Source organism: Bubalus kerabau, chromosome 17 (assembly GCF_029407905.1).
Source record: "Bubalus kerabau isolate K-KA32 ecotype Philippines breed swamp buffalo chromosome 17, PCC_UOA_SB_1v2, whole genome shotgun sequence".
In the NCBI taxonomy this organism is placed as follows: Eukaryota; Metazoa; Chordata; class Mammalia; order Artiodactyla; family Bovidae; genus Bubalus; species Bubalus kerabau.
The window spans coordinates 53,909,355-53,970,302 of NC_073640.1; the positions used below are offsets into that span (position 1 = coordinate 53,909,355).

At 44.1% G+C, this 60,948-nt stretch overlaps 1 long non-coding RNA gene and 1 pseudogene across 1 annotated transcript; one reads left to right on the forward strand and one right to left on the reverse strand.

Moving 5' to 3' along the window:
• Positions 1-20,567: 20,567 nt before the first annotated feature.
• LOC129631662 (uncharacterized) lies at positions 20,568-27,905 on the reverse strand. The gene is made up of 3 exons (XR_008704146.1): positions 27,084-27,905; positions 21,528-21,604; positions 20,568-20,703 (listed from the first exon to the last, which is right to left on the reverse strand). It is a non-coding gene; the product is annotated as an uncharacterized LOC129631662 (long non-coding RNA).
• Positions 27,906-37,228: 9,323 nt separating this feature from the next.
• LOC129630663 (thyroid transcription factor 1-associated protein 26-like) lies at positions 37,229-60,357 on the forward strand (annotated as a pseudogene).
• The last annotated feature ends 591 nt before the right edge of the window (positions 60,358-60,948 follow it).

The window sequence follows — 60,948 nt, forward strand, 5'->3', positions numbered from 1 at the left end:
CATGAACCATGAACTTCCAGATGTTCAAGCTGGTTTTAGAAAAGGCAGAGGAACCAGAGATCAAATTGCCAACATCTTCTGGATCAAGGAAAAAGCAAGAGAGTTCCAGAAAACCATCTATTTCTGCTTTATTGACTATGCCAAAGCCTTTGACTGTGTGGATCACAATAAACTGTGGGAAATTATGAAAGAGATGGGAATACCAGACCACTTGATCTGCCTCTTGAGAAATTTGTATGCAGGTAAGGAAGCAACAGTTAGAACTGGACATGGAACAACAGACTGGATCCAAATAGGAAAAGGAGTACGTCAAGGCTGTATATTGTCACCCTGCTTATTTAACTTATATGCAGAGTACATCATGAGAAACGCTGGACTGGAAGAAACAAGCTGGAATCAAGATTGCCAGGAGAAATATCAATAACCTCAGATATGCAGATGACATCACCCTTATGGCAGAAAGTGAAGAGGAACTGAAAAGCCTCTTGATGAAAGTGAGAGTGGAAAAGTGGGCTTAAAGCTCAACATTCAGAAAACGAAGATCATGGCATCCAGTTGCATCATTTCATGGGAAATAGATGAGGAAACAGTGGAAACAGTGTCAGACTTTATTTTTTTGGGCTCCAAAATCATTGCAGATGGTGACTGCCACCATGAAATTAAAAGACGCTTGCTCCTTGGAAGAAAAGTTATGACCAACCTAGATAGCATATTCAAATCTGAGACATTACTTTGCCAACAAAGATCCATCTAGTCAAGGCTATGGTTTTTCCAGTGGTCATGTATGGATGTGAGAGTTGGACTGTGAAGAAGACTGAGCGCCAAAAATTGATGCTTTTGAACTGTGGTGTTGGAGAAGACTCTTGAGAATCCCTTGGACTGCATGGAGATCTAACGAGTCCATTCTGAAGGAGATCAGCCCTGGGATTTCTTTGGAAGGAATGATGCTACAGTTGAAACTCCAGTACTTTGGCCACCTCATTGGAAGAGTTGACTCATTGGAAAAGACTCTGATGTTGGGAGGGATTGGGGGCCGGAGGAGAAGGGGACGACAGAGGATGAGATGGCTGGATGGCATCACTGATTCGATGGACGTGAGTCTGAGTGAACTCTGCGAGATGGTGATGGACAGGGAGCCCTGGCTTGCTGTGATTCATGGGGTCGCAGAGTCAGACACGACTGAGGGACTGAACTGAACTGAACTGAGCCTTATTTTCCCTCCAGAGCAATATCTTGGACATTTGCTGAATCTTTAGTTTTCTTTGAAATGGGAAGCCTCATCCCTCGTGAATGCTCCCCATGAAGGGCTGCAGATGGTTATTACATCACTATGTGCTCCGCTTCACATTCTCATTTCTGAATCCCTCCGATGAGACTCCTTCTTGCATCCCAAAACACCCTGTCCACGCCCCTCTCCCCCAACCCATGGTGCCCTCCATCTACAACTTAAAAAAAAAAAAATCGAAACCTGATACCTGAGTAAAATAAAGATATAAGTAAATGCAGTGCAGTGGACGGTCTGTTTCTTTGGTGTGATTTGCCTGATGTCCAGCCCAGGGCCTCTCCCATGGACCCTAGAGTGGGAGCGGGTCTCCAGCAGGAGAAAGTGCAGGGGTGGGGGTAGGAGTCGACAGGAGCCCTCTGTGGGGGGTGGAGGCTAGGGTGCTGGGGTGCAGATGTGGTCCAGAGAAACGGGAAGGGGAGTGGAGGTCCACCTGCTCAAATTGTGGACTTGAGACCAGACAGGTTTTGAGAAAATCCTGCCTCAGTAGCCGAATATGCAGAGAGGCTGCGGTGGCGCTGGATGGTTTGAGAAGGCAATTTCTGACGTCAAATCACATCCCAATCAGGATGTATACCAATGGAGCCCAGAGGAGAAATTGGAGCCTAGAAGATAAAGTGCGCACATGAAAAGGGTGCATAGAAACCTTCCAATGGCTTCCTGATGTGAACGTTTTGTCCGTGGGACAAAAAGACCCAGATCTGGCCTTTCTTAATATATTGTTATGGCTTTCTGAATATTAGAATATTATATTAATATTATATTATATTAGTATAATATAATGATATTATAGTAATTAAGTGTTAATATAAACTATAATTTATATAATCTATATTTTTAAATTTTACATGAATTTTTAAATTTATATATAATATAAAATTTATTTTTATTACAATTGAATTAATATATTATTAATGATAATAAGTAAGATATATTCTATTACTATAATATATTATTTAAATATATATTATATTTAATGTTTTAATTATATTATATATTATAGTAAAAATTATTTTATATATCAATCATATATAAAATTGTATAAATTGTAAGGTAGAATAATAGATTATTCTAAAGAATGTATTATATATAATATATAATGTTTGATATAATGACATATATATAAATATATATTTTAGTAATGTGTAAAAATTATATATATGTTATATATAATATTTAGCAATATATAATATATGTTACATAATGTATAATAAGAATATATACAATATATAATATGTATTATAAATGTACATTGTACATTATATGTAAAGCATATATTTTATCTAAAATTGATTTAACTCTTCAATGAATTCTCATCATGGAACTTAATTTAACAAACTCTAATGGTTTAAATTCCTGAGAATCCAGAAAAACAAAAGATAATTCTTTTAAGGAGCTTACCCTAAAGGCTTTTCTACCATTTATCTCAGTTATTTATGACAATACATCAGTGTGGGTCAACTTCTGTGCTGACAAACTTTGCAACAGCTGTGACCTACTGACTGGCAGTAGAACTAGGTACAAGGAAAGTGGTGCTGAGGCTGAATGTTGGTGTCTCGTGCCTCTAGTCATCAGACATAATTAAACAAGCTAAACTGACATCAGTACCAGACACAGACTTAATATTGAACATTTCTCAGATTTTGTGAGTCTTAGAAATTTGTAAGCACTTATTTTTCTTTAAGTCAATGGAATAGAGCTCATTTAGAAGTTAACCTCAGGAATATTTTTTAAAGATAAAGACACTCACTGAGACATACACACGAGCGGAGATCTGTTTCATCATTTTACATTTCATGAATCAGGTACTGCATTTAAATTTGTCGGTTTATGAAAAACAATGAGAATAACAAATGTACACACTTGAGGTCAAAGGCTTCTTTTTCTTCCCTCCTTCCACCCCTCTCCCCCTGCTCAGTTTCAATCCTAAGTAAGCCAAGGCTGAAACGCAGGCAACGTGGCCTGTGTTTTTATTAATACTTCAGGGACATGGTGAGGCTTAACATCAACTTTTCTCCTAAGAATATCTTTATTCTCTAAGGGTGAGTCTTCTGGAAAACACAAACCTTCAGCCTTTTACTTGGCCAATCTAGTTTGACTTCTAAAGGAATTACTGTTCACCCTGGAGCAATTGATTCAGATTATAAAGCAGAAATTCAAATTAGGATGTCATCTCAGATTTTATGGCAATTCAAAAGGGGGGGATAAAATTGCTCAATTACTCCTTTTACCTTACATTTCTATTAACTTCTATTTCTATTAACTCCTCTAATGATGTATGGATGGGCGGATTTGGCAGTACAGATCAAAAACAGTCCTCTTGGACATCATTAGTATCTGAATTTGCCTGACTGACTATAAATATCAAAATTAATGGTAAAAGATTTTCTGGTCTTCTCGACACTGGATCTGATATTACTATTATTTCCAAACATTTATGGCCCCAAATCCTGGCCTGTACAAAAAATTTCTTGCCAGATTGCAAGGATTTCTCAAACCAAAGTACAAGATGTTTATCAGAGTACTCAAATTTATCCATGTGAAGAACCAGAAGGCCAACCCCTTAATCTAATAGGAAGGGACTTATTTATGCAATGGAAAACTCAGATATACATTCCACATTTTTCCTAGGGGCCACTGCTTATTGAACAAACAATACAATTATTAAAATAACTTGGAAGAATGATGAGCCTTTTTGGACAGAGCAGTGGCCCTTCATGAAAGAGAAATTACAGGCGGCTAAGGAACTTATAGATACGCAACTAGAATTAAAGCATATTGAGGAATCTTGTTCTCCTTGGAACTCTCCAATTTTTGCTATAAAAAAGAAATCTAACAAATAGCATCTCCTAACAGACCTTAGAAAAGTTAATGCATCTATGAAACCTATGGGTGAATTACAACCAGGAATCCCATCATCTACCACTATTCCTCAAAAATGACATATTATTATTATTATTGATTTACAAGATTGCTTTTTAAATATACCTTTACACCCTTTAGACCGAGAGAGATTCGCTTTCTCTCTCCCTTATCCTAATCATATTGGACCTCATAAACGGTACCAATGGAAGGTACTGCCACAAGGAATGATGAATTCTCCCACCAGGTGTCAGTACTACGTAACCAAAGCCCTTGAGTCTGTGAGAAAGCAATTTCTTACTTTCTTGTTATTCACTACATGGATGATATATTGTTTTCGGCTCTATCTAGCTTAGAAACTCAACACATGTTTGATATAGCTCAACTATGCTTAAAAAACTCTGGATTAATCATTGCCCCTGAAAAAATTCAAACCTCTACACCTTACCATTACTTGGGGTTTGTTGTTAATAGACAATGTATTACTCCCCAACTCACTCAGATCCTTACTGATAAATTATCAACCTTAAATGATTTTCAAAAGCTCTTAGGTGATATAAATTGGATTAGACCTTCTTCAGGCATTGCTAATTATCAACTGAATAACCTATTTAATACTTTAAAAGGAGATCCTGATTTAAATAGCCGTCGTTCACTTTCTCAAGAGGCACGAGAGGAACTCTATTTGGTGCAAAATAAATTACAAAAACAATTTCCTACTCGCATGAAACTAGATTTACCGCTAGAATTGTTTATACTCCCCTCTCCTCTTTCTCCCACAGGACTTCTTGCCCAACAAGAACACCCAGTAGACTGGATCTACACCCGTTTTAGGGGAATAAAGTCACTTACACCCTACCTTGATTTAATTGCTCTAATCATTATCAATGGAAGAAATAGGACTAAAACTCGAATTGGCTCTGATCCTCATAAAATTATAATACCTATCAACAAATCTCAATTTGAGAACTCATTACAAACTTCTACCAATTTCCAAATAGCTTTTCTGGAATATTTTGGAGAAATTTCATTTCATTATCCTTCTGGTAAGCTGTGGAACTTCTTCAAAACTACTGAATTTATTATTTCTCGCATTATCAGCTCACAGCCTATATACCACAGGCCGAGGTTTTTTTCTATAGAAGGGACTAAAAATGGAATGATGCTAAAGCAGTACTTTGGCCACCTCATGCGAAGAGTTGACTCATTGGAAAAGACTCTGATGCTGGGAGGGATTGGGGGCCGGAGGAGAAGGGGACGACAGAGGATGAGATGGCTGGATGGCATCACTGACTCGATGGACGTGAGTCTGAGTGAACTCCGGGTGTTGGTGATGGACAGGGAGGCCTGGCGTGCTGAGACTCATGGGGTCGCAAAGAGTCAGACACGACTGAGCGACTGAACTGAAAAACGCCAAAGCTTCATTCTGGTCTCTTAAAGAATATAAAGCCTTTTATACTGAATTTCATTCTGCTCAACAAAATGAATTATATGCTCTTATTCAAGTTATTTGCCTACATCCTTGCCCCATTAATATAGTCTCTGACTCTATATATTGTTTTTGTATTAAAAAATATAGAAACCTTCACCATAAACTCCAATCAACCTATTATTCAGCAACTCTTTTTCGAACTAAAATCTGTTGTTAGAAACCGCAATTCTCCCATTTATATTACACATATTCGAGCACATTCTTGTCTTCCTGGCCCATGACTTATGGTAATGAGCAAGCTGATGAAACGGTTTCCTTTGCTACTCCAGAGGAGCAGCATGCTCTGTTGTAGAACAATGCTGGCTCCCTACACCAGCTACAGAAAGTCCCATACCGCCAGGCTAAAGAAATTGTTAGTGATTGCTCTACTTGTAGACCTCTACATCTGACCCATCGCACAAGGTATTAATCCTCGTGGTTTGCAACCTAATGAACTATGGCAAATGGATGTAACTCATTGCCCGGAACTTTCTCCATCTTCTTTCTTGCATGTCTGTATCAACATTACACAACACGTTATAACTCACTTATTAGCTAGCTTTGCTGGAATGGGAACTGCTGCTGCTGCTGCTGCTGCTGCTGCTGCTGCTGCGTCCCTTCAGTCGTGTCCGACTCTGTGTGACTCCATAGATGGCAGCCCACCAGGCACCGCCGTCCCTGGGATTCTCCAGGCAAGAATACTGGAGTGGGTTGCCATTTCCTTCTCCAATGCATGAAAGTGAAAAGTGAATATAACTCACTTATTAGCTTGTTTTGCTGGAATGGGAACTCCTAGTTCTCTAAAAACAGACAATGGTCCTGCCTATATTTCTAGACACTTTAAACAATTTTTACAATCTTTTTCTATTAAACATATTACAGGTATTCCTTATAATCTACAGGCACAAGGCATAGTCGAACGAGCACATCACACACTAAAATTGCAAATAAAAAAGTTAAAAAAGGGGGAATACACAGCAACACTACTATCTTCCTTATTTAAAGCAGACTTTACTAGATTCCAACAAAAGACATTTTCTAAACCTATAACTACTGTTAATACAGCTTCATTTGTTTTAAATTTTTTAAACTTAACACAGGGAAATATGCAGAAAAGCATTTCAAGGAATTGAAGGACACTTCTCATACTCTGCCCATTTGGTACCAAGATGGGTTAACGAAAAAATGGAAATCGGGGAACTATTCTTACAGGGAAAAGGGTACGCTTGTATTTCCCCAGTTGGATCCAAAGAACTCCCATGGTTTCCTCTTCCGAAGATTCGACCCAAGGGGGCCCCCGGCCTTCAAAATGGAGACAAGTCAACAAGGACCCCAGGAGGAAGACATTCGACTACAGGCCATGGCGGCTCTAAAGATCTCCAGGAAGCACCATCCTCGGCGGCATCACCTTTATGATCTCCCCACTTGGGGACAAATAAAAACACTTACTATTCGAGCTGAAAATTTGGTCTCTCAACAGGGAATGCTTCGGAGTCCTGAATACATTCTCCTGGCAATGCTCAGTCTTTTGGCCTGTATCTCCCCTTGCTCGAGCTCTGACTAATCAAGTTTACATACCCAGATCAGATCAGATCAGTTGCTGAGTCGTGTACGACTCTTTGCGACCCCATCAATCGCAGCACGCCAGGCCTCCCTGTCCATCACCAACTCCCGGAGTTCACTCAGACTCACAGCCATCGAGTCAGTGATGCCACCCAGCCATCTCATCCTCTGTCGTCGCCTTCTCCTCCTGCCCCCAATCCCTCCCAGCATCAGAGTCTTTTCCAATGAGTCAACTCTTCGCATGAGGTGGCCAAACTACTGGAGTTTCAGCTTTAACATCAATCCTTCCAAAGAAATCCCAGGGCTGATCTCCTTCACAATGGACTGGTTGGATCTCCTTGTAGTCCAAGGGACTCTCAAGAGTCTTCTCCAACACCACAGTTCAAAAGCATCAATTCTTCGGCGCTCAGCCTTCTTCACAGTCCAAGTCTCACATCCATACATGACCATAGGAAAAACCATAGCCTTGACTAGACAAACCTTTGTTGGCAAAGTAATGTCTCTGCTTTTGAATATGCTATCTAGGTTGGTCACAACTTTCCTTCCAAGGAGTAAGCGTCTTTTAATTTCATGGCTGCAGTCACTATCTGTAGTGATTTTGGAGCCCCCCAAAATAAAGTCTGACACTGTTTCCAGTGTTTCCCCATCTATTTCCCATGAAGTGGTTGGACCGGATGCCATGATCTTCGTTTTCTGAATGTTGAGCTTTAAGCCAACTTTTTCACTCTCCACTTTCACTTTCATCAAGAGGCTTTTGAGAACCTCTTCATTTCTGCCATAAGGGTGGTGTCATCTGTATATCTGAGGTTATTGGTATTTCTCCCGGCAATCTTGATTCCAGCTTGCGTTTCTTCCAGTCCAGCCTTTCTCATGATGTACTCTGCATAGAAGTTAAATAAGCAGGGTGGCAATATACAGCCTTGACGTACTCCTTTTCCTATTTGGAACCAGTCTGTTTTTCCATGTCCAGTTCTAACTGTTGCTTCCTGACCTGCATACACATTTCTCAAGAGGCAGATCAGGTGGTCTGCTATTCCCATCTCTTTCAGAATTTTCCACAGTTTATTGTGATCTACGCAGTCAAAGGCTTGGGCATAGTCAATAAAGCAGAAATAGATGCTTTTCTGGAACTCTCTTGCTTTTTCCATGATCCAGCGAATGTTGGCAATTTGATCTCCGGTTCCTCTGCCTTTTCTAAAACCAGCTTGAACATCAGGCAGTTCACGCTTCACATATTGCTGAAGCCTGGCTTGGAGAATTTTGAACATTACTTTACTAGCATGTGAGATGAGTGCAATTGTGCAGTAGTTTGAGCACTCTTTGGCATTGCCTTTCTATGGGATTGGAATGAAAACTGACATCTTCCAGTCCTGTGGCCACTGCTGAGTTTTCCAAATTTGCTGGCATATTGAGTGCAGCACTTTAGCAGCAGCATCTTTCAGGATTCGGAATAGCTCAACTGTAATTTCATCACCTCCACTAGCTTTCTAAGGTCCACTTGACTTCACATTCCAGGATGTCTTGCTCTAGGTCAGTAATCACACCATCGTGATTATCTGGGTCGTGAAGATCTTTTTGGTACACTTCTTCTGTGTATTCTTGCCATCTCTTCTTAATATCTTCTGCTTCTGTTAGGTCCATACCATTTCTGTCCTTTATCGAGCTCATCTTTGCATGAAATGTTGCTTTGGTATCTCTGATTTTCTTGAAGAGATCCCTAGTCTTTCCCATTCTGTTGTTTTCCTCTATTTCTTTCCATTGATCGCTGAAGAAGGCTTTCTTATCTCTTCTTGCTATTCTTTGGAACTCTGTATTCAGATGTTTATATCTTTCCTTTTCTCCTTTGCTTTTCACTTCTCTTCTTTTCACAGCTCTTTGTAAGGTCTCCCCAGACAGCCATTTTGCTTTTTCGTATTTCTTTTCTATGGGAATGGTCTTGATCCCTGTCTCCTGTATAATGTCACGAACCTCAGTCCATAGTTCATCAGGCACTCTGTCTATCAGATCTAGGCCCTTAAATCTATTTCTCACTTCCACTGTATAATCATAAGGGATTTGATTTAGGTCATACCTGAATGGTCTAGTGCTTTTCCCTACTTTCTTCAATTTCAGTCTGAATTTGGCAATAAGGAGTTCATGGTCTGAGCCACAGTCAGCTCCTGGCCTTGTTTTTGCTGACTGTATACAGCTGCTCCACCCATGGCTGCAAAGAATATAATCAATCTGATTTCGGTGTTGACCATCTGGTGATGTCCATGTATAGAGCCTTCTCTTGTGTTGTTGGAAGAGGGTGTTTGTTATGACCAGTGCATTTTCTTGGCAAAACTCTATCAGTCTTTGCCTTGCTTCATTCTGTATTCCAAGGCCAAATTTGCCTGTTACTCCAGGTGTTTCTTGACTTCCTACTTTAGCATTCCAGTCCCCTATAATGAAAAGGACATCTTTTTTGGGTGTTAGTTCTAAAAGGTCTTGTAGGTCTTCATAGAACCGTTCAACTTCAGCTTCTTCAGCGTTACTGGTTGGGGCATAGACTTGGATTACTGTGATATTGAATGGTTTGCCTTGGAAACGAACAGAGATCATTCTGTCGTTTTTGAGATTGCATCCAAGTACTGCATTTCGGACTCTTTTGTTGACCATGATGGCCACTCCATTTCTTCTGAGGGATTCCTGCCCACAGTAGTAGATATAATGGTCATCTGAGTTAAATTCACCCATTCCAGTCCATTTTAGTTGGCTGATTCCTAGAATGTCGACATTCACTCTTGCCATCTCTTGTTTGACCACTTCCAATTTGCCTTGATTCATGGACCTGACATTCCAGGTTCCTATGCAATATTGCTCTTTACAGCATCGGACCTTGCTTCTATCAACCAGTCACATCCACAGCTGGGTATTCTTTTTGCTTTGGCTCCATCCTTTCATTCTTTCTGGAGTTATTTCTCCACTCATCCCCAATAGCATATTGGGTACCTACTGACCTGAGGAGTTTCTCTTTCAGTATCCTATCATTTTCCCTTTTCATACTGTTCATGGGGTTCTCAAGGCAAGAATACTGAAGTGGTTTGTCATTCCCTTCTCCAGTGAACGACAGTCTGTCAGATCTCTCCACCATGACCCGCCCGTCTTGGGTTGCCCCACGGGCATGGCTTAGTTTCATTGAGTTAGACAAGGCTGTGGTCCTAGTGTGATTAGATTGACTAGTTTTCTGTGAGTATGGGTTCAGTGTGTTTGCCCTCTGATGCCCTCTTGCAACACCTACAGTCTTACTTGGGTTTCTCTTACCTTGGGCGTGGGGTATCTCTTCTCGGCTGCTCCAGCAAAGTGCAGCCATTGCTCCTTACCTTGGACGAGGGGTATCTCCTCACCGCCACCCTTCCTGACCTTCAACGTGGGATAGCTCCTCTAGGCCCTCCCCCTTCTATTGCAGGTCATAGAATGGACAGAGAAAAGACCGATCTTATCAACCAATGACTCCACCCATATGCCCGCTCCCTAGAACCTGAAAGGGCTCTCACACCCTGGGGAGGAGGGAAAACTAATTAACATCCCTTTAGGCTCTGAAGTCATTCCCTTGTGCACGGGCCCAGCAGAATTGTTGACAAACAGCCGACAAATTTGGGCTTTCGACCTGCGTGCCATAAAGGATTATCCGACATTGCTTGGATTATTTACTGCCCTTTCTTTGTCTGTGAACCACGTTTATACTACTGAGACTTTAGGGAAAGTGCTAGGGAAAGAACAAAGAACATTATGCAAAGGGTTTACTTTTAAGAACTTTACACATAGTCCTGTTCGTTGGGACTAATGTCAAGCCAAATCAGTAAAATTAATGTTTGTGGCTAATCACATAATTCTTGATTGGGGACCCCATGGTATGTGGTTCTCTAACTGCTCAGAAGAGGTTAATAGCACGGTGTGTGATTATGTTACACAAGTGACATGGAAGGTCACTGACACTACAATGGAACATTACCATGGCAAAGGACTTCTTGGGTGGCTTGACGGTGGATTAACCCCACTTCGTCCTAGGATAGTCCTCGATAAACAGAGTGGGCCTGAACAATGACACATTTGGAAACTTGCTGTGAGCACAGAAGAACTTGGAACTTGGACCGGACATTTCACAGGAACCAGTCCTGGTCATAGTAACTATTTCTTTCACTATAATCAGTCATATTTATACAGGCCTGTGTCCCACTTCATTTTGTTATCACCATAGGAAATTTACAATTTAATAAGACTTTATGTTCTGTAACTTGTATTAATTGCAAACTATATACTTGTCTTAACTCCTCTATCTCTTTAAGAAATGATTCCCTTTTGATTCTTCCATCTCGACATAGTTTGTGGTTACCAGTAAATCTCCAACGAGCCTGGGAAGAAGGTCCCATGGCTGGACTTGTTTCCAGATGACTTCAATTTTGTGTTACTCCTGTTCCTGTTAATCATAGTGCCTACAACTGGGAACAAATCAAATTTCATTTTACAAACATAATAAAATCGGGAGAATTGTCAGGAAGCATTTAACAGGAGGCTTCCTGTGTGCTGTTTTGGGTCTGTCATGAATTCTCTGTCCCTTATTAATTCCTGAATATTCAGGAATTAAATGGAGTAGCAAACTACTCCCGGGGGCTTAGGAATGCATGCATTTCCGTCGTTAGTTTTTCCACACGGTGATAAGTAACTATTACGACCCTCTTCCCTTTTATGAACCATACAGTAAAAGTGATTATGTACAACCCTCTCTCTTTCATATGGATGACCTCATGTTCCTTGAGAACTTGTAAGTTTTGATTTTATCTCTGCTGAAAATAGCTATCTTGTAAGACAGTATAAATACCCACACAATGTTGAATAAAACACCTTTGCTCCACCAAAGCTTTCGTCCCCATGTCTTTCTTTCTCTCTCTCTCAGGCTAATTCTCTGGAGCACAGAGACCCGTCGTGCTCACTCTCCTGCCCGGGCTTCTAAGACCCTCTTGAGAAGGCGCCCTGTCCCTTCACCCCGCTCGAGAGGGTGCCAGGTGCCTTCATGAGTGACGCAAGCACTGTGTCAAAGGATTTTATTGGTTTTCTGTATAAACCAAGGAATATCAGCCTCTTTCTCTCTTTTACTTTCTTATCATCGACTCCAGACCACCAGGTTCCGGTCTATTAAAGGACCTTAACATATTACTCATTTGATAATACTGCCCATGTAATTTAACCCACCCAATGAATCTAATTAGCTTAATATCTCTCTTTGTCCTGTTTCAGGGGCCCTTTGAAGCATCCCAGAGTTAGCTAGGGGTCAAGAAGACTTCATTAGAATTTGATTTAGGAAGTTTTGTTGAAAATATCAAAAGGGGTTCAAACACTAAATCAGATAGAGTCATAGATCAGTGTGAAACAATGGTTATTCACTTTGCCAACTGTGGTGGATGGTCACTTAGCTTGCTGATATGTTACAATGAGCATATACTGAGGCTCAGGGCCTAGTGGAAGTCGACTCTGCCATTTTGGCCTTAGTTGGTTCTATCAGGCGAGCGTATGCTCCTCGGTTCTGTCTCGTCACAACAAAGATGTGGAGTGATGGACATTAAAGCCCCCTCGGCGTGTCACAGCTCTCGGGTCTTGGAGAGATCGTGTTATAGCTCTCAGGTCTCAAACGGACCGTGTTATAGCTCTTACACAAATCAGTGTTACAGCTCAATGTTACAGCTCTATTTTATTTAGAAGATAGCAGGAAAATCCATCTGTGAGGCGTGAGGGCACGTTGATCCAAAGACACGAAGAGATGAGCGCCCCAGCATGCGGGAGAGAGCGAGTGAGCTAGCTTCGGCTCCTCTTTTTGTATGTTTTTTTCCTGGGCCTGTCCTATGTCAATTGGGCCAGTCAGGAGTGGTGTTTGTTTTACCTCAGGTCCTCACTCTGGTCCTCAGACCTTCTTTTGTTGCATTTTCACGGGCTTTTCTGTTCCTCATCTTTTAGACACCGCCATTCTGGACTCCTTTTCCCTATTCTAACTACCTAACATTACCCCCTCAAGAGATGGAAGGCCCAATTCTTTGGGAATAGGGGCATCGACGTCTTTCTGGCTACTTCCTGCTGAACTGGGACGGCGAGGGGTATTGGGCCTCCCCCTCTTGCTAGTCTCAAGCCTCAGAGTCCTTATAGCGGTGTCCATCTCAGGGTGAGTGATATTTTCCATGGTCGGCTGTAGTTTTATATCTTTGTTGAACTGGCACTGCATGTTGTAGCTGGTTGACTTAGGAAGAGAAAAAACAGGTTAGACAATTGACAGTACATGGAACAATCATAAGCATCATCAATATGGCAGAACATGGACTAGTAGGGGCATCAGTCAATTTTAAATTCACATGGCCAGGATGGCTCAAGTCCCTCCTTATTGAGGGATCAGAAGATCTATCTCCTGTCTGTTTTGGAGTACAGTCTCTACCAAGCTGTGTTGGCTCTTTAGAGCTATCCTGAGAAATCTCATCCCCAGAAACCAGATTTTGGGGGTGTTCATTAGAATGGCACTCACTGGTAGTCCTCCATAGGTATCTGAGGTCTCCCAGGGGCTCACAGGTGTATTGAGTGTACTCTTCTGTTTTTTTCCACGGCCTGACTCAGGTTCTTGATGTCTCATCACAGAAAGAATCCAGTGAGAGACAAAGTGATAGGTAAGAAGTGGATTTATTCATGGAGAAACACTCCCCACAGACAAGAGTGTGAGCCATTACAGAGGGCGAGCACAACAGCCTGGAAATCTGGTGTGGTTAGTTTCTATGGGCTGGGTAATTTCATAGACTACTAAGTGGGAGGATTATTCCAACAGTTTTGAGGAAGGGGAAGGGATGTCCAGGAGTTGGACCACGGCCCACTTTTTGGTCTTTGATGTTTGACCTCAGAACTGTCATGGCACCTTTGAGTGTGCCATTTAGCTTGCTGATGTGTTACAATGAGTTATACCAAGGATCAAGGTCTAGTGAAGATGACTTGTCGGCCATCTTGGACCCATTTGATGTTAATTCATTTATGTTGTGCCCTTGGGATATGTCAAAGGTTGTGCCCTGCCCTTTCCCCTCCTGTTTCAAAGGAGCCTCAGGAGAATATTCACCTGGGGACTTACCCAGATGCTGGCCAAGGTGTCTCCATGTCCCCGATTCTTTCTCCTTCCTCCAAACAATTCTTTGGAGCAGAAACATTCAGGCTGACATAGGCTGGAGAAACTTCTTTAAGGTGAAGGTGGCCTCCCCAGCTTCTAGGGTGGTCCTCCTTCACCCTCCACTTCTGACTCAGAGCCCCCACTGCCTGGATGCAGTACCTGGTGGGACTGGAGCTCAGCCTTCATGACAAGGGTCCCAGGCCACCTGGCCTCTGAAGGAATCTTCCAACCCTCTGCCTTCTCAAAAGAGCCTGGCGTGGAGGAATGACCTCGGAGAGTCTGATCAAGCCAGGGGACCCCCGTGGGGCTACCCCTAAGTCAACCTCACACCGACCGCCCAATTTGTTGCCAAAATCCGGCCTCTGTACAGTGGTGCAGGATGAAACCTTTAAGGCAGAGTTGGGTGAAGTAGAAAGAAATTAGCTGTACTGTTTGGCCAGGCAAAGAGGGCCACAGCAGGCAATGCCTTAAGACTGTGTGTCCCAGCCTGGTGGTGGTAGTGAGGAGTCTCCCACTGTTTACTGAGCCGTGGTCGGTGGTGAGGTAATGAAGAGGCAGCGTCATCAACCTTTTGCTTCCAAATGGTCTGGGGTTGACTTGCTTGTGGGCAACATACAGTTAACTTCCTCCACCTGGTAGGGGTTTGAGTATCTGCTAAACAGTTCACATATAAGGCACAGAACAATATCTGTAGACCTTGAGGAAAAACTAAATAAAGGTCCTTGACTTTGTCTAATGCCTGAAGTATTATTATTTTGGCTTGTTTGACTGTTTTCCTTTGCTTTCTGCATTTTCTCACTTCTCTGATTAAATTTATTCTTTAAAAAAATTTTTTATTTTTTATTTTCTGACCGCGTCGCAAGCAAGTAGGATTCTCGTTCCCCAACCAAGATCAAACCTGCGTTCCCTGCAGTGGAAGTTCAGAGTCTTCACCCACTGGACCCCCAAGGAAGTCCCCAAGTTTATTCTTTGATGAAAGATTTTCTACAGACAAAAGGCAGGCGGAAGACTCGGCTGGGGCTTTATTCTGGGAAAGCCTCCTAGGGTCCTGCCCGGTCACCATCTGGCCCTTCCCCTGCTCTGCGCCTGGTTGGAGTCTCGGTCAGCACAAAACCAGGCAGAAGACGACATGACAGTTTGGTAATCCTTTATCTCCAGGGTCAAGTCTATTCATTGCCAGGAAGGCACAGTTGGTGTCTTGCTTATAACAGCAAAAGTTTGATTTCTTAATGTTTGCCATTGTTGGAGGAAATCACAGTTTAGCGGCCACCACAGGAAGCCAAGCTGGTAATCTGTGTCTCTTGAAATCTGTTATCATGTTAGGGATGTCCTATGGTCATGTATGGATGTGAGCGCTGGACTGTGAAGAAGGCTGAGCACTGAAGAATTGATGCTTTTGAACTGTGGTATTGGAGAAGACTCTTGAGAGTCCCTTGGACTGCAAGGAGATCCAACCAGTCCATTCTGAAGGAGATCAGCCCTGGGATTTCTTTGGAAGGAATGATGCTAAAGCTGAAACTCCAGTACTTTGGCCACCTCATGCTAAGAGTTGACTCATTGGAAAAGACTCTAATGCTGGGAGGGATTGGGGGCAGGAGGAGAAGGGGACGACAGAGGATGAGATGGCTGGATGGCATCACTGACTCGATGGACGGACGTGAGTCTGAGTGAACTCCGGGAGTTGGTGATGGACAGGGAGGCCTGGCGTGCTGCGATTCATGGGGTCACAAAAGTCGGACACGACTGAGCGACTGATCTGATCTGATCTCTCTTAGACAGAGGAGTCAGTATTTATAATTAATAAGGATATCCAAATCTCTACTGTTAACTTCCTTCAATGATGCGGCTTCTTTAACAATAATATATGACGTCGTCTTCAAAGATTTCACAAAGATAGCATAGATTCCGAACAAATACATAAAAAGAAATTAACCGCAATGGCTTCTGCTATTTGGCGACCAAACATCTTTTTAAAGATATATATGATATTGTTTTATGAACGATTCACGTTTAACGAGTTGCTATCTTGTGTATTACAAGTATCAGCATCCCTTGGACTGGGCAACCCAAGAGTTCAAGGGTTTCAGGGCTTGTTTCGTTCTATATATCATTAATTTATCTATTAGAAACCCAAAGAAAATATATATTATGCATACAAACATAATATATATATCTACTATATATTGTATTATTCATTATATATTATATAATATGATATATATCATGTATATTATATACGTGTGCGTGTGCACACTCAGTCGCGTCCAACTGTGACCCCAGAGACTATATAGTAGGTTAGGTTCCTCTGTCCATGGAATTTTCCAGGCAAGAATAATGGAGTGGGTTGTCATTTCCTACTCCAGGGGATCTTCGTGACCCAGAGATTGAACTTGCATCTCTTGCATCTCCTGTGTTGGCAGGCGGATTCTTTAGTACTGTGTCACTTGGGAAGCCCCATATATATGTATTATGTATATATATTTTCAGTATACATATTATAATATATACCAGACACTGGTATGTATCTGGTACACGTATATTGCTTTGACTTTCATTTTCTTTTCCATTAAGAGTTTTGTTCTTTTCCTTCCTTAAAAATCTTTTTTTCTAGGGGTATAGGTGATTTACAGTGTTGTGTTAGTTTCAGTTATATTGCAAAGTGAGTCATACATATATCCACTCTTTTCTAGATTCTTTTTCCATATAGGTCATTACAGAGTACTGAGTAGAGTTCCCTGTGCTATACAGAAGGTCGTTATTCCTCATCTATTTTATATATAGTCGTGTATACATGTCAACCTCAGTCTTCCAGTTTATCCCTCCCCTCCTTACCCCAGGTAACCATCAGATTGCTTTCTACATCTGTAATTTTATTTGTTTTGTAGGTAAGTTCATTTGTATCCCTTTTTCATTTCTCAGTTGGTGTGCTTTAGATGCTTTTGGTTAGATAAAAGAGTAAACATAATTAAGTGGGAGAAGACAGTGGCAAATACTATATGATATCACTTCCATGAGGAATTTAACAAAATACCACAAACTAGTATATGTAACAAAAAAGGGAATGTCCATCTCTGGGCTTCAAATGTGCTTCCGCTGAGCTTGTGTGAGGCTGAGATGTGTGAGCAAGTGAAGACCGCTATGAGACCACAGCGGAGGCTGAAGAGGAGCCAGAGCCAAGGGAGGGGAGGGGAGCGCGGCAGAAGAATCTAGAACACGAGGGCACAGGATGAGTAAGAATGAGGAAGACTGTGGTAGGCAGAGCCCAGAAGGAGCTAGAAAAGCCGGGAAGCGGCACGAGTTTAGGGGGCAGGGAAAGAAGAGCGGGTTACTGCCCTGGGGGAAGGGAAGGGAAAGCGGATGTGAGGGCGGGGCTGCTTGTGCAGTTTCAGTTCTTGAGGCAAAAAGAGGCCTCAGTCACATCTCCCGCTGTTGGAACTGCCAGCCTCCAGGCCCGCCTTCGGAAGCACAGAGCTTGTTGGGGTCCACACCGTCCACACTTCCCTTCCCAGAACGGTCCTTACACTTGGAGGGCTCCTCGGTGGCGTGGAGCTTCTCCTTCCCTCTGTTCTCACCCAATTCTCTCCCTTGCCCGGGCCCCCGCGCACCCCTGACTCCTCTCAAGGCCCCATGGCTCCTCGCCCTCCCCTCAGGTCGGGATCAGCCCGCCCCAAACTCCCAAGTTGGCACCCACAGGGCAGATGCCCATTAAAGGTTCAGTTGGCAGATCCCCTCTGTTGACCAGATCCCCAGATAGAGTGGGCAACTTCTTGGCCAGCCAGGTGCCCTTCCCCAGCCGACTGGGGAACCCTGCTGGGTAAGAGCATCCAGTCCAGGACATCACGGGAAATTTTCTTACCTTCTGTGTGAGAAATTTAGCCGGCACCCACTCTCGGACTTCCAAGACCTTGTCCACGATCAGCAAAAGAAGTGAAGACATGGCGAAAGCTCGAGTTGTGGGTGTTCCTCTCAGAACACACCCTGAATTTACGTCCTCCAGGAGACGTCGTGGGAGGTGCCCGCTTCACAGAGGAAGCCCAGGGGGCGGGGTTTTCAGAGAAGAGCTCCATGCCAATCAATCAAGGCCTTGGTGCGGGAGATCTGTGGGTTGAGTGTGTGTGTGTGTGTGAATATGTATCCATATATGTCTATTTGTGTGTATGTATGTAGCTATGTGCCTACATACGTGTGTGTACACGGGTGTGTGTGTGTCTGTGTATTTGTGTATTTATATCTATTTGTATGTGTGTGTATGTTTGTATGTGTTTTGCATCTGTTTGTGAAGGGAGTTAGCGACACGCAGGCACAAATCTCCTGACACAAAGGAGTCCCAGGGAAGAGGAGTGGGTGGAGAAAGGGTCCAGGAAACCAGGTGGAGAAGGAGATTGGAAGGCAGACTTTGAGCAGGAGTTGGGGGATGTCAGGACCTTGGAGGAGACAGAAGTCTTGAGCTGAGGGTGCAGGCGATTCAAAAACTGAAGGACATGAGCAGTGGAGATGGGGGCCAGAATAGGGTTCCTGGACTCCAGCCCTGGGGAAGTGAGGGAATGGCTTGGGGTAGGGCCTAAAATGTAGGACAAGAGGGCAGGGTTTCCAGGTTCCAGCTGGAACCAGGCTGAGAAGGGCAGGGTTGCTCTCAGAGGGGGTCTGGTTGGGGCCTCCAGCGTCTGGGGGAAGCCCTGCAGGAAAATGAATGTCCACGTGGGGGCGCCAAACGTTCTTCCATGGAGTTTGCGAGATGGTGAAATGTGTGAGTCGGTGAAACTGAGGCCACATGGAGGCTGAAAAGGATCCAGGACCCAGGGAGCGGAGGGTATAGTGGGCAGAAGAATCTAGAATACAAGAAGTGGGAAGGGGAGGAAATGGAGGATGGGGCAGGCCTAGGAGTGTGCAGAGCCCAGAATGATCTAGAAGAGCGGGGGAAGGGGGACGAGTTTAGGGGGCAGGGAAAGAGGAGAAAGTTGCTGTCCTGGGGGATGGGAGGGGGAAAGTCGGGGTGAAGAATGACTCTGCAGAGATGAGATTACTTGTGTAGTTTCTGTTTTTCAGGCAAAAAGAGGCCTCAGGCGCATCCTGCCCTTTGGAACCGCCAGCCTCCCTTGGGAAGCTCAGAGCTTGTTGGTGTCCACACCATCCACATGCTTCCCTTGTGGGGATGGTCCTTCCACTGGGAGGGTTCCTCTGTGGTGCAGAGCTCCTCCTTCCCTCTGTTCTGACCCTATTCTATCCCTTGAAGACTGGCTCCCGGGCCCTGTGCCCCCCACCCTCCTCTCAAGGCCGCCCTGGAGCCTCTGGGCCCTCTGCTCATATGGGGAGCCTGCCTCCCAAGCTCCCAAGTCCACACTGTTCAAGCAGTCTGAGCACAGGTCGGAAAAGAATTTCCAGACACAGGGCATTTCAGAATGGAGTGAGTTTATTAAAAACAAAGAGCAGAGAGAGAGTGGGCACCGCGAGCGCAGCTGGCTGACAACTGCTGACAGACCAGGGAGAGTTGACAGCGTTCATGAGTTAATAGCCACCTTTTTTAGCCTTAAAACAAAGAAAATTCGTGCTGACAGGTAGGCATTAGGTGAGTGGTTGGGATGCTATTGGGTGTTTACTGGAGTGGGCATCTGCCGAATTGGGAGTCAGGCAGCTTTTTAGTTACTATTAGGGGGTTTTTCGGAGAAGGCAATGGCACCCCAATCCAGTACTCTTGTCTGGAAAATCCCATGGACAGAGGAGCCTGGTGGGCTGCAGTCCATGGGGTCGCTAAGAGTCGGACACGACTGAGCGACTTCCCTCTCACTTTTCACTTTCATGCATTGAAGAAGGAAATGGCAACCCACTCCAGTGTTCTTGCCTGGAGGATCCCAGGGACGGGGGAGCCTGGTGGGCTGCTGTCCATTGGGTCGCACAGAGTCAGACATGACTGAAGCGACTTAGCAGCAGCAGCAGGGGGTTTTTGGCAACAGTTATAAAGTGGACAGTCAGCTTTCGAGGTGACTTTGGTTCTGGGCTCTGCTTCTGTGGCCTTGGTGCAAGACCTCACACCTGTGCCCTGGGGTTCAGGATTCAGTGTTCCTCCCTCTTATTAATGGGCCAAATCTTTGGCCCCTTTATACCCTGCTCATGTCTAACTACCTGCCTATCCTCTCTTGCGACGTGGGGACCCGAGTCATTGGGGAAAGGGGCAGAAACTGCTCTGGCTTCTTCCTGCTGGACAGGAGGGTCGTGGGGTCGTGGGGTCCTGGTCCCAATGCCCACACTGTCAGTGTGCATTTTTGGAGGGAGATGAGCGTCTGTGGAATGAGAAAGCCGCTTGTTCTCGCATAGTCCGTGTGTCAACCAGCTGGTATCCTTGTTGCATCAGCATCTGGAGATTTTATTTGTATTCTAGAAGAAACAAACTTAACAAGAAGGTTAGAGATACACGGCCTGAAGATTAATACAAGTAGAAAAACTGCCGAGGGGCCTAAAAGAGGGGCTAGTCAGGAGAACCAAGGCCAGACACTGGTCTGTGATGTTGGGGCTTCTCTAGGTAAGAGAAGATGCAAGAATTGGGGTTCATGAAAATCTTTACTTGAAAACGTCTAACTATCTGAAGGCCTGTCCTGCCAGTTTTTCTTAGAGCACAGAATGCCTCATTCATCATTTCCACCCTGAATTCCTTTCTGCAGCTGTAGAAGGTCAGCAGCTGTAGTGGCTCCTGATTCATCTTTGTAGAGGCAGATGGCAAGTGCCAGCTTCCAGCCTCAGACTCCCTTCATGGCCATAGATTTGAGCATGGTTTTGGGGGCATATTGTGATCACTTTGTCCCATGATGTTAGGAATGCTCGTCTAGCGAAGATATATTAGGAATGCTCGTTCCCAGGTCTAGCGAAGATGTTTTGATTGTCCACTCAATGTGCTGTTACTGGACTAGGCTACGAAAGTAGCAAAAGTCCTGGATCATATCTGCCTTACTAGTAGTCTCTTATATTGCATGAAAATATTCTGTCTTTTTGCTTCTTCTCATACCTAGAGTTACATTATTATAATCATTGATCTCATATGGAACTATAGATCATCCTTTATCAGAGACTCAGTCACACAATTGGTAATGCAAAAGACAACAATTCTGTATGATAGGCAATATAGAAAGCAATATAGCTAGCAGTAATAGTAATGCCACAAGGAAGAATTTAAGAACTTTTATTAGGGGTAGCCCAGTATTTACCTTGTCGTCTGACGTAGTTTGTTGAATGACTATCAGCTGGTGTTAATCCTCTGGTTGTAGATCATGGAGCCTCTGCTCTTTATCCAAAGGTTGATTATGAAGTTAGTCTTCTGAAACAAACTTAGAATGTCCTCTTATTAACTTAATTAAATTTTATAATAACAAATAATTATTTCAGAAGTGAATCTTAATAAACACTAACCTTAATTAACAACAGTAGGATTTAATATTCAGTGAGACAAATTTTTTTCTACAATTACCCTAATTTTTATTAAACACATCCAAGGTAAGGAGCAATGGCTGCACTTTGCTGGAGCAGCCGAGAAGAGATACCCCACGCCCAAGGTAAGAGAAACCCAAGTTAGATGGTAGGTGTTGCAAGAAGGCATCAGAGGTCAAACACACTGAACCCATACTCACAGAAAACTAGTCAATCTAATCACACTAGGACCACAGCCTTGTCTAACTCAATGAAACTAAGCCATGCCCGTGGGGCAACCCAAGACGGGCGGGTCATGGTGGAGAGATCTGACAGACTGTGGTCCACTGGAGAAGCGAATGGCAAACCACTTCAGTATTCTTGCCTTGAGAACCCCATGAACAGTATGAAAAGGCAAAATGATAGGATACTGAAAGAGGAACTCCCCAGGTCAGTAGGTGCCCAATATGCTATTGGAGATCAGTGGAGAAATAACTCCAGAAAGAATGAAGATTTGGAGCCAAAGCAAAAACAATACCCAGCTGTGGATGTGACTGGTGATAGAAGTGAGGTCCGATGCTGTAAAGAGCAATATTGCATAGGAACCTGGAATGTCAGGTCCATGAATCAAGGCAAATTGGAAGTGGTCAAACAAGAGCTGGCAAGAGTGAATGTTGACATTCTAGGAATCAGCGAACTGAAATGATCTGGAATAGGTGAATTTAACTCAGATGACCATTATATCTACTACTGCGGGCAGGAATCCCTCAGAAGAAATGAAGGGGCCATAATGGTCAACAAAAGAGTCTGAAATGCAGTACTTGGATGCAATCTCAAGAACGACAGAATGATCTCTGTTCATTTCCAAGGCAAACCATTCAACATTACAGTAATCCAAGTCTATGCCCCAACCAGTTACGCTGAAGAAGCTGAAGTTGAACGGTTCTATGAAGACCTACAAGACCTTTTAGAACTAACACCCAAAAAAGATGTCCTTTTCATTATAGGGAACTGGAATGGGAAAGTAGGAAGTCAAGAAACACCTGGAGTAACAGGCAAATTTGGTCTTGGAATACGGAATGAAGCAGGGCAAAGACTAATAGAGTTTTGCTGAGAAAATGCACTGGTCATAACAAACACATTCTTCCAACAACACAAGAGAAGACTCTACACATGGACATCACCAGATGGTCCACACCGAAATCAGATGGATTATATTCTTTGCAGCCAAAGATGGAGAAGCTCTATACAGTCAGCAAAAACAAGACCAGGAGCTGACTGTGGCTCAGACTATGAACTCCTTATTGCCAAATTCAGACTGAAATTGAAGAAAGTAGGGAAAACCACTAGACCATTCAGGTATGACCTAAATAAAATCCCTTATGATTATACAGTGGAAGAGAGAAATAGATTTAAGGGCATAGATCTGATAGACAGAGTGTTTGATGAACTATGGACTGAGGTTCGTGACATTGTACAGAAGACAGGGATCAAGACCATCCCCATGGAAAAGAAATGCAAAAAAGCAAAATGGCTGTCTGGGGAGGCCTTACAAATAGCTGTGAAAAGAAGAGAAGCGAAAAGCAAAGGAGAAAAGGAAAGATATAAACATCTGAATGCAGAGTTCCAAAGAATAGCAAGAAGAGATAAGAAAGCCTTCTTCAGCGAACAATGGAAAGAAATAGAGGAAAACAACAGAATGGGAAAGACTAGGGATCTCTTCAAGAAAATCAGAGATACCAAAGGAACATTTCATGCAAAGATGGGCTCGATAAAGGACAGAAATGGTATGGACCTAACGGAAGCAGAAGATATTAAGAAGAGATGGCAAGAATACACAGAATGTACAAAAAAGATCTTCACGACCCAGATAATCACGATGGTGTGATCACTGACCTAGAGTCAGACTTCCTGGAATGTGAAGTCAAGTGGGCCTTAGAAAGCATCACTACAAACAAAGCTAGTGGAGGTGATGGAATTCCAGTTGAGCTATTCCAAATCCTGAAAGATGCTGCTGCTAAAGTGCTGCACTCTATATGCCAGCAAATTCGGAAAACTGAGCGGTGGCCACAGGACAGGAAAAGGTCAGTTTTCATTCCAATCCCAAAGAAAGGCAATGCCAAAGAATGCTCAAACTACTGCACAATTGCACTCATCTCACATGCTAGTAAGGTAATGCTCAAAATTCTCCAAACCAGGCTTCAGCAATACATGATCCGTGAACTTCCTGATGTTCAAGCTGGATTTAGAAAAGGCAGAGGAACCAGAGATCAAATTGCCAACATCCGCTGGATCATGGAAAAAGCAAGAGAGTTCCACAAAAACATCTATTTCTGCTTTATTGACTATACCAAAGCCTTTGACTGTGTGGCTCACAATAAACTGTGGAAAATTCTGAAAGAGATGGGAATGCCAGACCGCCTGATCTGCCTCTTGAGAAACTTGTATGCAGGTCAGGAAGCAACAGATAGAACTGGACGTGGAACAACAGACTGGTTCCAAATAGGAAAAGGAGTTTGTCAAGGCTGTATATTGTCACCCTGCTTATTTGACTTTATATGCAGAGTACATCATGAGAAACGCTGGACTGGAAGAAACACAAGCTAGAATCAGGATTGCCGGGAGAAATATCAATAACCTCAGATATGCAGATGACACCACCCTTAAAGCAGAAAGTGAAGAGGACCTCAAAAGCCTCTTGATGAAAGTGAAAGTGGAGAGTGAAAAAGTGGGCTTAAAGCTCAACATTCAGAAAACGAAGATCAAGGCATCCGGTCCCATCACTTCTTGAGAAATAGATGAGGAAACAGTGGAAACAGTGTCAGACTTTATTTTTCTGGGCTCCAAAATCACTACAGATGGTTACTGCAGCCATGAAATTAAAAGACACTTACTCCTTGGAAGGAAAGTTATGACCAACCTAGATAGCATATTTAAAAGCAGAGACATTACTTTGCCAACAAAATTCCGTCTAGTCAAGGCTATGGTTTTTCCTGTGGTCATGTATGGATGTGAGAGCTGGACTGTGAAGAAAGCTGAGTGCCGAAGAATTGATGCTTTTGAACTGTGGTGTTGGAGAAGACTCGTGAGAGTCCCTTGGACTGCAAGGAGATCCAACCAGTCCATTCTGAAGGAGATCAGCCCTGGGATTTCTTTGGAAGGAATGATGCTAAAGCTGAAACTCCAGTAGTTTGGCCACCTCATGCGAAGAGTTGACTCATTGGAAAAGAGTCTGATGCTGGGAGGGATTGGGGGCAAGAGGAGAAGGGGACGACAGAGGATGAGATGGCTGGATGGCATCACTGACTCGATGGCCGTGAGTCTGAGTGAACTCCGGGAGTTGGTGATGCACAGGGAGGCCTGGCGTGCTGCGATTCATGGGGTTGCAAAGAGTCGGACACGACTGAGCCACTGATCTGATCTGATCTGATCTTATTAAACACAGCCAAGACTAATTTGCTTTTAATATGTTTGGTCCGTTGACTGTAGATGTCATAGGTCTGTCATCAGTTTTCTTTTTCTTTCTTTTTTTTTTTTTTTGTCATCAGTTTTTGTTGAGGTGGATTTTTTCTTCTAATGGTCCCCACTATATTTGAGATTTCTTTGAGACAGGCTTTTTATTTACCTGATAAGGTTGTTCCGGATATCTGGCTCTAGGTGAGTGATCACACCATCATGGTTATCTGAATCATGAAGATCTTTTTTGTACAGTTCTTCTTTGTTTTGTTGCCACCTCTTCTTAATAGTGTCTGCATCTGTTATGTCCACACCATTTCTGTCCTTTATTGTGCCCATATTTGCATGACATGTTCCCTTGGTATCTCCAATTTTCTTGAAGAGATCTCTAGTCTTTCCCATTCTGTTGTTTTCCTCTATTACTTTGCATTGATCACTGAGGAAGGCTTTCTTATCTCACCTTGCTATTCTTTGAAATTCTGCATTCAAATGGGTATATCTTCATGACCCAGATAACCATGATGGTGTGATCACTCACCTACAGCCATCTTGGAATGCGAAGTCAGTGGGTCTTAGGAAACATCACTACAAAAAAAGCTAGTGGAGGTGATAGAATTCCAGTTAAGCCATTTCAAATCCTAAAAGATGATGCTGTGAAAGTGCTGCACTCAATATGCCAGCAAATTTCGAAAACCCAGCAGTAACCACAGGACTGGAAAAGGTCAATTTTCATTCCAATTCCCAAGAAAGGCAATGCCAAAGAATGTTCAAACTAGCGCACCATTGCACTCATCTCAATCGCTAGCAAAGTCATCATCAAAATTCTCCAAGCCAGGATTCAACAGTACGTGAACCAAGAACTTCCATATGTTGAAGCTGGATTTAGAAAAGGCAGACAAACCAGAGATCAAATTGCCAGCATCAGTTGAATCATTGAAAAGACAAGAGAGTTCCAGAAAAACATCTACTTCTGCTTTATTGACTATGCCAAGGCCTTTTACTGTGTGGATCACAGGAAACTGTGGAAAATTCTGAAAGGGATGGGAATATCAGACCACCTTACCTACCTCCTTAGTAATCTGTATGCAGGTGAAGACGCAGCAGTTAGAACCGGACATGGAACAACAGACTGGTTCCAAATTGGGAAAGGAGCCTGGCGTGCTTCAGTCCATGGCGTTGCCAAGAGTCAGACACGACTGAGCAACTGAACTGAACTGATTAACGTAATAGTGAATATTTCCCAGTTTACATGAGCCTGAAATTCATATAGTTTACTTTTTCTTGAATTCAGAATCGCTTGATTTGTAAGCGCTTACTTTAGTGTATGTGTTTTAGTCGCTCAGTTGTGTCTGACTCTTCGCAACCCCATGGACTGTCGCCCGCCATGCTCCTCTGTCCATGGAATTCTCCAGGCAAGAATACTGGAGGGGGTAGCCATTCCCTTCTCCAGGGGATCTTCCCGACCCAGGGATTGAACTTGGCTCTTCTGCATTGCAGGCAGATTCATTACTTTCTGAGACACCAGGGAAGCCCAATAGAAAATTAAAGTTAGCCAGAAAAAACCACCACCACCACCACCACCACCACCCAGTGTGGAGCATGAAGAAATGCTGCCGCCTTGTGGCCGCTTTTGGTAACAACAATGGAAACCTCTGTGCTAATGGGTACTTAAAAGTCAGTCACCAAGCCTGAGGGGATGTGGGAAAAAACACCTATCCTTAACAACTGTCCTTGGGGAGGTTCTGGAAAAAGATTTCAGATGAGGGCAGATGGTCAAGAAGACAATCTCGAGAGATCGTTTTTGCTCACAGTGTTGTTTCTTTTTAATCACACCAAAAACTTTCAACATCATGAATCTTATAAAAATGCAAAGCAAACTACAACGAGGTATCAGCTCATACCTGTCAGAACGGCCTTTGTCAAAAGGTCTACAAGCAATAAATTCTGGAGAGGTTGTGGAGAAAAGGGAACACTCCTACACTGATGCCGCCAATGCATGTTGTGAACAGCCAGGATGCAGGAGAGGGTGGAGGTTCCTTAAACAGAGAAAAGTGAAAGAATTTACATCTGTCCCTAACCACTTGCGGAAAAAGAAACTCCAAATCAATGAAAGAGCTAAATGGAGGGACTACGCTAAACCGCTGGAGGAAAATACACGCAGAACATGCTTTGACATAAATCGCAGCAAGTTCTTTTTGGATCAACTCTTACAAGAGGGAAAATGAAAGCAAAACTCAACAAAAGGGACCTCATTAACCTCAAAAGCTTTTCAACAGCACGGAAAACCCTGAAGGAAAGAAGGCAAACCTCAAAATGGGGGAAAAAATGTTTGCCACCAAATTTAAAAACAAGGAATTCATCTCCAAAACATGCAAACAGTTCATACAGCTCAATACATATACATATATATATAACAATCAACCCAATAGAATACGGGCCAAAGATCTAAACCGACATTTGTCCAAAGAAACTATCCAGATGGACATAAGCACATGAAAAGATGCTCAGGATCACTGTTAGTGAAATGCCACTCAACCGCAATGAAGTGTCAACTTACCCCTCTCAGAATGACCATCTTTGAAAAGTGAAAGTGTTAATCACTCAGTCGTGTTTGACTCTTTGCAACCCCATAGACTGTAGCCTGCCAGGCTCCTCTGTCCATGGGAATGCTCTAGGCAAGAATACTAGAGTGGGTTGCCGCTTCCTTCTCCAGGGGATCTTCCCAACCTAGGGACTGAACCCAGGTCTCCCGCCTTGCAAGCAAATGCTTTACCATCTGAGCCACCGGGGAAGCCCTTAATCTTCAAAAGAGCTATAAAAAATTAAGTGCAGCTGAGGGCAAGGGGAATAAGGAATCCTCCTATACTGTTTCAGAGATGTATATGGGTGGGTGCAGCCACGAAGGAGAACGGTGTGGAGATTCCTTAAAACACCAAATACAGACTTACCGCCTGATCTGGCAAGCCCACTCCTTGTCTTAAATCCAGAGAAACTCATAATTTAAAATGATACCCGAACCTCTGTTTTCAAGGCAGCAGTATTGACAACCTCCAAGACAGACCATCCACCAAAATGTTCATCAATAGAGAAATAAAGGGTAACTGGTCCATCTATATACTGGAATACACTCAGCCATCAAAAAAACCAAAGGAAAGAAGGCCATTGGCAGCAGCATAAATGGACCCACAGATGATCATAAGTAAGTGAAAGACAAATATCCTAAGATATCACTTCTAGATGGAATCTAAACATGGATACAATAAACTTCTTGACAAAACAGAAACAGCCTCCCAGACTTAGAAACAGTTCTTATGGTTACTAAAAAATGAAAGTGTGGAGGCAGGGAGAAATTAGGAACATGAGAATAACAGATACACTAGTGTTTATAAAATAATCCACAAGGACCCACTGCAAAGCACAAGGCACCCTACTCAACATTCTGTAATGACCTACATGGGGAACGAAGCTGAAAAAGAACATATAAGTCATGTGTGAATTATTCAAGTTGCTGTACACCTAAAACAAAAACAAAAAACACACCACAGTGTAAGTTATCTATATATTCCAATTCAAAATAAGTGGCAAAAATAGAAAGACAAAAATAATTTAAAAAAGAACTGAAGACTCTATTCTGCTCAGGCCTTGGGACCTGGGCTGATGTCACATCCCTGGAGCCTGAGTAGGCTTGGGTCCCCAGACTGGACTGTCGTGGGGCTGAGTGTATGGGGAGGGTGCGCCAGGCAATAAGCCCCCCACCACGACAGACATGAACTTCCTTTTCCCCTTTGTATGAGCCCACAGTCTCCAAATCCAGGCAGGTCCTCCTGCAGCGGAACCAACCATAGTGCCCCCAAGGATGGTGGAGTCTCTAGACTGGAAGAAGTTTGCAAAGTCCCCTGGGCTCTGCATCTCCTGGTGGTGGGGTTGGGGTTTCCACCTCCAGCTTCCTTCCTTAGCGTCACCCCACCTGTGGATGACACCCCCTTCTGCAGAGTGGTGTTGCAATCGGGATCTGTCTTGGGAATGGAGGGTATGGGGGAGGAAGTAAGGAGACACAAGTCTTAAGCATAGCCACTCTCACTGACAACCCAGAAATAGGACTTGCCCTAAGGCTCTGGTTGCCCAGGTACCAAGAGTTGGGCATGACGAAATGCTGCCACCTTGTGGCCATTTCCCACAACAACCTCTTGGAAGCCGGGGCTGATGGCTATTCACAAGCCTGCCCTTAAGAAATGCCCTGGGGTAAATCACCAGAAAAGAATTCAAAACAGGGCAGACCTTCAAAAAGCTAATTGCAAGAGGTAAGTTATACTCACAGTGTAGAAGATAAACAAGGACCCGGAAAGATACTCAACATCACAAATTATCAGTTCAGTCCAGTTCAGTTCAGTTGCTCAGTCGTGTCCGACTCCTTGCGACCCCATGAATCGCAGCACGCCAGGGCTCCCGGTCCATCACCAACTCCCGGAGTTCACTCAGACTCACGTCCATTGAATCAGTGATGCCATCCAGCCATCTCATCCTCTGTTGTCCCCTTCTCCTCCAGCCCCGAATCCCTCCCAGCATCAGAGTCTTTTCTAATGAGTCAACCCTTCGCATTAGGTGGCCAAACTACTGGAGTTTCAGCTTTAGCATCATTCCTTCCAAGGAAATCCCAGGGCTGATCTCCTTCACAATGGACTGGTTGGATTTCCTTGCAGTCCAAGGGACTCTCAAGAGTCTTCTCCAACACCACAGTTCAAAAACATCAATTCTTCGGCGCTCAGCCTTCTTCACAGTCCAACTCTCACATCCATACGTGACCACAGGAAAAATCATAGCCTTGACTAGATGAACCTTTGTTGGCAAAGTAATGTCTCTGCTTTTAAATATGCTATCTAGGTTGGTCATAACTTTCCTTCCAAGGAGTAAGCGTCTTTTAATTTCATGGCTGCAGTCACCATCTGCAGTGATTTTGGAGCCCCCCAAAATAAAGTCTGACACTGTTTCCCCATCTATTTCCCATTAAGTGATGGGACCGGATGCCATGATCTTCATTTTCTGAATGTTGAGCTTTAAGCCCACTTTTTCACTCTCCACTTTCACTTTCATCAAGAGGCTTTTGAGTTCCTCTTCACTTTCTGCTTTAAGGGTGGTGTCATCTGCATATCTGAGGTTATTGATAGTTCTCCCAGCAATCTTGATTCCAGCTTGTGTTTCTTCCAGCCCAGTGTTTCTCATGATGTACTCTGCATATAAGTTAAATAAGCAGGGTCACAATATACAGCCTTGATGCACTCCTTTTCATATTTGGAACCAGTCTGTTGTTCCATGTCCAGTTCTAACTGTTGCTTCATGACCTGCATACAGATTTCTCAAGAGGAAGGTCAGGTGGTCTGGTATTCCCATCTCTTTCAGAATTTCCCACAGTTTATTGTGAGCCACACAGTCAAAGGCTTTGGCATAGTCAATAAAGCAGAAATCAATGTTTTTCTGGAACTCTCTTGCTTTTTCCATTATCCAGCTGATGTTAGCAATTTGATCTCTGGTTCCTCTGCCTTTTCTAAAACCAGCATGAACATCTGGAAGTTCATGGTTCATGTATTGCTGAAGCCTGGCTTGGAGATTTTTGAGCATTACTTTACTAGCATGTGAGATGAGTGCAATTGTGCGGTAGTTAGAGCATTCTTTGGCATTGCCTTTCTTTGGGATTGGAATGAAAACTGCCCTTTTCCAGTCCTGTGGCCACTGCTAAGTTTTCCAAATTTGCTGGCATATTGAGTGCAGCACTTTCACAGCATCCTCTTTCAGGATTTGAAATAGCTCAGCTGGAATTCCATCACCTCCACTAGCTTTGTTCGTAGTGCTGCTTTCTAAGGCCCACTTGACTTCACATTCCAGGATGTCTGGCTCTAGGTCAGTGATCACACCATCGTGATTATCTGGGTCGTGAAGATCTTTTTTGTACAGTTCTCCTGTGTATTCTTGCCACCTCTTCTTAATATCTTCTGCTTCTGTTAGGTCCATACCATTTCTGTCCTTTATCGAGCCCATCTTTGCATGAAATATTCCCTTGAAATCTCTAATTTTCTTGAAGAGATCTCTAGTCTTTCCCATTCTATTGTTTTCCTCTATTTCTTTCCACTGATTGCCGAGGAAGGCTTTCTTATCTCTTCTTGCTATTCTTTGGAACTCTGCATTCAGATGCTTATATCTTTCCTTTTCTCCTTTGCTTTTCACGTCTCTTCTTTTCACAACTATTTGTAAGGCCTCCCCAGACGGCCATTTTGCTTCTTTGGATTTCTTTTCCATGGGGATGGTCTTGATCCCTGTCTCCTGTACAATGTCACAAACCTCAGTCCATAGTTCATCAGGCACTCTATCTATCAGATCTAGGCCTTTAAATCTATTTCTCACTTCCGCTGTATAATCATAAGGGATTTGATTTAGGTCACACCTAACCTAAATCTTCTCTTATTGTGGTCTAGTGGTTTTCCCTACTTTCTTCAATTTCAGTCTGAATTTGGCAATAAGGAGTTCATAGTCTGAGCCACAGTCAGCTCCTGGTCTTGTTTTTGCTGACTGTATAGAGCTTCTCCATCTTTGGCTGCAAAGAATATAATCCATCTGATTTTGGTGTTTACCATCTGGTGATGTCCATGTATAGAGTCTTCTCTTGTGTAGTTGGAAGAGTGTGTTTGTTATGACCAGTGCATTTTCTTGGCAAAACTCTATTAGTCTTTGCCATGTTTCATTCCATATTCCAAGGCCAAATTTGCCTGTTACTCCAGGTGTTTCTTGACTTCCCACTTTTGCATTCCAGTCCGCTATAATGAAAAGGACATCTTTTTTGGGTGTTAGTTCTAAAAGGTCTTGTAGGTCTTCATAGAACCGTTCAACTTCACCTTCTTCAGCGTTACTGGTTGGGGTGTAGACTTGGATTACTGTGATATTGAATGGTTTGCCTTGGAAACAAACAGAGATCATTCTGTCATTTTTGAGATTGCATCCAAGTACTGCATTTAGGACTCTTTTGTTGACCATGATGGCTACTCCATTTCTTCTGAGGGATTCCTGCCCACAGTAGTAGACATAATGGTCATCTGAGTTAAATCCACCCATTCCAGTCCATTTGAGTTCACTGATTCCTAGAATGTCGACATTCACTCTTGCCATCTCTTGTTTGACGACTTCCAATTTGTCGTGATTCATGGACCTGACATTCCAGGTTCCTATGCAATATTGCTCTTTACAACATTGGACCTGGCTTCTACTACCAGTCACATCCACAACTGGGTATTGTTTTTGCTTTGGCTCCATCCCTTCATTCTTTCTGGAGTTATTTCTCCACTGATCTCCAGTAGCATATTGGGCACCTACCGACCTGGGGAGTTTCTCTTTCAGTATCCTATCATTTGCCTTTTCATACTGTTCATGGGGTTCTCAAGGCAAGAATACTGGTTTGCCATTCCCTTCTCCAGTGGACCACATTCTGTCAGAGCTCTCCACCATGACCCACCCGTCTTGGGTGGCCTCACGGGCATGGCTTAGTTTCATTGAGTTAGACGAGGCTGTGGTCCTAGTGTGATTAGATTGACTAGTTTCTGTGAGTATGGTTTCAGTGTGTCTGCCCTCTGATGCCCTCTTGCAACACCTACCGTCTTACTTGGGTTTCTCTTACCTTGGACGTGGGGTATCTCTTCACAGCTGCTCCAGCAAAGCGCAGCCGCTCCTCCTTACCTTGGAATAGTGGTATCTCCTCACCGGTGCCCGTCCTGACCTTGAACATGGAATAGTTCCTCTAGGCCCTCCTGCGCCTGGGCAACCACCACTCCTTGGACATGGGGTTGCTCCACCCGGCTGCCGCCCCTGGCCTCAGGCATGGGGTTTGTCCACCTGGCCACCGCCCATGGCCTCGGTCGTGGGGTAGCTCCTCCTGGCCACTGCCCCTGACCTCGGACCTGGGGTAGCTCCTCTTGGCCGCTGCCCCTCGGGCATGGGGTCCTCCTGGCTTCTGCCCCTGACCTCGGACATGGGGTAGCTCCTCTCAGCTGTGCTAAGTGCACAGGTCATGCTAAGTGCGCTGGTCGCAGCTGCCCACACTCATATCCTCAGCATCCCCTTTCTCACCTACAGCTTCCTAGTCTCTGTCTCCAATCCCTGCCCACAGTATGCCCTCCTGGGGTCCATGTTGAAGCCTCCCCTAGTCTCAGCCTACTCTTTCCTATCCCACCTATCATATTGTCTAGGCCGTCGACAGCCCTTCTCTGCTTGCTGAGCTCCTGATGAACCACCTGGGAAAAGGCAGGGCAGAAGTGGGAGCTGTCTGTGGTGCTGGAGTGGATCAGCTCAGAAATCTTCCTAGGAAAGGAGGGCCCCAGGAAGGATTTACAAGGCAGATCACACTTGTGCTCTGTAGTGTTTTTGGTTTCTTCAACAGGACCACCATGCCTAAAAGTTCAAAATTTCTCCAGCAGGTGTGTTTACTCCATCTGCAGCCCAGATTCTCACCCGAGTGGTCTAACCACAAATGAACATTCCTCACATCATTTCCTGTTATTGCAATATGTTTTCCCGGTTTTATTTTATTTATTTATTTATTTATTTTTTTGGTGCAGTAGGTCTTTGTTGCTGTGTGAGGGCTTTCTCTCTGCTGTGAGTGGAGGCTACTCTCTAGTTGGAGGACGCACGCTTCTTGTTGTGGTGGCTTCTCTTATTGTGGAGCATGGGCTCTAGGCAGGCAGGCTTCAGTAGTTGTGGAGTGCCGGGGTCCAGCCCCGGCTGATCCAGGGTATTTGAAGGACAGACGGCTAGGCGACCTATTCAAATGTTAATTAGAGATAATAAAGAGGAATAGAATGAGGATAGCTCAGTAGGAAAATTCAGTGGAGAAAAGAAGCTGAGTGGCTTGGTTTACGCGGAAAATCAATATAACCCGTGACACCAGGTTAACTCTGACCACGGAGGCCGCAGGCGCCCTCTCGAATAGCGGAAGGTGCCCCACCTTAGACACCTTCTCGAGTGGGTCTTAGAAGCCCAGGCAAATAAATGGTCGCAGAGGATATCCACGCTCCAGATGGACACTCAGCTGGAAGTTAAAGGGAAGAATGACATGGGGAGACCAAGCGTTGGTGAGCAAGGCCCATAGCTTTATTTTCAACAGGGGCTTTTATACCCTAAGTTACACATAGAGGATAATAGGGGATGCAAAGCCAGCAGTCTTTGATGCTTATCAAAAACCAGGGTTTCTTTCCTGCAGATTTATCGTATACAAATGGTTTAGGTGATTTACATCATCTTCTGGCCAGAGGCCTATTAACATTTTATGACTCTTGACAAGGACTTATCAACAAAGACTTATTTTCTCTAAGAGTAATTATTTTAAGGTTTGGCGCCATCTTCCGAAGATAAGATTACGTTCCTATAGGGTGGATGTGTAATGGGTTTACAAAGGAAAGAATTTACTACCTTAAGGGTCTAAAGTTACTAACACCAGGCCACTACTTATTTTTTCTACATACCAACTATATTAATTAATGCACATTCAAGGATACAATTCAGGGGATGTGAAAACTTGGCAACAAACATTGGCTCATCAATGAAATCTTTTACTAGTTTTATTCTGACAGTTTCTAATTCTCTGAGAGGCTCTAAGCTATTTGAATATCTTAAGCTTCCCATGCCTCTGGAGGCTGGGAGACTGTAAACAATCGTATGCATAGCTGTAGGTGTCCGGGTAAACTTGTCAGGCGAGTTAGAGAGCCATCTGAGGGGTTTGGATTTAAACACTCCTAATTGCCCAGGAACTTTATTAATTGGAGCTGTAAGTTAACTCTTTGACAGAGAGAGTGAGATGGTGGTGGGGGACAGCCCCCAGTAAAGTCAGAGGTGAGAGCACAAAGCAATAAAGTAGGCAGACTCTGGTTTTTTTGGGGGTAGATGCTCGAGAATATCCGGGGGCACTCCCGAGGCTCGATCCCGCCTTTGCATATGCCGAGCCCCCTTCCTCATGACCTTTGTCATGAGTGGAATGTCTCTCGCCGGCTCCCGGCATCTCCCCCTTTTTTATTTCTTAAAACAGCCAGATGTAGCTCAGTCGCGAGCCTCTGAATGCTCTGCCGAAGAATCCTGACAATACAAGGAAGAATGATTATGAGAAGCAGAATTAAAACAGCCACCGTAGCATAGCTAAGGAAGGTAGACAGCATATTTTTTCCTGAAATGTAGTTAGAGAAAGTATGGAAGAAATCATTTGCTGTTCCAGCGGCAGTAAAATCTAATCGGGAGTGTTCCATGGTTGCTATTTGATTGTGAAGTTTCCCTAAGTCTAGACCAATGTCAGAGCTGTTCCAGATACCTGAAATATGGTTTTTAATCTTTTCCCATTCAAAATCTGTCTCATTTACTTTCAGGGGTGTTACACATATCCACCGATAGTCAGCATGACAGGACAATGCCATTTTCACCTTTAAAGCCTGCAATTCAGTCCCAATATGTATTACTGCTTCCTCTAGGGCGTCTACCCTCATTTCTAATTTCCTGTCTATAGCTTCCTGTGTTGCCAATGCTAAAGAAACATTTTTGGACATAGAATCAACATATTGAGCAGTATGTACTTGTTGAGTCAATGATATTGCTGCCACAGTAACAGAAGTGATTGCACTTATCAAAGCTGCTATTCCCAAGATAAGTAAGCCCACAAACCGTCGTGTTCGCATTAAATCCTGCAGTTGTTGTAATACAGCCAAACCGTAATTATCATACCAATAAGAATGCACAGATACAGGTATCATGAGATAGGGTGGGCGTTTCAACACAACAAAAGAACAAACATTATATTGGGGGGTCAAACAAGATGAAAGCATACATTGTTCACAAGTTACTATATTAGGTCCACCTGAATAATTCATGTGTACATTTAATCTTTTGGAGTCATTAGTAAAGAGAAAAACATAAGGTGAGGGTACACAAGCTAAAACAGAATAAGTAGAATTGCTATTTGGACGGAATAAGGAAATGGGAGCAGTGGCAGCAAGGGCCCTCCAGATTTCTGGCTGCCAAGAAGTTCTGTTCTTAGTAGTATAAGACAATATGGGTGACACAAATCGATTATTATGCCATCTAGTAATGTTTAATGGCCAGGAAATCAAATCTTTCTTCCAATTATAAAATCTGCTGGGAAAGTCATCAAGGGGCAATGGGCTCCTACCTAGGTCTGAGTTACTCCAGTCTTGAATCATGTAATTCCCTCTTCCCGGTATTCTATAATCAGCTCTTAAACGATAAGTACAAGATTTCCAAATTGGATACCCTGTACGATCATCTATGGTGTTCCATACGGCATCTGAAGGCTCAGTATTATAACAACTTGGATATCCAGGAGGGGGTCTATGGAATATAAATTCGTGGGGATCAAGGGCCCCGGGCATACGAGCCTGTAAGACCCAAAGCGCTAGACGCCCTCTATGTTCAATACCTGAGGCTGGAGAATGAGTCAGAACTGCCTTTTTAGAGGCTCCGACACATCCTTCTTTAGGGGGAATAATAAAGCTTTCTATATCACTGGGAAAGTTAAAGCAAACAGGAAGGTCGTCTGCTAATCCCCTGAAGGTAAAGTTGAAATTAATAGGATATTCGTCTGTGGTATAAGAAGCATATGACCCTCCCAGTAACTTAGGCTGGTTTGTGTGGACCCGTAGGGGGTCATTGTTCCAGGTAACAACTTGAAAGGTTGGAGGATCTGGGAAGTAGGCCCAATACTTTTCAGGAGCAGGGGAGGAGGCGCTTACCTGGCAAGATAATAAGGCAAGCATAGCAATAAACATCTTCTCAGGGGAGGTTGGAGAGACCTGCAAAGAGGTTATTCCCCCTGCCTGATGGCAGAGTGTTTTTATTTGTCCCCAAGTAGGTATGGAGGCATTCCGGGTCGCCTGAGTCAGGCGGCCTGACCCCCTCTTGTGAGACAAAGGATCGGGGGGAGCGATATCCTGTATGTGAAGTTGAGACATCTGTTTGGTGGGTGGATCCGTTCCCTGCTCATCCGGGATCCCTGATGTCAGTTGCTCCGATGTCAGTGGTGTTTCCCGTGCTGGCGTGGGGAGCGAAGGCAGAGGAGGCCCTTTCCTCTTTCGGGGTCGCGGCGGCCGTGAAACCCGGTATCCGAGAGGCTGAGACATGGCGAATTAATCTATCTGGAACCCAAATTGGAGAATCTGCGTCCTGTGGAAAAATACAAGCATATCCTCGACCGCCGGTTAACAATGGGTCGGGACCTTTCCATTGTCCGGAAAGGAGGTCCTTCCGTCTAACTAATGGTTTTGCATTCAGTTGCTCCGGGCACCAATGGCGAAGCATTGCAGTCATTCCAGCTGAATCAGTATTTAAAATATTTATTACAAAAAGAGCATGTTGCAAGAGGTGATGGGGAGAACTATATTTAAACTCCCCTTCTTTTAGTTTTTGAATTTGGGTTTTTAACGTTTGATGTGCTCTTTCCACAATGGCTTGTCCTTGTGGATTATAAGGGATGCCTGTGTTATGTTTAATTTGAAACTTTAGGCAAAATTCTTGAAAAGACTTAGATGTGTAAGCAGGAGCATTATCAGTTTTCAAGGCTTTTGGCAGACCCATATATGAGAAACAAGTAAAAAGATGTTGTATTACATCTTTAACTGCTTCCCCTGTGCGAGCAGTTGCAATAATAACATGAGAAAAGGTATCTACTGTTACATGAACAAAAGACAATTTTGCAAATGAAGAGATGTGAGTTACATCCATCTGCCAGAGCGCATTAGGTTTAAGACCGCGAGGGTTAACTCCCATAGGTAAACTATTTACGGTAGTGGGACAATGAGAACAGGAACGAACAATCTCCCGAGCAGATTCTTGAGGAATCTGAAATTGATATCTTAGTGCAGTAGCATTTTGATGGTGGAGTGAATGAGAAGCTCGGGCTTCTTCAAAAGCAGAAGCCACTGTGACCTTAGTTAGTGAATCTGCCAGGTCATTTAAGGCATTTAAAGGTCCAGGCAATCCAGAATGAGCCCGAATGTGGCCAATAAAATATGCTCGGCTTCGTTTCCAAATTTGCTGCTGCAGTTTAGTTAACAAGTGAAATATTGCAGTTTTGTTCTCAGGCAGGACCGCAGTCTCAATGTGTGGAAACAGCCTGACCACATACTGAGAATCAGAGTAAAGGTTAAATTCCTCCTCTGCAAACATAACAAAAGCCTCTATAACAGCTCTGAGTTCAGCTCTCTGGGCCGAAGTTTCCTGCGTATGTAAAACTTTACGCTGATCTTTTGTAACTATAGAAGCTGTGCCATTAGCAGACCCGTCAGTAAAAACCATTTGAGCATCAGAGATGGGAGAGTATTTACATCTAACAGGGAAAATAACCGGGTGTTTAGACATAAAATTTAGCAAAACATGTGAAGGTAAATGATGCAGAATTTGACCAAAATAATTTCCTATAGCAATCTGCCAATCCTCATCAAACATTAGAAGAACATCAAGTTGTTCTTTATTATATGGAATTACAATTTCTGCTGGTTCTTTACCAAACAATTCAATGCTACGTTTTCTCCCTTTCAATATCAACGTAGCTATCAGTCCTGGATAAGAGGCCACTACTTTTTTAGCCTGGGCGGGGAGATGGACCCATTCTAGGGGGCCGTTTTGCCATAAAACTCCCGTAGGTGCTGTTGGAGTAGCTAGGCAGAGGAATTGCCCATTTGTTTGCAAATTAACTCTTTTAACATAGCTATCAGATAAAGCTGCTTCCACCTTTTCTAAGGCCTCCTGAGCCTCAACAGTTAATTGTCTCTTAGAAGTTGGATCAGGATCCCCGCGTAAAATGTTAAAAAGAGGCTTTAATTCAGCAGTGGTTAATTTTAAATAAGGTCTGATCCAATTAATGTCGCCTAAAAGTTTTTGATAATCATTTAAAGTAACAAGGTGATCTTTTCTCAATTTTAATGGGGCATGAGTCACAGTTTCTGAATTGATAACCCGTCCTAAGTAAGTTATGGGCGGATTGACTTGAATTTTTTCTGGGGCAATTTTTAAGCCTCTGTCTGTTAATGCCTGGGTCAAATCTTGAAGGACAGTTTGCAAATGAGCTCTATCAGGGTGAGCTATTAAAATATCATCCATATAGTGAATCATATACAGTTGTTCATATTTAGCCCTAATATTTTCTATAGCTGCATTAACAAATTTTTGACATAAAGTAGGGCTATTTTTCATTCCCTGGGGCAACACTTTCCATTGAAACCTTAAATGAGGCTGTTTAAAATTTTCTGCTGGTAAACTAAAGGCAAATCGCTTTTTATCCTCAACATTCAAGGGGATGGTGAAAAAACAGTCTTGTAAATCAATTACAATAATATTATATCCTTCTGGGATGGCTACTGGGGAAGGAAGCCCAGGTTGTAAGGCTCCCATGTCTTCCATAGTGGCATTAATAGCTCTTAAATCTTGTAAAAGTCGCCACTTGCCAGATTTTTTCTTAATAACAAAAATAGGAGTATTCCAGGGGCTATTGGAGGGCTCGATATGTCCCAATTCTAGTTGTTCAAAAATTAACGCTTTGGCTGCCAGAAGTTTTTCTTTAGTCAGAGGCCATTGTTCTACCCACACCGGGTCTTGAGATTTCCATGTAATGGGGTCGGCAGCAAAAACAATGGCCTCCATCAAAAATTTGGATACCCTAATCCAGTACGGAACTTTCGAGGAGCCGGGCAAATTGGCTCAATTATTCCTGTCTGTTGTTTACCTAATCCTTTTGAAGGGTCATAGCCCGTTTGTAGCATTTGAAAAGTTACTTTATCATCAGGGCTAAAAAGTAACATGCCCATTTGAGACAGCACATCTCTCCCCCACAGTGAGAAGGGCAGGGAAGGAATCACATACGGTTGGAATGTTCCACGGGTATCATCAAATTGCCAGTCTAAAATTTTTGCACTTTGAGCTACTGTAGGAGCTCTCCCGATGCCCACTATGTTATTTGCAGTAGTATGTGTGGGCCAGGAATTGGGCCAATCTTTCCCAGAAATACAGGAAACATCTGCTCCTGTGTCTAATAACCCTTCAATAGACTTGCCACTGACAAGAATAGATTTCATAGGACGCTTTTTAGTAATTTCTGTTACCCAAAAAACCATGTCACTAGACCCAAATCCTTTGTCCTGTCTTTCATTTTGGGTGGCTGTTTGCCCAATTGCATTATAATACGGCAAAAGTAAAAGTTGGGCTATTCTCTGTCCCTGATGTATTTGAAAAGTTTTAGTCGGGGGTGAAATCATTATCTGAATTTCTCCTGTGTAATCTGAGTCAATTACTCCGGGAATAATTGTAAGACCTTGTATAGCTAAGGAACTTCTGCCTAGTATAATTCCTACCAGGCCTGTTGGTAACGGGCCTTTAACTCCTGTAGGGATTTTTACAGTGGGGCTATCTGGTGTTAATATTGTTGAGGTGGTGGAACTGAGGTCCAGTCCTGCGCTGCCTGGGGTTGCTCTGATGAGCTCTGCGACGGGACGAAGGGAATGAATGGGTTCAGTGAGGCTGCCCCAATCGTTGTCGGGGCCTGGGGCTGGCCCCTCAACCCGTTTCCCGACTGCTGGTTGGGGCCTAAAAAGGCTCCGTTTCTATGAAATCTTGACCTACAGTCCCTTGCCCAGTGATATCCTCTCTGGCAGCGAGGGCAAAGATACCTAGGATTAATGGGCAGGGGAGCAGGGTTTTGCAGAGCAGACACAGACTGTTGGGCTGGATTAGGCAGATAAGAACCGGGTGTTCTTTGAGGGCAGTCATGAAAAGTGCGTCCCTTCTGGCCACAGGAAAAACAGGTTCCAGGGAATGCATTCCTGCCTTGGTTATTGGGATCATCTTGTGATGGCTTATTTTTGTTAGTAAAAAAAGATTGGACTGCCTGCTGATAAGTATTTCCTTTTATCACTGCAGCTATCGCAGCACCCTGTGGCATTGACGGTCCTACATCTGCACACTGTTTCATATAATCAATTAAAGATCCACTTCTTCTAACAGGATGCAGTATAGCCTGGCAGGTAGAATTAGCATTTTCAAAGGCCAAGTGTTTTGTTAACAGTTTAGCTGCCTCAGAATCAGAAATTATTCTCTGGACAGCTTCTGAAAGTCGTGAGACAAAGTCTTCAAATGGCTCTTCTGACTTTTGTTTAATATCAGATAGAGCGGCACCTGATGCCTTACCATCAGGCAATGAGCGCCAGGCAGTAAAGGCACAATCAGCCACCTGTTGTATAGCAGTCCTATCTAATTTCATCTGTTCGTCATACGAGGGGTAGTCGGTCTGTCCAAGTAATATAGCTTCAGTGATATGTTTAAAGTCTCCATTTTGGTTAGAAAAAGCATATATACGAGCGAGATCATCATATTCAGATTTCCAAAGTATAAAATGTCCTCCGGACAGGCAGGCCCTAGCAATTGATTTCCATTCTCGAGGTGTTAAGCATTGGCCTGCTAAATTTTCTACTAGCTGCATCGTATATGGGGCTTTAGGCCCATATGAAATACATGCATTTTTAAGTTCTTTTACCAATTGAAAAGAAACAGGCTCCCAGTCGATAGCCTTTTGTTCTCTTTCATCATTGTCAAAAATTAAAGGGAAACAAGCCTGAAGTTGGGGATCGAATTTCTCACCAGGGGCAGAAAAGGCCCGTCTCCGTGGGATCGATTTTGGAATTTTCCCACTTCGATAGGGAGGTGGCAGCAATAATGCAGGTTTAATAGGACCTGTACGGCTTGGTATGGGAGGTGGTATGGGAGATGGTATGGGAGGAGGTATGGGAGGAGGTGGCAATGGCATAGGTTCCACATTCTCTGCTCTGTACTCTGGAGCTCTTTGAACTGTTTGGTATCCAGAGGTTACATATGGATTAACTGGGAAGGTCTCTTGGAAATCCCTAGGGGCATATGGCCTGATGGGAGACGTTTCCCTTAAGCTCTTTGGAGCCGATGGCCTGACAGGGGAAGTTTCTCTTAGGCCTTTTGGGGCATCATTGTTTAAGAGATGCTGATCTCCATCAGAGTGATATTTAGCTATTATCTCGCCTAAATTCTCTTTTTCTTTTGGGGAAGGCTGATCTTGTTTCTCATCCATAACTTTAAATTGTTCCTGAGTAGTCATGGCTGCTAACATTTTTCTTAGTTGCCGATAGTCAGGTGGGTCTTCATTTTTCTCATTTTCCTGAGGTTTAACTACAGTTTCGACCTCATTTTCCTCTTTAAAGGTTACTTTTTTAGATTCAGGGGCAGGTTTAGCCACAGCATTTTCTTCACTATCCCCTTTAAGATGTACTTTTTCTGAATCGGGGGCAGGGTCTAAGACATCTCTAATGATGTTCCATAAGGAAAAAGCGTCATTAGGAACATTTTCTGAGCCATGTTCGGCATGGTAAGTTTTTAGCTGTTTTCCTACTTTTTCCCAGACATCTAAGTTAACAGAGCCTTCGTCTGGGAACCAGGGACAGTGCTCTTGTACAAATGAAAAAAATGATTGAATGGCAGATTTTTTAACTTTGATTCCTCTTTTATTTAATAACTGTAAGATTACTCCTATAAAGAGCTGTCTTTCATTTGATTCAGTGTTACCCATGTCAGAAAATTAAGTATAGTAAAAGATTTTGCTTTTAGCTATCAAAAGATCAGGCTTTTCTTTGGCCTTTTAACTTCAGAAACTGTTTTCTCTCTCTAAGTCTAACACTTTAACACTTTCAACACTTCCCACTCCTCTCGCCCTGTCTGTCCTACAGGGGGGTCCGCGGCACCCTTGAGTGGGGTCCTAGCCGTCCCGAACACTGGAAGAACAATAGGGCTGATGACCCAGATTGTCCCGGGGGAGGAACAGTGGGCTGGTGACCCAAACTGTTCCGAGGGGGGAGCAGTAGGGCTGATGACCCAAACTGCTCCGTGGGGGAACAAGAGAGCTGATGACCCAGTTGTTCCGAGAACAGGGGAGCAATAGGGCTGATGACCCTAATTACAGGGAGCTTACCTTGGAATAGCCTGTCTCGGGCGCCACCTGCCGGTGTCCAGCCCCTGCTGATCCAGGGTATTCGAAGGAGAGACGGCTAGGCGACCTATTCAAATGTTAATTAGAGATAATAAAGAGGAATAGAATGAGGATAGCTCAGTAGGAAAATTCAGTGGAGAAAAGAAGCTGAGTGGCTTGGTTTACGCGGAAAATCAATATAACCCGTGACACCAGGTTAGCTCTGACCACGGAGGCCGCAGGTGCCCTCTCGAATAGCGGAAGGTGCCCCACCTTAGACACCTTCTCGAGTGGGTCTTAGAAGCCCAGGCAAATAAATGGTCGCAGAGGATATCCACGCTCCAGATGGACACTCAGCTGGAAGTTAAAGGGAAGAATGACATGGGGAGACCAAGCGTTGGTGAGCAAGGCCCATAGCTTTATTTTCAACAGGGGCTTTTATACCCTAAGTTACACATAGAGGATAATAGGGGATGCAAAGTCAGCAGTCTTTGATGCTTATCAAAAACCAGGGTTTCTTTCCTGCAGATTTATCGTATACAAATGGTTTAGGTGATTTACATCATCTTCTGGCCAGAGGCCTATTAACATTTTATGACTCTTGACAAGGACTTATCAACAAAGACTTATTTTCTCTAAGAGTAATTATTTTAAGGTTTGGCGCCATCTTCCGAAGATAAGATTACGTTCCTATAGGGTGGATGTGTAATGGGTTTACAAAGGAAAGAATTTACTACCTTAAGGGTCTAAAGTTACTAACACCAGGCCACTACTTATTTTTTCTACATACCAACTATATTAATTAATGCACATTCAAGGATACAATTCAGGGGATGTGAAAACTTGGCAACAAACATTGGCTCATCAATGAAATCTTTTACTAGTTTTATTCTGACAGTTTCTAATTCTCTGAGAGGCTCTAAGCTATTTGAATATCTTAAGCTTCCCGTGCCTCTGGAGGCTGGGAGACTGTAAACAATCGTATGCATAGCTGTAGGTGTCCGGGTAAACTTGTCAGGCGAGTTAGAGAGCCATCTGAGGGGTTTGGATTTAAACACTCCTAATTGCCCAGGAACTTTATTAATTGGAGCTGTAAGTTAACTCTTTGACAGAGAGAGTGAGATGGTGGTGGGGGACAGCCCCCAGTAAAGTCAGAGGTGAGAGCACAAAGCAATAAAGTAGGCAGACTCTGGTTTTTTGGGGGGTAGATGCTCGAGAATATCCGGGGGCACTCCCGAGGCTCGATCCCGCCTTTGCATATGCCGAGCCCCCTTCCTCATGACCTTTGTCACGAGTGGAATGTCTCTCGCCGGCTCCCGGCAGTGGAGCACGGGCTTAAATGCCCCAAGGCACGTGAAACCTTCCTGGACCACGGATGGAACCCATGTCCCCTGCATTGGCAGGTGGACCCTTAACCACTGGAACACCAGGGAAGCCCTACATGTATCTTTCTTGTTACTTGTAACTCTTCTTCATTTCAATGACTAGATTGAATCCTACTGCTGTTGTGTAACCACTAAGTTGTGTCTGAATCTTTTGTGACCCCATGGATTGTAACCCATCAGGCTCCATGAGGTTTGCTAGGCAAGAATCCTGGAGTGGGTTGCCCTTATCTCCACCAGGAGATCTTTCCAAGCCAGGGATCGAGCCCGTGTCTCTTGAATTGGCAGGCAGGTTCTTTACCACTGAGCCACCTGACAAGCCCAGGGGGACCGTGAGGTGTACCAAAAAGGGACTCAGAGCCAGGCAAAGCAAGATGATTGGCTAAAGGAAATCCAGAAGAAATGCCCCTTAAAAGTGATCCTAACTACCATGAGGCCCGACTCCCCCACTCTCTGAGCCCTCTGGCGTGTCTACCCACAAGCACCCTTTCCCTCTTGATATACACTTGCTTGCTTCACCATTTTCCACCTCTAGGTGGGGATTCACCTCTACATAGATAATGAGTCAGGGTTTGTCACCAGCCATTCACCCTGGTGGTCTAGTGGTTAGGATCCAGTGCTCTCCCTCCCACAGCCCGACCTCAGTCTCTGGCCAGGGCTGAAACCCTGCTTCAAGTCACTGCAGGCCGAGATCAGTCTCCTGCCTGGTTGGGTGCTGACCTCCTTCCCCTGCTGAGCTGAAGCTCTGGCCAGGCACAGGCAGGGGAAGGGCCAGATCTGGAGGCGCGAGGGCCAAGGGATCTGAGCCCCCCTGGGGTAGAGGGCTTGGGGAGGTTTTCAGGGGCACATTCTGGAGGGGAGCCCTGAGGGGCTCAGTGTGGGGAGCAGGGGTAGTGCTGTGGCACAGACCTGGGAGCTTGGAGGCTGGTTCCTAATCTGAGCAGAGTGGCCCTGGTGGTCTTGAGAAAAGCTGGGGGCACAAAGGACCCAGACGCCAGTCTTCAAGGGACCCAATAGGGTCACAGCAGAGGGGAGGAGTAGCTCTTGTGAAGTCTTAAGAAAATGCATTATTGTGTTAGAGGACTTATCAGTGTGGGATGTTTATGACCAAGATTTCAGTCCACTTATGATTTACACATCCCAACTCTGCCTGCCTAACCAACAAGACTGATTTGAACCTGGAGAGACATCACTAACATGATGGTAACAGTTCAGGAGACAAAGATTACCAGCTTGCCTTCCTGTATATTATATATTATAATATATAATATAATTAAACATTAAATATAATATATATTTAAATACTATATTATAGTAATAGAATATATCTTATGTATTATCATTAATACTATATTAATTCAATCATAATAAAAATAAAATTTATATATAAATTTAAAAATTCATGTAAAATTTTAAAATATAGATTATATAAATTATAATTTATATTAACACTTAATTACTATAATATCATTATATTATACTAATATAATATTATAATATTCAGAAAGCCATAACAATGTATTAAGAAAGGCCAGATCTGGGTCTTTTTGTCCCACGGACAAAACGTTCACATCAGGAAGCCATTGGAAGGTTTCTGTGCACCCTTTTCATGCGCGCACTTTATCTTCTAGGCTCCAGTTTCTCCTCTGGGCTCCATTGGTATACATCCTGATTGGGATGTGATTTGACGTCAGAAATTGCCTTCTCAAACCATCCAGTGCCACCGCAGCCTCTCTGCATATTCGGCTACTGAGGCAGGATTTTCTCAAAACCTGTCTGGTCTCAAGTCCACAATTTGAGCCTGTGGACCTCCACTCCCCTTCCCGTTTCTCTGAACCACATCTGCACCCCATCCCCCTGGCCTCCACCCCCCACAGGGGCCTCCTGTCGACTCCTACCCCCACCCCTGCACTTTCTCCTGCTGGAGACCCGCTCCCACTCTAGGGTCCACGGGAGAGGCCCTGGGCTGGACATCAGGCAAATCACACCAAAGAAACAGACCATCCACTGCACTGCATTTACTTATATCTTTATTTTACTCGGGTATCAGCTTTCAATTTTTTTTTTTTAAGTTGTAGATGGAGGGCACCACGGGTTGGGGGAGTGGGGTGTGGACAGGGTGTTTTGGGATGCGAGAAGAAGGAGTCTCATCAGTGGCATTCAGAAATAAGAATGTGAAGCGGAGAACGTGGCGATGTAATAACCATCTGCAGCCCTTCACGGGGAGCATTCGCGAGGGACGAGGCTTCCCATTTCAAAGAAAACTAAAGATTCAGCAAGCTTCCAAGATACTGCTCTGGAGGGAAAAGAAGGCTCAGTTCAGTTCAGTTCAGTCACTCAGTCGTGTCCGACTCTTTGCGACCCCATGAATCGCAGCTCGCCAGGCCTCCCTGTCCATCACCAACTCCCAGAGTTCACTCAGACTCATGTCCATCGAGTCAGTGATGCCATCCAGCCATCTCATCCTCTATCATCCCCTTCTCCTCCTGCCCCCAATCCCACCCAGCAACAGAGTCTTTTCCAATGAGTCAACTCTTCGCATGAGGTGGCCAAACTACTGGAGTTTCAGCTTTAGCATCATTCCTTCCAAAGAAATCTCAGGGCTGATCTCCTTCAGAATGGACTGGTTGGATCTCCTTGCAGGCCAAGGGACTCTCAAGAATCTTCTCCAACACCACAGTTCAAAAGCATCAATCTTTCAGTGCTCAGCCTTCTTCACAGTCCAACTCTCACATCCATACATGACCACTGGAAAAACCATAGCCTTGACTAGATGGACCTTAGTTGACAAAGTAATGTCTCTGCTTTTGAATATGCTATCTAGGTTGGTCATAACTTTCCTTCCAAGGAGTAGGCGTCTTTTAATTTCATGGCTGCAGTCACCATCTGCAGTGATTTTGGAGCCCCCCAAAATAAAGTCTGACACTGTTTCCACTGTTTCCCCATCTATTTCCCATGAAGTGATGGGACCGGATGCCATGATCTTCATTTTCTGAATGTTGAGCTTTAAGCCATCTTTTTCACTCTCCACTTTCACTTTCATCAAGAGGCTTTTGAGTTCCTCTTCACTTTCTGCCATAAGGGTGGTGTCATCTGCATATCTGAGGTTATTGATAGTTCTCCCAGCAATCTTGATTCCAGCTTGTGTTTCTTCCAGCCCAGCATTTCTCATGATGTACTCTGCATAGAAGTTAAATAAGCAGGGTGACAATATACAGCCTTGACGAACTCCTTTTCCCATTTGGAACCAGTCTGTTGTTCCATGTCCAGTTCTAACTGTTGCTTCCTGACCTGCATACAGATTTCTCAAGAGGCAGGTCGGGTGGTCTGGTATTCCCATCTCTTTCAGAATTTTCCACAGTTTATTGTGATCCACACAGTCAAAGGCTTTGGCATAGTCAGTAAAGCAGAAATCGATGTTTTTCTGGAACTCTTGCTTGTTTGATGATCCAGCAGATGTTGGCACTTTGATCTCTGGTTCCTCTGCCTTTTCTAAAACCAGCTTGAGCATCTGGAAGTTCATGGTTCACGTATTGCTGAAGCCTGGCTTGGAGAATTTTGAGCATTACTTTGCTAGCATGTCAGATGAGCTCAGGAAAATCCCAGTGTACAGATTGGTACCCTTGTCGCAGGAGGGGGGACCCCTTCCAGGGCCCGAACCTGGGCTCTTGTCTAACACTCAGAAATGAATTGTCAGAGGAGACACGTGCTGACAAAGCAAGAGATTTTTCTTGGGAAAGGGCACCTGGGTGGAGAGCCATAGGGTAATGGAACCCAGGAGAACAGCTCTGTCACATGGCTTGTGGTCTCCGGTGTTATGGTGATGGGATTAGTTTCCGGGTTGTCTTTAGCCAATCATTCTGACTCAGAGCCCTTCCTGGTGGTGCACACCTTCTTCAGGCCAGATGGATGCCAGAGAGAAGGATTCTGGGAGGTGGCCGGACATGTGGTGTCTCCTTTGGACGTCTCCCAAACTCTTCCGGTTGGTGGAGGCTTAGTAGTTCCGTGTTCCTTGCCAGAAGCTCCTGTCGTAAAACAACTCGTGCAAATGGTTACTATGGTGCCTGGCCAGGGTGGGCAGTTTCATTCAGTGCGCTTGCCCTAACACCCTGATCACTGGAACCATCTCTACTTAGCTAGAGAGGAAAGATTCAGCAAGCAGCTGAGAAAAGCTGACCAATCCTTGTTAGAACAAGGTGAGCAGTCTTTGCCAGAAAACCAAGGTACCCCTGACCTTGCTTTGTCTGAAGGACATTGTAGCACTGAACGGCTTCTGCCAGAAGGATGCTGCAGCATGAAAATATACTCTATGAAACATTGCAAAGCAAAATCAAACATCAAATCAAAAGGCACAGGAAGAATATGAGCAAGCTATGCGTGCTGCAAAGAAACAAGAATTTGAGAAGCAAAAAAAAGAGAGAGGAGAAGCTCCAAGGCTCTACCAACACAAGAAAATGCAAATGTTCAAAATGTGGAGCCAAAAGACTCTCAAAATGGCCAGCCAAATTCGAATTTACAAATGGAGTATTTTCTAAGAAAATACTGGGAAAGAATTAAGGGTAAAAATTTAGGGTAAAAATATCTACTTGCTATTGAGTATGTTTGTATAGGGGCTGTCCCTCCTAACATGTAACTAAATTTGTCAGTATAAACTGGATTGGGCATCTATAGCGGGAAACACACAAACAAAACAGGTGTAGAAGTCATGCCATTTTCAAATCCTTTCAATTCTCGTTCATAGTTCAGCTGATCGTCTTCCTTAAATGTGACAAGGACGTCAAGTATTCTTCACCAAATCGTTGCCAAGTCGTTTCAAATGTCGTTTAAACCGGATTTGTCCGTATTGCTTCATCACATTGTGTCTTAAAGCAATACGACATCTTGGGTGCAATGTAAATGAGAAACCAGTTTCTTGTAGCACCAGCAATCTTTCCTGTTAAAAAGCTCAAAATAGGTTTAATTACATGCAGACAAATCAGTTCAATAAATTCCTTAAACACATCTTGATAGGGTGATTCATTTGGCAGAAAGAGCATCATCTTACCCTCGAGATAAGTCCACACAAGGTGCTTTAGAAAGCACAGGAGGAGGTCTTGCATAAAAGAAGTCGTTCTGGCTCTCTCGCAAAACATAATGAATATCGCCTTGCTTTCGGTCAGGCGGTGGCTGCGACTTAATTCGTAGGGGTGCCTGAGCGTCTCTGCAGAGAGGCCAGGGTCACTACAGACAGAAGCTGAAGTCGTTCACGGCTCTTCTAGTGAGGAGAGGCACCGCGCAGGGTGCAGGTTTTAAAGCACTGTGGAAGTTTGAGGGGGCGTGCCAAACCACAGCTGAGATCTGCTGGTTTTCAGACAAAAGGGCTCCAGGAAGTGGGGAGTGGGGTGGGGCCAAGCCAGCTGCTGCATATCCCTTTTTGAATAACCCAAGTGTGTTTGGAGCTCTGGAGGTGGTCTCTGAGAAGCCGGGGACCAGGACCATGGGAATATGGGCTATGTGTGTGTGAGAATCAAATATGGAGGTACTTGTGTCTTGAGAGGGCTGAGAAAGCTTGCTAGGGGTAGTGTCATTGCACCCGAATCCTTGGGCACGTTGTGGCCATCAGAAGCCGTGCAGAGACTCCAGATGGTGGGAGATACAGTTCCCGAAGCTTCTTGAGTGCAGGAGTCTCTGAGGGCACTGATGGGACTGTCTGTTGACTCTAATTTGGAAGGAAGATGTGTACATGAGCACTGTGTTGCCTCAGAACCCCAGGAAAGGACTAGAAGGTATGAGATGTCTGTGTCCTTAGCACATGAAACGGGCTTCCACTGCATCTCCTTGAAGGCGGATGTCATCCTGAAACCTCACACTGCTGCCCAAAGAAGTGTGGTGGGTCAGGCTGCTCTGCTCTCAAACAAGTAGACCGGCCAGGTTGGTGGAAAGAAGGAAAGTTGGCTTTATTTCAGACGCCGGCAGGCTGAGGGGAGGATGGTGGACACCTGTCCAAAGGCCAACTGACCGCTCCCCCACCCAAACCCTTCCTGGCAACCAGTGGGGCAAGAGCTTTTCCAGGCAGAAGTGTGAGGGGGTCGCTATATGCAGAAACAGCACAGTCAGCTGCTATATTTTCTATAGAAAATACGAAAAAAGAAAATTTGTTAAGACTTGTTGTCTGATTAACCAAGGTTAAAAATATCTACTTGCTATTGAGTACTTTGTATATTGACTGTCCCTCCTAACATGTAACAATTTTTCAACATAAATTGCATTCCCAAGGAAAACAGTGGCAGCTTATGGCCTGGGTGCAGTCTAGCCATCATGTAAATCACATCTCCACTTGGTGCTTTGGTATCTATAAGGTGGCTCACAGGATATGGCTCAGAATATTGTTTATAGCCCTTCAGAAACAGCTAAATATCCTCAACTATGCTTAATGACTACATTATTATCAGTCTCCTTTGACTCTTTTCCTTTGCTTTCCCATCTCTCACTTCTTTGATTGCAATCATTCTTTGACTAAAGTTTGCCTCAGATAGAAGAAAGGCAGGCACATGGTGGGGCATGGGGGGCAAGGACCATAGGGTTCTGCTCCTGTTTCAATACCTGTGCTCCTGGAGAAAGGGGGATGCGGCTAAGACATTGTCTGCCCAGAGGGTATGCAATGGAGATGCTGAGCCCTTGGGGTACCTGTGGGAAGCCTGGAAAGGGGGAATTGTGTCCCTTTGGGAGTGCAGGCTATCTTAGATGAGACTGTTGACATACGCACTGAACAGAACAAAATATGTGCCAGTTGTTGATTGAACAGAATTAGTGGTTTTGACAATATTGGATGTTGGGTCTGGGGGCTCTAATCGATGAAGCTGCAGTATTATTAGTAGTCATCCAGTATGGAATGCCCTAAATTTCCCCCCAAATCTTAGGCCAGGCAAGGTTCGGGTGTCAAATGGAGAAATGGGGATAATCACCCCTTTAGTAATAAGGGTTTTACAAAATTTTCATCTTTTAAGACTATGTTTTCATTTACTTTGGAGCACATTAACTGTTTTAACTAGGGGGTGGGGGAGCAGTCCCTAGGATGCTGTTTTATGAAACCAATTCACAATCACAAGAAAATTGGTTTAATTTTAATATATGTTACAGTGTCTCTGCCCATAAGGGATATTTTAAAACAATGGCTAGTATGACTGGAAATTTAGGCCAGGCATCAGTTAAAGTGCAACATTATATTCTTCTATTTTATATGTAGATGCGCTTCCCTGGTGGCTCAGATGGTAAAGATTCTGCCTGTAATGCAGTAGATGGGGTTCCACCTCTGGGTTGGGAAGATCCCTGGAGAAGGGGATGGCCACCCACTCCAGTGTTCTTCCCTGGAGAATTCCATGGACAAAGGAGCCTGGAGGGCTACAGTCCGTGAGGTTGCAGAGAGTTGGACACAAGTGAGCAACTAACACTTTAACTTTTCATATGTACTTACCTGCATTGCCAGCCAGATGCTTAACCACTTAGTCCACTGGGAATCCCCAGATGTCTTTTTATCCAAAATATTTCTGCAAACACTTGGACACACAAAACTCCTCATACATACTATTCATTAAGACAGGATCACACCTGGATATGATGTGGCTCTGATGTCTGGGCTTTTATTTGTAAAAGCACGAGGCAAAGCAAACATCAGGGGCTCTTACTGGTCAAGAATGAGTGAGTGGATGTGGCGGGGGCCAAGCTTGCAATCAACGCTGATGACAGCTATTCTCTCCAGGGTCGGGTGCTCTGAAGTTACAACCCCTACAACTTTCAGAGCATTTAGTGCAGCGAGAGCCGCTTCAGTTGTGTCCAACTCTTGGCAACCCCATGGACTGTAGCCCCCCAGGGTCCTCTGTCCATGGAATTCTCCAGGCAAGAATACTGGAGTGGGTTGCCATTCCCTTCTCCCTGACCCAGGGATTGCATTTCAGGCAGATTCTCTATCATCTGAGCCAGTGAATTTAAAGTATATGTAAATGATTCAGCCTTGGGGAAGATGAATAGTCTCTGAAGAGCAGGGCTGCAGGCACTGACATTGGGCTCATTTAAATCTGGGCACATAGAACCTAGAATCCAGGAGGTTCCAGATGACCTCTGTGCTCATGAGGCTCCCTGCTATTCAGAGCTGTGGCTGATTCCCTCTGGGTAGATTCTGGGGAGAAAGGGCTTGTCTCTGATGAGGATGGTGTCCCTTCCCATGTCCTCAGTGTACCCTTTCTCACCTGCAGCTTCCTAGTCTCTGTCTCCAATCCCTGCCCACAGTATGCCCTCCTGGGGTCCATGTTGATGCCTCCCCTAGTCTCAGTCTACTCTTTCCCATCCTGCCTATCATATTGTCTAGGCAGTCAACAGCCCTCCTCTGCTTGCTGAGCTCCTGATGAACCACCTGGGAAAAGGCAGGGCAGAAGTGGGAGCTGTCTGTGGTTCTGGAGTGGATCAGCTCAGAAATCTTCCTTGGAAAGGAGGGCCCCAGGAAGGATTTACAAGGCAGATCACACTTGTGCCCTGTAGTGTTTTCAGTTTCTTCAACAGGACCACCATGCCTGAAAGTTGAAAACTTCTCCAGCAGGTGTGTTTACTCCATCTCCAGCCCAGATTCTCACCCGAGTGGTCTAACCACAAATGAACATTCCTCACGTCATTTCCTGTTATTGCAATATGTTTTCCCGGTTTTATTTTACTTGTTTGGTTGCTGTGTGTGTGCTTTCTCTCTGCTGTGAGTGGAGGCTACTCTCTAGTTGGAGGACGCACGCTTCTTGTTGTGGTGGCTTCTCTTGTTGTGGAGCATGGGCTCTAGGCAGGCAGGCTTCAGTAGGTGTGGAGCACGGGCTTAAGTGCCCCATGGCACGTGAAATCTACCTGGACCAGGGATGGAACCCATGTCCCCTGCATTGGCAGGTGGACCCTTAACCACTGAAACACCAGGGAAGCCCTACATGTATCTTTCTTGTTACATGTAACTCTTCTTCATTTCAATGACTAGATTGAATCTTACTGCTGTTGTGTAACCACTAAGTTGTGTCTGAATCTTTTGTGACCCCATGGATTGTGACCCATCAGGCTCCATGAGATGTGCTAGGCAAGAATCCTGGAGTTGGTTGCCCTTATCTCCACCAGGAGATCTTTCCAAGCCAGGGATCGAAGCCATGTCTCTTGAATTGGCAGGTGAGTTCTTTACCACTGAGTCACCTGACAAGCCCAGGGGGACCCTGAGGTGTACCAAAAAGGGACTCAGAGCCAGGAAAAGCAAGATGATTGGCTAAAGGAAATCCAGAAGAAATGCCCCATAAAAGTGATCCTAACTACCATGAGGCCCGACTCCCCCACTCTCTTGAGGCCTCTGGTGTGTCTACCCACAAGCACCCTTTCCCTCCTAATAAACACTTTGCTTGCTTCACCATTTTACATCTCTAGGTGGGGATTCACCTCTACATAGATAATGAGTCAGGGTCTGTCACCAGCCATTCACCCTGGTGGTCTAGTGCTTAGGATCCAGTGCTCTCCCTCCCACAGCCCGACCTCAGTCTCTGGCCAGAGCTGAAACCCTGCTTCGAGTCACTGCAGGCCGAGATCAGTCTCCTGCCCGGTTGGGTGCTGACCTCCTTCCCCTGCTGGGCTGAGGCTCCGGCCAGGCACAGGGCAGAGGAAGGGCCAGATCTGGAGGAGCGAGCGCCAAGGCATCTGAGCCCCCCTGGGGTCAAGGGCTTGGGGAGGTTTTCAGAGGGCACATTCTGGAAGGGAGCCCTGAGAGACTCTGGGGAGCAGAGGTAGCACTGTGGCACAGACCCGGGTGCTCGGAGGCTGGTTCCTAATGTGAGCAGAGGGGCCCTGGTCGTCTTGAGAGGAGCTGGGAGCGCACAGGACCCAGACGCCAGTCTTCAAGGGACTGAATAGGATCAGAGCAGAGGGGAGGAGCAGCTCTTGTCAAGTCTTAAGAAAATGCACTATTGTGTTAGAGGACTTATCAGTGTGCGATGTTTATGACCAAGATTTCAGTTCGCTTATGATTTACACATCCCAACTCTGCCTGCCTAACCAACAAGACTGATTTGAACCTGGAGAGACATCACTAACATGATGATAACTGTGTTCAGGAGACAAAGATTACCAGCTTGCCTTCCTGTATTGGTTCCTCCACTGCAGGAACCAGGACAAAATACAGAAACTGAATTTTTGCTGTTACCAGCAATGCACAAATGTTACCTTCCTGCCTGTGTGCCTGTTCAGTGGTTCTTTGTGACCCTTTGGACTGTGGCCCCCCAGGCTCCTATGTCCATGGGGTTTCCCAGGCAAAAATACTGTAGTGGCCTGCCATTTCCTACTCCAGGGGATCTTACCCATCCAGAGACCAGACTCAAGTCCCCGGAATGTCCTGCATTGCAGTCATATTCTTTACCGCTCAGCCACCCTGACAACATATAGACTTCACCCTAAGGAAATAAATGGCTTCTGAACTCTCATGTGGCCTCCTGCCTGTTTCTGTGCCGACTTCCTTCTCCTGGAGGGCTGAGACGCCAGGCAGGGGCAGACCAGGGAAGGGCCAGATTGTAACCAAGCAGGACCCACTGAGGCTTTCCCAGAAGAAACCCCCAGTTAAGTCCTCCACCAGCCTTTTGTCTATAGAAAATCTTTCACCAAATAATCCATTTAGGGGCTTCCCTGGTGGTCTGGTGGCTAAGACTCCACCAGTCAAATTCATGGGCTGAAGGTAGCATCCAGGTCGGGGAACAAAGATCCCTCATGCCTTCTGCTGAGGATGGGAGAAAACAAAGAATAAATTTCATCAGAGCAGTGAGAAAATCCTGAAGGGGAAAATGTCAAACAAGACAAAATAATAATACTGGAGCCATCAAACAAAGTCAAGGACTTTTCTTCCTCAAGGTCTCTTGATAATATTCTGTGCCTTATGTGTCAGCTATTTTGCAGTTACCAAAACCCCACCAGGCTGAACAAGTGAACTGCTGCCCACAGCAGGTAGACCCCAGACTGGCTGGAACAAGAAGGTTGATGCTGCGGCCTCCCCACTGCCTCAACACCAGCCATGGCTCCATAAACACTAAAGACTCCACATACCCGCTCCAGGCTGGCACTCACGGTCTTGGGGGCACTAGGCCAATGTGGCCCATTTTTCCTAGCAAAGCAGTAAAGCTTTCTTTCTACTTCACCCAAACTTCTTTCGTACAGACTTCACTCTGCCTTGGTGTGCAGAGGCTGAATTTGGGTAACAAATTTGGAGTCCCGTGTGGGGTTGGCTTAGGGGTGACCCCCTGGGTGTCCTCTGGCTCCATCACACTCTCTAGATTTTTCCTCCATGCAGCCTCTTTCCAGAAGGTTGGAACGCTGGGAAGATTCCTTCAGAGGCCTGATCCCTGAGGACCCGTTTCAAGGAGGCTGAGCTCCAGTCATACTCGGTCCACCAAGCGGGCAGTGGGGACACCAAAGTGGTAGAGGAAGGAAGAGGAAGGGCCGCCCTAGAGGGTGGGGAGGCCACCTTCGCCTCAAGGATGTTCCTGTTTTCCTCCAGCCCACACCAGCTTGAATTTTGCTGCTCCAAGGAATTATTTTGAGGAAGGAGAAAGACAACATCTGGGACATCGATACATCTTGGCCAGCATCTGGGTGAGTCCCCCACTGTGTATCCGAGGCTCCTTCAACATGTCCATCTGAGGAACATTTGTTTCCATCTGGGGAACATTGAGTGCCTGTCCAGTTAGTTTTCATGTTGGATATCCCACCTGTGAGGTCTAAGGACTCAGTCATGGACTTGGCAGGAACTGGAAACACCCGCTCTGAGCTTTATGCTTTCTGGTGTCTTCCCCCTCATATAAGATTTCCATCAGCTAATGAGATCTGGTTTGAATTTCGCTCATGGGTGTCTGATCAAAAATGGGAAATGCTCCTTTGATTTCCTCTGATAACCTCCTAGGACACATTTTGGATGACTGGTGCAAAATGACCTACACGTTTAAACCTATCAGTAAGGACAAAATAGTTTAACACCATGTAGTCACAATATTCTTTAGACTTTGGAGAAAATGGTTGTGATGAAACTCTTTTGAAATTTCAGAAGTGGTTCTTTTTGCATGTGCAGTTGGAGTGAGTGGCTTCATAACACACTTTAGTTTTCTAGAACAGTCACCCTAAGAGAACAAAGATATTCTTAGGAGAAAAGTTGATGTTAAGCCTCACCATGTACCTAAGTATTAATCCAAACACAGCCCACATTGCCTGCATTTCAGCCTTGGCTTATTTAGAAGAACTGAAACCGAGCCGGGAGACGGGTGGAAGGAGGAAAGAAAAAGAAGCCTTTGACCTCAAGTGTGAACATTTGACGGTTCTCTCTGTTTTTAATCAACTGACAAGTTTAATTGCAGTGCCTGATTCATGAAATGTAAAATGATGAAACAGATCTCTGCTCGTGTGTATGTCTCTGTGTGTGTCTTTGTCTTTAGAAAATATTCCTGAGATTAACTTCTAAACGAGCTCTATTCTATTGACTAAAAGTACAATAAGCGCTTACAAATGGAGTATTTCTGAGTCACAAAATCTGGGAAATGTTCAGAATTAAGTCTCTGGCACTGACATCAGTTTAGCTTGTTAACTGTCTGATTACTGGAGACATGAGACACCAACATTCTTTCACTGTACTTAGTTCTACTGCTAGTCACTAGGTCATACCTGTGGCAAATTTGTCAGCAAGAAATTTCACTCACACTGTTAATTTCATAAATAACTGAAATAAATAGTATAGAAGCTTTTAGGCAAGCTCTTTAAAAGAATTATACTTTGTTTTTTGGATGCGCAGGAATTTAAACCATTAGAGTTTTGTTAAATTCAATGATGAGAATTCATTGAAAATTTAAATCAATTTTAGATAAAACAGTGAAACATTGAATTCTGAACAAATCTATGTTTACTTACCTTTTCCTTTTATGAAAAAACACTAAATATTTTTGAATTTATTAAGTACATATGTCGTACAACATAAAGAAAAATTGTACCCTAAGATATGCATGTCTTATATGTTATAAAATATACTCTTGATAAAAAAAATTAAATTGCCTATTTCTTGATCTTTAGTTTTAAGAGATTTTCCTAATGTGATATGATTTAACATCTACTAAAAATAAATGGGAATTTCAGCCTCAGCATCAGTCCTTCCAATGAACACAAGGACTGGTCTCCTTTAGGATGGACTGGTTGGATCTCCTTGCAGTCCAAGGGACTCTCAAGACTCTTCTCCAACACCACAGTTCAAAAGCGTCAATTCTTTAGTACTCAGCTTTCTTCACAGTCCAACTTTCACATACATACATGACGACTGGAAAAACCATAGCCTTGACTAGATGGACCTTTGTTGGCAAAGTAATGTCTCTGCTTTTTAATATGCTATCTATATTGGTCATAACTTTCCTTCCAAGGTGTAAGCGTCTTTAAATTTCATGGCTGCAATCACCATCTGCAGTGATTTTGGAGCCCAAAAAAATAAAGTCTGACACTGTTTCCATTGTTTCCCCATCTATTTCCCATGAAGTGATGGGACCAGATGCCATGATCTTAGTTTTCTAAATGTTGAGCTTTAAGCCAGTTTTTCACTCTCCTTTTTCACTTTCATCAAGAGGCTTTTGAGTTCCTCTTCACTTTCTGCCATAAGGGTGGTGTCATCTGCATATCTGAGGTTATTGATATTTCTCCTGGCAATCTTGATTCCAGCTTCTGCTTCTTCCCACCCAGCGTTTCTCATGATGTGACTTTAGCAAGAATTGTGTACATTTCAGGATTGATTAAACTAAATATAAGTTAATAAAGTATATGACTTTTATTATTAATAGTAAGCTGCAACAATTCGGGAATTTGGTTTTCTCTCTCTGTTAACAGAACACAATTTTCCTGGAATATGAGCTGCCTTGGAGAACAGATGGTAAGTCTCTTTCTCTAGCTAACTCTGAGTGTTCCAGAGGAACTGTAAGGCATCTCAGAGGGGAATATTAGATTAGCATCACTGGTATGTTAAACACCAGGGGGAACATTATCAAGTGAATGAGAAGCCTTCTCAGATTATACTGGGATGGATATTATTAACAGAGATTTGCTAAAAAAAAATTATGGAATTCTTACAAACCTGGTAGGTCCCAATGTCATAATTAGGACATACCAGGGCATACCAAGTTCTGCTACCAAGTCATAATTCTGGTTATTGTAACCAAGTTTCTTAACCCATTACATTGTGCTCAGTTGTGTCACTATATCTTTCAGTCTTTAAGTCAGTCACACATAGTTATTGTACTCTGATGGTTTTGCAAAAGGTCTTCATCTCCAAGAAGATTCATAGGAGAGACCATTTTGATGAGCACTGATGTCTGATCAATTTCACATTATACCAGGCAACTAACTGGATAAGATATTTTAAAATCCCAATTAAAAAAGCCTACCAGTATTATAAAAGTGTTTAACAAAAGATGAAATACTGAGTCAACTTGTAAATATAGTTTTAAAGTTTATGGGGTTTTTTTGCTCTGAAATATTATTGATCTGTTGGCTTTCTAGATAAAGCCCACCCCTTCCCCTCAAGCTACAATGATTGACAGCAATTGAATAAATGCACTCTGTGAGTAAAACGGAAATATGTTACTTTTCTCTCACTTGGTTTCTCCAGAACTTAGAGATGCTTAACTCTGAGCAGCCTTATCAGGTAAATAAAAATGACTGTCTCCTGACATTTGCAATAATCTTCATATTTTGGGGCCCTTTAGAAGAGAGAAATCCACAAGCAAAATCAAATGGCAGGATTTGGGCCTGGACTTCCTGAGGTTAGAATGGTGTTGGTTCCTTGTCTTCTGGAATTCAGTCTGAGACTCTTTTTTGTACATATAGTTTTATGATTTACTTATTTAGCATTCTTGGAGGCTGGTCTTTGACGTAGGGCACAGGCTCTTCATTGCTAGTGCGGGCTTTCTCTAGTTGCAACACTAATTGTGAGCGAGACAATTCCAGCTCTAGCCTCACAGCAAGGACCACTGGGACACCGCATATTTATCAGATGGAAACCCTCGAAAACTCATCTTGCTTGTTGCCCTCTAAAATAGGAGGACTCTTTGGAAAAATATCGCAAATCATTAATCATTATTCTCATTGTACATTAATCATTATTCTCATTGTAATATGCTTTCATATTTTTCAAATGTTTGTCCAGCGGCTATGACAAGGTGATCAAAGAGAGAAATAATATTTCCTTAACACAAACTGTTGATGCTAACAAAGCTTGGAACTTGATATTATTTCCAGCTCTTGTGTCCTTTCCTCAAATCAGATAGGTTGACTCGCCTTGGAATTGTAGCCAAGAAGGAACTTATGAGGCCTTCGTAGATCCCCACCCATGTGCACCTGCCTTTCATCTATGAACAACAACTTTAGTCAAGAATGTCTTTAATCATAGCAGTGAGACAATGCAGAAAGAAAGGAAACTGTCAAAGAAGTCAAAACAATAATATCGTAGCTATTAAACAAACTCATGGACTGTCAGTTCTGTCTCAAGGGCTATCGATAATATTCGGAGCCAGGACCTTTGACCCCTTTTACAGAATCTGAAACCTCTGCCAGATGGAAGAAGTGCACGATGCCGCCCACAAGCAGGAAGACCTGAGACCGGCTGGAAGCACAAGGGTGATGCTGCTGCTCCCTGAGACCTTATCACAGACCCAACAGAAGAGCGTCCTCGAGTTGATCAAGCTCTGCTCCTTGAACAATATAAGACTCCTCAAACCCCTCCACCACTAGACACACGGCCTTTCATTTATTTTAATATTTTATTTATTTATCTATTTATTTGGCTGCCTTCGTTCTGATTTGCAGATGTGGGATAGTCCCTACCTCTGATGGGATCTTGCTTGTAGCGCCAAGACTCATCAGCTGTGAGGTGAGGGCTCAGCTGCTTCTGGGCTGGGAGATCTTAGATTCCCCACCAGGGATCGAACCCACATCCACTGCATTTCAAGGTGGACTCTAAACCACTGGACCCCCAGGGAAGTCCCAGGACACAGTCTTGAGGGCAATTAGCCTGCTTGGTCCCCCGTGTGTGGCTAAGCAGTAAAGCTAGTTTTTCCATTTCACTTAAAACTCTCTCAGATGTAATCTGGCCCCAGTACACAGAGGCCCAATTTTGGCAAGGAGATCTGGAGGGAAGCCAGGAGCAATTGGAAGAACAGGGTCCTGGGGCAGGAGGGCTGAGGGACCTGAGTCCCAGCGGGGTGGAAGGCTGCGAGGTGCCAAACGGGACATTCCAGAGGGGAGCCCTGAGGAGGCGTCCTGTGGGCAGCAGGGGCGGCGCCCGCACAGACGGGCTCCTGATCTCAGCGGAGGGGCCAGAGG